A 70,845-nucleotide genomic window follows, 5' to 3' on the forward strand; every position below is an offset into this window, starting at 1 on the left:
GCTCAGCTTCCTAAGTGGCTCCACACTGGATGTGACCATCAAGGCTCCCTTAGCACTGTCCCAGACCACATCCGGCCAAGTCTCACTCGCTCTACAGAACTGCCAGCCCGTCTTCACCGGGATCCACACGCGAACACGGTAGGTGCCGGGAGAGCTGAGTGCTGTGCGGGAGTAGTGGGGGGCGATGCTGTGCATAGTGGCAACTACCAGGCTCCCTGGGGACCACAGACAGGGTGCAGCAAGCCACACCACCAGAGCATCTCTCCTCTCATGTCACCCACCAGGGAATCTAGATTTCTAAACAAGAGAGGTTAGCCTCTCACTGGAAGCATATGTCTTCCCTGAAAGTGGCCATGAGTGTTGCATGGTCCCTTGTCTGCGCAGGATCCTGGACAGAGGGATCCTGGGCAGGATCTCTGTCATATCACTTCTCACATTATGTTGTAACTGAGTGCATATCCCTACAGGAGCTCTGTGAGAGCAGAAGCTGCCTTATATTTATTATTCATTTGTTCATTTATTTACTCAACAAATATTCAGCCAGTCACTACAGTGTTGTTCCTGGAGATACACTGGAGCAAAAGACAGAGAATAATGAGTAGATGGTTGGCTGGGCAGACAAACGGATGAGTGAGAGGATGGGTGGCTGGAAGGATGGATGGATGGATGGATGGACGGACGGACGGACGGATGGATGAGGTATATGGATACAGGATGGAGGGGTATATGGATGGAGGGATGGACTGAAGGGTAAAAAATAAACTGATGACTCAAAAACACTTTTGTGGTCTTCTCCTAAAAACCTAAGCTAGGTTCACTAGATGAGGTCTAAAAATGCATGCTCACTTAGTTTAAGAGCAATGGGCTAAGAGTTAATAAGATTCTGTACCACTATATTTCAGACAGACCAGTCCCTAAAAAGGTGTCTGTCCAGAGGCTGGGCTGGGAACTCAATCACCCCCAATGGATGATCTCTAGGGTCATTACTTCATGGTTGAGAAAGACACTGTAAATCACAGATGGGCACTATAACTCAGGGTTTAAAAAGACAGTCAGCCTATCCTGAGAACCCAACCACCTGCTGTCTGTGATCCTTTCTAGCTCCCGGACTCTGAATTCAATGCCTTAGAATAAAGATCATAAACTTATATGCCCATTAGGGGTAGGAAATTAGCAGAAATGAGTAAGTGGGCTCCAGTTAACAGAAATACAACACGCAAGTTCAATTTCAATTTTATGGCCGCTATAGAGAATAGTGGGCTGTGCAAACTAAACATTATATGGCTCATCTGAAGAGGGCAGTCCCTCTTTGGCTCTAGCTCACTGGCCATCTGGGAAGATGGACCCAGTTGGGTGTGATTTCTGTATCTTAAGTAGAAACTGGACACATGGATTTTTATGTAAAGTTACTTAATTTTTAAATTCTGAAAACTCACTCTAAAATTTTAAAAAAGACTGTCCTTGCCAAAGGAAACACACCCATGGGCTTCTTTTGGCCTGCGACCTACCACTTAGCAACCATTATTTTAGAAGCTTGTTTCTAAGAAGAAATGCCTTCTATGCACCTTTAATCAAGTCACAAAGAGGGTCAAAGCTATCACCTGTTTAAGAGGCACTAGAGGCCCTATTGATGACAGGTTGTCCTCCAGCCCATCTGTTTCTTTCACTTATCGACTCTTTACCACAACTCTATTTTATATATTACACATGAGAGGCACAGAGATGTTATGTAAATTGAACAAGGTCACACAGCCAGGAAGTAGTGCCCTGGGAGGCAAAGAATCTGTGTTTTTAACTATTATGGTCATTTGAGTTAGCAGATGCCAAAGGGCTTAGACTCACCTCTGGAGGGGAAAAAACATTTTGTTAACTATTAGCTGTAATTGCTGTTCTTTTCAATGTCCCTGTTCCCCTTCCCAGCCTGCTCTCATCAGTGACGAAAGTCATGCTGAAGCGGACCCTGCGGAACTCCTTACCCAACATGGTGAGTTTGACAGGGTGGACCCGGCAGACCCTGGAGATCAGCTGAGGGTACAGAGGAACAGCCAAGGTAGGGAGAGGTGGCCCATGCAGGAAGTTTGATCCCTGGACCCTCCCGCCCTGCAGAACTTTGCTGCCCTGTCCTTTGTCTAGGTCCCCAATGCTGGGGGAAGGGGAGAGAAAGGGACACTTATGGAAGAACTATGTGTGCCAAGTGGGTTTCACCTGTGGAAGAGGGAGATCTGTGTTGTGTTTACAAAAGACTGATAAAATCACTCCACTCTCTATGTGGCCAGTCAGAGGCTGGGCTGGGCCAGGCTGGGAGGGTGGCCCAAGTCCCCTGTCACAGAGGCCTCTGCTCATCTGCATTTCAGCTGTGCCCAGTGGTCCGATTTTGGTTCTACGTCATCAACCAACAGTTGAACGTCCTGAAAAGTAAGTGTTACTGGCCTGAGCATCACTCTCTTGCTGAGACATTGCAGGAGCGGCCCCGCCCACTCCTGTCTTCTCCCCTTCAGGGCTTCCAGAGAGACTTTTCTGCATTGCACTTCTGATCAGAATCTTCGGTAGCTTCCCATTACCAGGATAATCAAATGCAAAGCCCCTAAAGCTGGCAGTCAAGGTCTTTCCTGCAACTGCTCTAGCCTCATTCTCCTCTGTCCCCCTCCTGCTACTCCAGCCAGCTGATGTCCAGACAGCCCAGATACTCCAGGCCCTGTTGACACATCCCAAGCTTTGCTCTGAATGACTTCTGACGCCCTCCTTCTGCCTGGAAAAAATCCCACACTCTTTTAAGGTGTGACTCCAATGGTTTGTCCTCCCCAAAGCCTTTCCAGATGTCTCCAGGTAGAATGACTCTGGCTCAGGACTGCCATGATATTTGCACACCTACCCATCAGGCTTATCATACGGTGTAGAAATTGTTGGGTTTCCTGCACTAGAATGGAAGCTCCTTGAGGGGGAGGAGCTCTCTTGTAGTCTTTCTTGTATTTGTCTCATAGCTGGGCAGAGTAGGCTCTCCACATATACTCTGTCGGAAAATGAACTAGAGACGAAAGGGAGGGAGAATGGATGAATGGAACGAAGGATGGAAGTATGAATGAATGGTAAAATAGAAAAGTGAAAATATGTATGGAGGAATGGGTGGAGAGAAGAATGAATGAGTGGATAATTACCAGGAGGTACGGACAGAATAGGATGAAAAAAGAATGCAAGGAAGAGGGAGAATGGAGGAAAGGGAATTTAGGTGGAGGAAGGAATAGAGGGAAGACAGAAAAATGAGACGGATCTAGGAGAAGCAGGAAAGAAATGAAGGAGAATGGATGGATGAAAAGGAAAGGGCAGAAGAATGGATAAAATAATGAAAGTAGAGAAGGAAGTAATAGATGGTTGAATAAAAGGATGAGCGCATGAAAGGGAACGTGTATGGATGGATGAGTGACAGGATGGATGGAAAGAAAGGAGGGTCTGTTACTAGGTGTGTGGAAGACGGATGATGGATGGGTGTGTGGAGAGATAGGTGGATTCATTGAGAGAGTGATGGAAGAAAAAAGGAAACAACAGAGATGGATGAAAGGAAGGGAAGGGGAGAAAGGGAGGGAACACCAGGTGGTCGGATGGGTGGATAGATGGGAAGACAGTAGAAAGATGATGGTGAGGCAGGCAAGAAGGAGATGGGTCCATGGATGGATGGACAGACGGAGGGATGGATGGGTAGATGGATGGACGGACAGATGGATGGATGGACGGACAGAGGGATGGATGGACGGACAGAGGGATGGACAGATTACTACCTTCCAAGCTGAGAATGTTCTCTTATGCCAGAAGACTGTAGGGCCCTGGGGCTACAATGTATTTTCCAGAAGTTTGGGAATTATCCCCCCCTTGTGGGTAAGTCTGTGTATGGCAGGGACAAAGGAAGGAGTTTTATGAGTCTGTATTTCAGTCAACTTGACTCTCGGATCTCCTCTTGTCCTCCCTGCCACTGTCACCTCTGTCCCTCTCTCTCCTTCAGATGTCCACTCCCTCGGGTTATTTAGGAGCCTTTACTCTGCTTTCACCCAAGTACCCACATCGTCGGAGCCTCATTACCGCCTGGACTTTCAGGTACAAGCAGCAGGTTCTCTCCTCAGGAGTCTTCTGAGATTAGCCATACCTTCGCAACTGAGACTAGCTCGGTTAGTGGCCTCCTCACTCACGGGGTCCCTTTGGCCAGGCAAATGTGCTACAGCTGCCCTGTTAAGAGAAGTGTACGTGTCATGGTTTTGGAGGCAGGCAGGCTTGGCTGCTGCTTGACTGTGTGACCTTGGACAGGTCCCCTTGCCTCCCCATGCCTCAACTTTCTCATCTCCCAGACCCCTATGAAGTGATTATTGATCATCAATCAGTTCCAAGACACACATTTCCCCCACACTGTAACACTGTAACATCTGAAACTGGTATGTGTCTTATATTCAATGCTATGTCAGAGTGTAGTTGGCAATTAAAAAAAAATTCTCAGTGGCACATTAAATAATGTGTATCTTAGTCAATGGTATTTTCACATGAGTGAAATACAGTAAAATGATTAGATAAGAAGATGTCTGGTTACTTGTCCAGCAAAGAGTAGGGACTCAAAACTTAGTGGTTTATTCCCCTTTTCCCTTGACTTAAATAATATTAAAAAAAAGTCAAGTTGGTTATTTGACATCACAATATGTGGGGTTCCATGCTGGAGGAGAGGTCCATATTAGACTACGTTGGAGGAGAGGTCCATGCTGGAGGAGTGGTCCATGGTGGCCTCTCTTGCATGAACATCATCCTACCAGCGCCTCAATACATGGGAAGTTCTGATTATGAAAAGGGTGTTTTGTTCCACAAAGTAGGACCTTCAGGGATTTTGGAACCAACAGCCCGTATGCCTTCTGGCACTCAGCCGTCCAGAGTCAGAGATGGGGTTCCAGATTTTAGGAACAGCTCTGCCACCAGCTCACTGTAAGACCTGGTCAAAGCTGTTCACATCTCCGAGTCTCCTCTTCCCCGTCTATAACCCCCATGTTTGCAAGTTTGCTGTGAAGATCAAATGAGAGGCTCGGGCCCTGGCACGCAGATGATGCTCAATTAATGGAGGCTTTCTGATTTTCCCCAGGACAAACACTTCCCAGCCTCTTTCATTAACTGGCTGATTGAAAGTAAGTTTTTCTTCTTATATCCATCCCCGTTGTCCCCCAACCTCAATGCCGTCTTCAATGTTGAGCAATCCTTTCTCAAGGTTCTGAAAACCAGTGTAAAGTCCTGCGGCCGTGGACAGCCCACCTGACACACAATCTATATTTTGGTCCATAGTGAGCACTGAAGCTGGGTTTTGGGGTAGCAACGTCACAGTGACCAGTGTTATGACGGGGCTCCTGAGCTAGCCCTCCCCATAGTGATTAGTGTGACACTGGAATTCTAGAGTCTCCTATTCCATTGTGATTCTTTTTTTTTTTTTCCAAAGATTTTATTTATTTATTTGTCAGAGAAAGAGAGAGAGAGAGCGAGCACAGGCAGACAGAATGGCAGGCAGAGGCAGAGGAAGAAGCAGGCTCCCCACCAAGCAAGGAGCCCGAAGTGGGACTCGATCCCAGGATGCTGGGATCATGACCTGAGCCAAAGGCAGCCACTTAACCAACTGAGCCACCCAGGCGTCCCACCATTGTGATTCTTGTTGTAGATTTTTCTGAAGTAGCCCATTCCATAGTGATCAGTGTCAGACCCGAGTTCTAGGCATAGCCCACTCCATCGTCACCAGCATTAAGGTGGAACTCCTGAACTAACCTAGTCCACAGTGAAGAGTTTGGACAAGAGATCCACTCACTCTAGAATAATTAACCATTCAATAAAATTGCTGAAATTTTCTACTCTTGACGATCAGTTTTGTAAGATTCTTGGGATATCCTACCCAAAAGCGAAGACTATTGTAATGGTGTCCCTAAAATACTTCACTGTTGTGGTCCGTTACTGGGATATCTCATTCCATAGTGAAGGTATTACCATTGGGTTTCTGGGCTAGCTCCTTCTCTTGGTGCTGAAGTGAAGCTGTTCTTAGTATTACGGTTAAGCTTCCAGGCCATCCCATGTTATGGTGAAGAGAATTGTAGTGAGATTCCTGGGACATTCCACAACTCTAGTGTGAGAAGCTTCCCAATAAAGCCAATTGATGACTGAGTCTTGGTAGAATTCTTCTTCCTTTCTTTATTTTTTAAAAAAGATTTTATTTATTTATTTGACAGACAGAGACCACAAGTAGGCAGAGAGGCAGGCAGAGAGAGAGGAGGAAGCAGACTCCCCGCTGAGCAGAGAGCCCGATTCAGAACTCAATCCCAGGACCCTGAGATCATGACCTGAGCTGAAGGCAGAGGCTTAATCCTCTGAGCCACCCAGGCACCCCCATTCTTCTTCTTTTTTTAAAATCATGTCACTATGTTCCCAGTCTATTCCCAAATCCCTTAAGCTCTATGTGTGTGGGGGAGGGGGCTCTGGACAAAGGAGAACTGTCCTGGCCAGACTTCAGAACTATCATCACAGCTTGCCTCAGGCCACCTCTGCCCCCTCTAGGTCTCTCAGGGGAGGAGAAGAGACATCCCTCCCTCAAGCAGGAGGAATGACCTAGAGTCTTCCCAGGGGAGCCAGGGATGGCCTGACTCACCGGAGAGCCCTCTAGCTGCTTCCCTGGCAGTTCTCCATGAATGTGGTAAAAGCCAGGGAAGATGGCCAGAAAAAGCTGTGGCCCGGGCACTCTGACCCCAGAGTCTGAGGCACAATGCCACTCCCAGCTTTCCAGTAGGCCTCTACCAGTTGCATCCTCTCTCTGGGCCTCTCCTGTCCCACCTGTAAAATATGCACCATCTCTAAAGGTCTTTCCGTCAACGATGAGTGTTGGGGACACGGGAGAGGACAAGACCAGAGGCCAGAAGGGTCTCTGGAAAATCCGTAGCCACTATCGGCCTGTCTCACGGTGGTCTTTCTTTGTTGCCAGTTGCAGAGACCCAGTGGTCACCCTATCTGTAGGATCAGCGTGGCACCCCTGCCGGGAGTATGGTAAGGAGGTTTAAACCCTGGAGGGTCCCTGTGGAACTCTCTGACCTCCATCTTGAGGGACTGTCATTTTCATTCACTGCAGATAGTCCCTTTGTTAGAGCTTGGCTTCGGATATGCTCAGGGCTGGTAAGATGTCATACCTCTCCAGAAAGGTGTTTCAGCCTGGGGCCGCTTAAGGCAGAAGAGCCTCTAAGACCTGAACCAAAGGAATGGGGCGGTAATGGGGGAAGGCCAGGCAGTGAGCATCATGCCCCCATCTGGGGGTACGTGTGCTGCATGGCGGAGGGTTTGAGCATTCCCGCGGGCCACAGGAGCTGAGGCCATGTTCTGCATTCCAGTAAGATGTGAAAAAGTCAGCCTGTTGACTAGCTGTGAGCCGCTCAGGGCTCAGAGGCAATGGCGCTACCCCAGTGAGGCTGCCTGGGACCCTCTGACCTGCACCCTCAGCTGCTGCTTGTCTGTCCTCTGCCTTCCCGTCCCATAGAAGAAATCTGCTCCAAAGCTGCTTTTTCAGTGTTTAAGATACACCTCAGGATCTGCCTGGGAAAAAAAATACAACTGAGGAATAAGATATACATTTAAAATCCCAGAAGGACAGAATCCAGTTGGCAGAGGCCCTGGAAATCCCAGGATCTTCCCGATGGGTGGGTGGCAATGAGCTGGGAACCCTTTGCGTGCAGGAGCCTCTCTCGGGACATGGTTGCATATTTCAGGGAGGGGGTGGTCCCTGTCGCAGGTCTTTGGTGCAACAGTGAAGAGCACAGGCTTTGGAGTCAGGTAGATTCGAGTTCAAATCCTGACCTCCCACTAACTCTCTGAATCTCTGCTTCCTCTTCTGCAAAATGGGAGTGAGAATAGCCCCTAGCTTAGAGAGTAATCCTGAGAAATGCATGAAGAAAGCTTACGTGCAGAGCCTGCACTGCGAACTGCCTCCTCCAGGGAACAGTGTACAAATGAGGAGGCAGAGGGAGCAACTGGGCAAAGATCTGGATAGAAACTTCAAGGATGTGAGAACCCATAGTCAGACCCTCCGCATCATCCCTGCTCCCTACGGACGAGTCCCTACAATGACAGGGGTGGAAAATGCGCGAATTTCAGCCGCCCCCTCTGCTCATCCCTCCCGGCATTCTTCTGCGCCCTGCAGAAAGAGTGACCAGAGCAGACGGGCTGGACCTCTGCGCGAAGGGGTGCAGTTCTGAGACTATACCACGAGGTGGAGCTATGCCCCTGCTAATCCGTGTTTCCTATACCCAGACTGAAGCCACTTGGGTAAAGCCGCCTTTTTAATGTCAGGCACTGTGCTGGGCACTTGGCTTTCATGATCTTGCTTGATTTTCTTTCCTTTTTTTAAGATTTTATTTACTTGTTTGTCAGAAACAGAGAGAAAGAGAGCACAAGCAGGGGGATCTGCTGGCAGAGGGAGAGGGAGAAGCAGGTTTCCCACAAAGTAGTGAGCTGGATACAGGACTCAGTCCCTGGACCCTGGGATCATGACCTGAGCTGAAGGCATCCAGAAGCCCCATTCTTGCTTCATTTTCAAAGCCATCTCTTAAGGTCAATATTATCAGCTTCATTTCAGAGAAGTGATATGACTAAATATGGAGGCTAGGAGTCAGAATTCATGGGCTCAAATCCCAGTTCTTCAGCCTACTAGGATAGTTAACCTGCCTGTGCTTCGGTCTCCCCATTTGAGAAATGGGGCTAATATTAGCAGTAACATTATGGTAGTTAATAGACTTTAACTATTTGTTTGGTTTTTTGGTAGGCTCCACACCCAGCGTGGAGCCCAGTGCAGGGCTTGAACTCATGACCCTGAGATCAAAACCTGAGCTGAGATCAAGAGTCAGATGCTTAACCCACTGAGCCACCAAGGTGCCCCTTGAGCTGCTTGTTTTTGTTCTGTGTCTGGCCCTGTGCTGGGCACCTCACGTGAACCATTCATGTGGTCCTCACAGCCACCTTAGGAGGTGGCTGTTAATATCTCTGGTTTGCAGATAAGGGAACTGAGGCTTAGAGAGGCTAGCTGCCTGTCCCATTTTCACATAGACGGAGTGAAATTCCAACTCAGGTCTCCGGGCAGAGAGCAGTAGGAGGTGCCGGTGACTAAAGGCTCAGGGAAGAGACACCCCAGGTTCTTGTCCTGGCCCACAACTGTCCATTATGTCCCCCACGCTGCTCTGGCCTGTTTTCCCACTGGTACTACAAGAAACAGGAGGATGTAGGAAGCCAAGCCCTTTTGCAGTGCCCTGGCTCTGTGACTCACAGTATGGCAGCCAAGAGACCCCATCCTGGAGGTGCCAGAGCTGGGGCCGAGGGAACGCACAGTGAGGGAAGGAGCCCAAGTCCACCCTGCACAAAGCCACCCCTGAGCTCCAGCCTCTCTAGGCTTCCTCATGTCCCATGAACCCATGGCCTGAGGACACCCAGCGGTGGCTCACAAGGCCATTCTGGCCCAGTGACACACATAACAGCCTCCATTCCCCCAACCTCCTTTTCCAGCACCACCTTTGTGAACAACACGAGAGGTCCTGTGGGCCTGGAGCAGAACTGCGTGGAACCAGATGGGGAGACTTCTCCCCAAAGTCTCTGCGGTGCCCCCCACACCTGGTGTCCTTGTCCGGCGATGAACAGCCCTGGGAGGTGGCCCGTTGCCAAAGAATCTGGAGTGGGAGGGCTGTTGGTTCTTTCAGACAACAAACAGTCAGGTCACGTTTGATGTGAATCTGATTTATGCAAATATGGAACAATGTCCTGAGAAACATGAATGAAGTTTCACTTTGTGACCAGAAAGTTAATTTTTTTTCATTGTTAAGAGCGTACAACTAAACACACTTCAGTCTCTCCCTCCTTAGGAAGAGTCAAGGTCCTTTCCTTTGGCACCACATTCCCTCCAGTTCCCTACCTCCGTCTCTCTTCCCCTTCTCAGCCAAGGTCCCCGGAGCTGAGCTTCTCAGCCTTGAACTCGCACAAGAACCACCTGGGGCTCTGTTGGAATGCAGGTCCTGGTGTGGTTAGAGTGGGCAGAGACATGAGGTTCTGCCTTCCCAACACGCTCCCTGCAGAGACCGCTGCTATGGGTCCCTGGGCCACCCTTTGGGCTGCAGGCTTGTCTTGGGCACATCCAACGCTCTGCCCACCTACTTTCCATCAGTCACCCCACAACCCAGCCCCCACACCAGGTCCTCAACAATTTCCATGTGGAGCAAACCTTGGGACCCTTGTTGGCCTCATCTTACTTGGCCCTAGTACAGACACTTATTTCCTCCTCCTCGAAACCAGCTCTTCCTCTGGCTCTGCTCCCCTGACTGTCCTGTCCCTCTGCCCATGGCACCTCGCCTTCTCTTGTGGGTACGTATATCCATGCTGGCCTGTCTATTCCTTCACCCCAGGCACTGTGATCTCTTCAGAGCTCAGCGTGCAGCCCCAGCCGGGCCATTGGGGGTCAACCTAGTCTTTTGAAGAAATATTAGGGAAGAAATACCCTCTTTCTGCTAGGGTTGTTAAGACAGGGTATGGCCCCAGAGCTGCCAGGGGCTGTTTCTGCCACCTCTTGGGTATAGTCAGTCCGAGAAGGAAGCCAATGAAAAAGAAAGCAGAGCCACAACATGAAGAGAAGCACAGTCCTGAAGATTTCCTTTGAGCACTGGGATTCAGCCGTGCCTGAAACCCACGGACCTTCAGGTTATGGGAACAAAACCTCCCTGTCGCACTTAAGTCAGTTTCGGTTGTGTTTCCCATTACAAGCAACCCAAAGAACTCTGATGGAAGCAATTAACAAACACACGGCAGTTCCCTCTGTGTCAGCCACAGTGGGCAGTGAAGCACATGCCAGACAGACTTTGGCCTTCCCAAGTTGACCATCGTGTGTGTGTGTGTGTGTGTGTGTGTGTGCACGCGTGCGCGCGCGCGCACCCAAGGAAGACCCCTATTCAAAACCTAAGGGCAGAGAGTGAGCAGGGCCAGTGGAGTGAGCCAGTGAGGGCTTCATGGAAGAGGCCCCTTCAAGGATGGGGAGACCTGTAGGGGTGTGACATCCTCAGGCCTGGCTCAGGGCCCTGGGAGGAGGTGAGGCAAATAGGTCCAGGAGGCCAGAGAGGAGGCCCTAGGGGTGCTCCAGAACAGACAGAGAGCCTGAGAATGGGAGGACGTGGAGATCCCAAGAGACCACAGTCCCAGGAGGAAAGATAGGCAGCTCGTCTGGTTTCTCCAGACTTCATCCTCCCCGTTTACCGGACCAGCCACCGCCGACTGCTCCTGAACTCTGCCTCCTTCTTTCACTTAATGTCCCCCCAGGCCCTCCTCCCTGGGATCAGCACCTGATTTTAGAGAGGGGCTTCAGAGAACTGAATTGCCCTGTAAAATCACACAGCTGGTAAGAAGCAGGGTCGGAATAGAGACCTTGCCCCTTGCCCACCCTCTGACCTCCCCTGCGGGGGGGTGGGCACTGTGGAGCTACCTTTGCTGAGCACTTACTATGTGCCAGGTCTGGGAGCTTAAACCTCACCTAATTCTCACACCACTCTCAGCAAATTGGCCTTCCCGATCTCTATATTGCAAAGGAGGATTGGAGACTCAGAGAGGCCATGTAACTTGCTTAAGGTCGCACAGTAGAAAGTAGGAGGGTTAGGACTTGAACTGAGTTCTGGCTAATTACTAAAAGTCCCAGCAAGACAAACATACTCAAAGCGACCCCAGATTTGGAAACAATGCCAACATCTAATCTTCCGTCTTATCCATCGCCACCTATATAATAATGTCTTATTATTTCCTCTTTCAAGTCCCAAAGTGCTCAGTTCAATCCAATTCAGTGTTTATGAAGCCCCTTCATCAGGACGGGGCTGTGTGTCCAAGACAGAGTGAGGCCTCTAGAGGAAAATTCTGACCATTTGTAGGGCTTTCAAAGGGCAGAACATTTTCAAGCGTATTACCCCCACAGTGCGTACCTGTGCCTCAGGTGTACTGAGGCTAGATGCCCATATGAGTGCTCTCTGGGGCCCAGAGCACGGCACGGGGCAGGGTCAGAATGGAAGCTCCATAAATACATGATCAATGAATGGATGGTGGGTAGGTGGATGGCCGAAGGGATGGGAGGGTGGATGGGAAAAGGCAGGAAGGGAGGGACAGGATTCTAGAATCTTCTCGCTGGACGCTAGGATCTCATCCCCTACATTTATCTATTCAGCCAGTTGGCCAGCCTGTCAATTAACTTGTCTTTTGCACTTTAACTCAATATAGTGCTTAGAGGGACCCCCCACGAGCCAGGACCTAGACACAAGGATGTCAGACACAAAGATGGCAGAGCGGTGAGACCTGACACAAAGGAATTCCAATCCAACAGAGGAGAAAGAGGGAGCACACATTCCTTCCACTAATGCACTTTTATGGAGAGCTTCCTCTGACACTGACCTTGGGTCAGTGTCACCCCAAAGGGGTGCCGGTTATCAGGATATAAATGAATGTGTAGTGCGAGAAACTCTGAGCACAGACTCTGGGACCAGGAGACCTGGGCTCAGATCCCCAGCACTCGCTACATCTGTGACCCTGAGCAATTCACTTTGCCTCCCTGTGCCTCGGTTTCCTTGTCTATGAAATGGGAACGAAGTAGCACCGGCCTCTGGTGGTTTGGAAGAGTGAGCAAGCCTGAGTCCATGCTCTCCGACACTCCTAAGCTGAGGGCTGTGGCTTAGCCACCACCCTGGGGGGCGGCCATCATTGGGACAAGTTCGCCTCGGGATCTAACAGAGGGCGTGGCACTCGGCAGGTGCCCCATAAAGGGTGATCAGATGGAATAATAGTCCCAGCTCACAACAATTTATATTTGTTAAATGATTGAACAAATGGGTAAAGAAGAGGAATGAGGAAAATGAGAGGTGAAAAAGCAAAACACATTGTATCTAAAATAAGAAAAACAGCAATGTCAAAACTGCGGCATGTACAACTAAAGGTCTTCAGACAGCATTGTGACTTGATTCACTGTTATGTGTAGCAGTCATGAAAATGACAGCGTGCCGGAAAACATTTGTTACTCGGATCTTTCTTCTTTGCCAAGAGTTCCTGGGCGGGCAGTTCAAGTGTGGGAAACTGGGGCCTCTTATAAATTGGATGAATTATCTGTACCTGACTGATTTCAGAGGAAAAAGGGACAATCCTTTTAGCCTTTTTATAGTAAAATAAAGGAATATCACTCAGTGGGTGAGAGTGATCCCTCGTCACCTCGGGAAAGGGGGGCGGGGCGGGGGGTGGGGGGACAGAGCCTCAGCCCAGCCACACCGCCCCCAACTCTTGGTCTCCGTGGGCTGGATGACCTTCTAGGACCTTTCTTGCCAGGAAATTGAGCCATGTTTGGAAAAAGATACCAGCTCAGAGGTTAAGAGCTGGGTCAGTGGGACCAGGAAGCTGCCACAGTGGGGATTAGTAGTCACACTGAGCTAGCTTGTCCCACTGCGACAGCTAATCCGTAATGCCTCGCTGGAGATTCTCAATGAGAAATTCATCCCACGACCCTCAAGGCTGGGGCCCTTGTCCCCAGGAGGCAAATACCTGCTATGCAAGGAGAACCCGTACCCTGGAGAGGGGAGAGAGAGGGGCCGGACGGCACCTCTTCTCTTTCCGGGACGACTCGGACGCCTGGGCCTGGACCTCAGATGACCTCTGAGAGGAGTGATCTCCCCAACCACCACCAAAGACCCTTCCCGTGTCCCCTCGCACTCACGGCCTGGGGGGCTTAGAAGGTGTCTGCGGTGACACAGTGCCCCAGCATCGTGCCAGCCCCGCACTGACGTCCTGTCATGGTGTGTCGTAGCAGATGGGAGCAGCACTGAGCCCCGCACCTGTGCCCAGAGCAGAGAAATGGGCTCAGAGAGGCCAGGCATGCCCGAGGCCACAGCTGAGGGGAGAAGTCGGCCTGGCCAGCCAAGCCCACACTCCAGGCAACCTCCCAGACCCAGGGTCATGAGGAGCAAGCGGGGGCCAGAGAAGAGAAAGGAGAGGTGGGTTGTACCATAACATCTAGGGATAGGTGGATACGTGTGGAAAGTATTGGAAACAGAGCACCATGGTTTTTCTCCTTGGGGAGCCACCTGGGGACAAAGTCCCTGACCTGTGTGTAGAAATCCTAAAAGCAACTCAACGAGCATTTCTTCAACAAGGGGTCGTTATGGCACTGAGGACGTGGCAGGGAGCAAACCAGAATCCCCACCCCCTAGAGCTTCCTTGGAAGATTCTCCCATTAGAAAGCACCCACAGGATGTACACATGATAACTGTCTGCTCGTTAGACGGGGCTGACACTCATGGTGTCCACTTTACAGATGAGTAAGCTGAGTCTCTGAGAGGGGAAGGCCACAGGACCAGAGAACGGCAGAGCGAGGATTTGAACCCAGGCCTGTTGTGTCTCAATGTCCCTGTTTATTGCAGTAAAGATGATGACAACAGTGACAGGGATCCTTGGGGCACCTTCTCCAGCAGGAGCCCAGCTGGGCTCTCCACCCCCATCTCCGCATTTAGTCCCCACCAGTGGCTCTTCTGAGGTAGAGACCATTCTAATTCTCATTCTGTGCTAAAAATAAATAAATAAATAATAATAATAATAAATAAAAATAAACAACAACAACAACAACAACAAACAGAGGCTCAGGGGCACATGGGTGGCTCAGTCGTTAAGTGTCTGCCTTTGGCTCAGGTCATGATCCCAAGGTCCCAAGATCTAGCCCTGCAATGGGCTCCCTGCTCGGCCGGAAGCCTGTTTCTCCCTCTCCCACTCCTGCTTGTGTTCCCTTTCTCTCTGTCAAGTAAGTAAATAAAATCTTAAAAAAAAAAAAAAAAAAAAAAAAACCCAGAGGCTCAGAAAGGTGAAGGCACCTGTCTGCTGTCACACAGTCATCCAGGGGCTCATCAGGACTTCCCTGTGCATGAGGGTCAGAAGCACATTCAGTGAGCAGTGAGCATCCTGGGTGCGCCGTCTCAGTTCATCTTCTCCGTGATGCCAGGGTGGTACGGCTCTGTGCAGGTGGGGAAACTGAGGTTGGGAGCAGCAGAGTGACCAGAAACCAGCAGTACCTATAATCGTCATGTGTCAAGGGCCTGCGGCATGCTAACTCTTTCATGCGGGTTGTCCTCAGAAACCTGAGGCTCAGGGAAATGACGCCCTTCATCCAGGCTGTTCAGCCGGCAACAGGTGAGGGAGAGGATTGGAACCCAGGCCTACCCAAGCCCGGAGCCAGGTTCTGAGCATCACCCTCAGGTCCCCTCAGTACCCTTTTGATTTCCATGGGCCAATGCTAGGCCTGAGGACTGAGCCATGTTCCCCCAGGGCGGGAAAAACTCTCCCCAGAGATTTTGGCACTGCCCTCAGCTCCATGCCCCATGGCTGGAGGAAGAGAAGATAGAATTTTGCAGAACTCGGTGCCGGACAGCAGGGCCGGGAGGAGGTGAGGGGCAATGACTGGTCCAAGGCCTCCCAGCAAGTGCCTACTGGAGGGTTCTGCCGGACCCGGACTCTCCCTGCTCTGTGCTCTCATGGTGGAGCCTGGGTCCGTGTGAACAGAGCTAGCTCCCCAGCCACCAGTCCTCTCCCACCCTTATCCAAGCCAAGTTCGTGTGAAGGACAGGCCCGCCGGGAACAGAGGAGCCCTCTGCCAGGGCCCCCCAGCCTCACGCCAAGTGGCACACTGGGGTTGCCTGTGGTCTGTTCCGGGTTGACACAGGCCCAATGCAGCAGGTGTTACAACCAACTCAAACAGCAGAGGCCAAGGGATAAACAGGATATTCGAGCTCAAACAGCTGGCCTCAGTGAAAGGACCGTCCCCGGGGACCCAAACACCCAGTTCCTGTTTGCGAAAGGCCTGGCCGAGCCATCCCCTTTCCCTGGACCTCGGTCTCCTCCATGAGTAAAGGGGCTCTCGGGGCCTCCTTGGGGCTTGGGGTTACTGTCTCCTAGCCCTGCCCGGTCCTGTCCGCCGCATAGTCCTTCCTTTCCAAGCTCCACGTTCCTCACCTGAAAAACAGGGCAGTAACATGCCCCACGGGGTTGCCGAGGGGTTGAACCCAGATGAAGCAGAAGCGCCCGGGACAGAGCAGGAGCCGAGTAAATGGCAGTTGTTCTTCTCAAAGGTCCGCTCTTAGGGTCTCGGCTTCAGCAGGATGGTCAGGCCACACTGTAGAGTGCTATGCACTTGAGCTGTAGCATTGCAAGGGTCATGTCTAGGCTGAGCTGGGGCTCCGGAGGTTGGGCTGGGGTCACTGCTCATAGAACTCAAGGCACAGTGCACCTCTGGGCCATCCAGTGCGATGGCTTCCATTTCTAATCAACCGCGCCCCACCCAGGGTAGCTGGGACACAGACTGCCCCTGGGGCTCCCAGAGCCCCTTGTCCAAACTAGCTGGGGAGGGACGGGAACTCCAGTGCCTCTATGGTACATATGCTTCCTAAGTCATTTTGTTCAATATTTTTTGTACAGCTATTGCCCAAAGTAAAATATTCCAACAAAACTAAAAGAGATACAATAAAAGAGGAAGAGAAGCAGGGTCCAAGGTGACTGTGTGGCCTTGGACGTGTACTTCTTTTCTGGGCCACAGGCTCTCCAGACTTCCCGGCAAGGAGGTTAAACTGATGTGCTCTAATCTTGCTCTGGCATTGCCCTGCAATGCTTCCAGTGTAGTGTGTGACCCTCGAGCAGCCATCAGAAGGGAGGAGGCCAATGTGCCACTATGAATGCCTGAGTCGGAACTGCTGTGGGACCGAGTGGCAGGAGACCCATTCACATGGGCCTAAGAAAGAAAGAGGGAAGAAGAATTTTATTCGAACTGAAAAGTCCTGGGATATAAATGACTTCAGGCACAGTTGGATCTAGGTGCTCAAATGACATTTTCTCATTTCCTTAGTATTGGCTTCACTCTCCAGTGGGCTTTGCCAGATCATTGTATCTAAAATCGTTAAAGAGCAAAACAGACCCAAGTGATCTATGGAGACCCAAATCCCCCTATGTAGGATGTGAGCTCTTGCATCTGAAGCAGCGGTAACATGATCTCTGGGCTTCTGTAAGAAGTTCTCTTTGCAGGCAGGGAAACATATCCCTGTTCTTCATAGAAGTCTAGCTTGTGCCGTCTTGTTCTTGCACGGGCACATACATACACGTGTATATGTGTGAACACGTATGTATATGTGCTTGTTCAGGAATCCCACACCACTGTCGGGAGTAGCATCTGGAGAGCCAGCCTAGGAAGAAGGAGGCCTGGTTTCTCCCCACTTTGGTAGAGTTACACCAGACTTGGGGGTCCCCTAGATGCTTCAGCAGAAGGGGGCCCTGGAGGGGCAAGGTCCTGTCGTCATGTGAAGCGGACCAAGGAAGCAGCAAAGGAGTTAATGACCGGGAGAATATGGCTCCTTAGGCAGCAGAACTCTTGAGCTGCTCAGGCAAGGACAGGGTCCACTACTCACTGACCTGCCTCTGTGCCACCCCAGGCCCACCCCAGGGGACAGAAGCTTCTCATCAACATCACCTTAGAGCTCAGCTGTGAGTGCCAGTGGGAGGGGCAGTAGCCATGGTGGCTTCCGGAGGCTACAGTGGGGCAAGGCTGGGGGTGGGGGTGGGGGGGGAGTTGGGGAGAGGAAAGGAAAGAGGCGAGAAGCCTGAGCCCTGAGCGAACCACATCCCTGCAAGGTGGTTGGGCGCAGGCAGAAAGGAAACCTGAGGGGAGGAATCATAAACATGTAGATCACCGTTTAAGCACTAGGCCAAGGAGATCTAGACTCATGGCTCCAGCCATGTGAACCCACACAGGAGCCCAGCAGTCACCTAGTCCAATTTCTGAGCATCTCTGGTGATGGGGACCTCACCACCTACCCAGGTGGTAGCTGCTCTACAGGGTCCTCCAGGGAGAGGCTTGGAGCTTTCCAAGGACCGGTCAGGGTCCCAGGGACCCATGCGACAGGAAGGGCCCAGAGCACAGGGCGGTTAGCTACTTGCTGGGGACAGGGAACCAGTTCAAACAAAAAATCCAATTGTGGTGATTTGTTGTGAAAAGAGTAGCAAGTTGCTGAGGGGAGGGAGTATCCGGCTATCTCAGCTAGACCCTCGGGGAGGTTCTGAGGAGGCAGAGTCTAGGGCTGGGGATAGCTGGGGAGGAGAGCTCTGGGCCGAGAGCACAGCCTATGCAAGGGTCCAAGGCAGGAAAGAGGGGGGCATCTTTCTGGAACAGAAGGAAGGCCAGTAGGGGCTGGGAGAGGCAGAAGGTGAGTTTTGAAAGGCAGACAGCAGACGACACACGCTCTGTGGGCCACGGTGGGGACCCTGGGGGTGGGCTGAGCGACGCCTCTCTGGCTGCTGTGTTGACAGAGGAGCAAATGGGAGCAAGTGGGCAGAGGGAGACCGGAGATAAGGCTGTTGGGACGTGTCTTCTGACACTGGCTGTGCAGCCTCAGGCAAGGCTCTTAACTTTTCTGGGCCTCACTCTTGCTCACATATGGGGCGGTAATGGGGGAGGGGGCAAATTTTGTTTACTCTCAGGAGGAACTCTCTGCCAACTAGATGGAACCACAGGCAGGCTTCCCTGAAGCCCTCCGCCATCAAAAACATTCACACCGAGGCTGGCTCCATTGAGCCTGGTGCTGAGGGCACTCGGATACCGCAGGAGCGTTAGGCAGAATGACCTCCCTGGTCCCTGACCCTGACTCTCCGTGGGCCACAGTTACAGCCCCCCCCCTCTGAACCTGTCCTACTGGGTGACCTCAGACTGGTTGCTTCCCCTCTCTATACCTCAGCTCCCAAGTGAGGACAGAATTAGCCGCATGATCGCTATGGGGCCTCTCACCAGAATGTTCTCCTGTTCATCCACTCTCAGTCTTTACCTCAGCCCCCATTCACGATGGCCGCTGTCTTGGCTGGCCGCTGGAGGCTCCGTGAATTTTGTCTTAGCCTTGGCGAAAAGGTCTCTACATGTCCATCCACTTCCGTTCAAGCATCCCGGGTGACCTTTTGGTTGGAAATCTCTCTGCTCATCCTGGACTGGGTTTATTTACTTTGGAATCTCTCTGGATGGCCCTGGAACCGGTGCTAGCTTCTGTGGGCAGCCTCCCATCCTGTCACCATCCTATAAAGGCCACCAACACTCAGCAGAATTCCAGCGGGACCATACAGAGGAGCAAGGATTTACGACCATCCTCCTCCAAACCTGTGAGTGGTGGGCTTTCCCCCGATGGCACCCCACATGGTGATCTTCAGAATGTTTTGGGGGAAAGAGGCAGAAGTATGGGGCCACTTAGATTAGCTAATATTCTGAATATAGCATATTTAGAGATAAATTTTATTAGAAGCATCAAACCAATGAGCAATGCAGGGTCATGACACTGTGTCCCTTTATTTGTTCATACTTTTATTCAGCAAATACATATTTCTCATTCCAAACTAAGTCCAGGTTTTTTACTGGGGGCTGGAGAGTGAATAGTAAAGTGGGTTGTGATCTCTCCCCTCAGGAGGTCACAGCCTTGTGGGAAAGGCAAACAAGTCATCACTAAATGGCACCAGAACTCTGATCAGAGAACAAAAATGGCAGGATGATGTGGTGGGACCCCCTAATCTCGACTCTAGGAAGGGAAGGGGCCTAGAGTGGGCTTCGCAGAGGGCGTGGTGTCTTACTAAAGCTGGAGAGTCAGTAGGAAATGACTTAGGTAAAATTGCAAAGATGAGAAAAGATGTTCCAGGCAGAGGAGCCAGCATGTACAAAGGACTTTTTTTAAAAAATTTAATTTAATTTATTTATTTGACAGAGAGAGATCACAAGTAGGCAGAGAGGCAGGCAGAGAGAGAGGGAAGCAGGCTCCCTGCTGAGCAGAGAGCCTGATGTGGGGCTCCATCCCAGGACCCTGGGATCATGACCTGAGCTGAAGGTGATTAACCCACTGAGCCACCCAGGTGCCCTATGTACAAAGGACTTTTGTGTAAAGAGCACAGACTTAGGGCTAAGTGTGACTTTTCAAATTTCAGCTCCTCCACTCACTGGCTGTGTACCTCTGGACAAGTTGCTCTAGGTTTCTGAACTGACTGCCCATCTATAAAACAGAAGCGAACCACATCTATCTTACAGGAATGTGAAGTTAAAAATAATAGGTGCTTTTCAAGTGTGCTTATCTGGGTAATTCTCACTCCTGTCCCTCCTATGACTGTTCAGGTGTCAAGTCAAGATGCTTCAGCTTTGGAAACTTGTTCTCGTATGTGGCCTGATCGCTGGGACCTCAGCATCCCTTCTTGAAAATCTTGGTGATAATCTGAGTAATACCGTGAACAAGCTGAAACCTGCTGTTGAGAAAGGACTCCAGACCGTTGACAATACACTTGATTGTGAGTCAGGACACAAGTGATGGTCAGAGGCACTTAGGAGCGTGCCTCCTAAATGCTATCCCTGCATTACCAGAGGCTACCACCAAGGAATGCTATTTACGGGTGGTTTCCCAAGAAAGCGGGCTGTTCAGTTCTTGGTTCATTCCCTTATTTTTCTGAGAACAGGGAATCTCAAATGAATATCCTCTTATATATTATATCATGGCAAGTTTTTCCTAATATATCCATAGGATAAGTTCCTAAAGTGGAGTTTCAAAAGTTCGGAAGGTATGCACAGTTTAAATTGTAGGAGGTGTTGACAAATAATCCTCTACATTAATATTCTCTCCAAAAGTCTTGGAAAAGTGCCTTTTTCTCTACTCCCTTGACAGCATTGGTATGGACAACTTAACAGTTTTGCTAATATCATAGATAAAAGATTATAGCTCATTTCACTTTGCATTTCTCCAATTATGAAAGAATTCACTCATTTTTAATATTTTATTCACTATTTACATATTTTGGCACAAATATTTTGTTCATATTCATAGCATATTCTTCTGCTAGGCTGTTAAGTTTTCTTACTGACATGTATTAATTCATTGAAAATTAAGGAAATTAGCCATAACTCAGCCTAGGTAGCTTTAAAGCCACCTAGCTTTACATTTAATCATGTCTCTTTTTAATTCTTATTTCTTAAAAGAATTTGGCTTTCTTTTCATTTTCAACATTAGCACACTGATAAACATTATAGGAGGAAGTAAATGCTATGTCTACCTTTCAAACGCTGTCAGGGCTTAGGTCTTGTTAGGGCTTAGAGCTTCAAAGATACAGAAGGGACCACTCTCCAATTTCACTGTTGGGAAAACTGAGTTCAGAAACAGAAGTGTCTGGATCAAGGTCATCTAATGAGTTACATGACCAAAAAGAGTTTTATTGAAATGAACTCCATTCGTTATACCATTATAACTAGGTAGATACCATCCACTGCACAGCCAAGTTGGAAAACCATAGTTAACATTTCTTCTCTTGTACAGCCTTTGTTTTTCCTTGAGTTAATAATTGCCTTGTTTTTCACTTGAATTATTTGCTACACATAATTCTTAATTCTTTGCATATGCACTATTCTACATCTGCCATGTCTATCTAATCCCTCTTTTCTCTGGAGCCCTTCCATTAAGACACTTTGTTTTCGTACTCCTGTATGAATTGTTGCTCTCTGGGCTTGCTGCAAAGCTGTCATTCTGGGACTCCCATTTGCCACTTTTATGAGGTGGGCCATACTTTTTCCTGGATTCTAGATTCTCTATTTCTTATTCTCTCATTTAGTTTGACCTAGATTTTCAAACTTGCATGAACATCTCAGAGCAATAGACATTCTCCCTGTCTCGAGTCACAAATAGAAGCTGGTGTACAAGCAATTTGAATTGCCTGGTTAATTGATCACTTTGTTTATTAATGATGAATTTATATTAGGAGGAAGGCAGCATGGAAGGAACAAAGGCTCCCCAGCCGCATGAATTTAGGCACATTTCTTAACCTTTTGATCCTTTATTTTCTCATCTGAAAATGCAGATAAAACCATATCTGGCTCATCTGTGTTATTATGAAGAGTAAATGAAATAACATAGGCAATAGTCTTACTTGGTGTCTGGTACATAGTCACTGCTTCATAAGTGATGCATGACACTAATGGCAATTGTGTTTTTTAGCTGTCGTTCAGAAACTGACCTCTGACTTCAAGAAGCTTCAGGAATCCAAGGCTTGGCACCTGGCCCAGGAGAAGGTGCAGGAAGTGAAGAACTTGGTGAACGATGCTCTTGCTAAGATCACACCAGCTAAGGATGAGACTATGGGGTGAGTTTGTGCTTCAAGGTGGAGATCTTTGCTCTAAGAAAAAGGAACACGCATCTTTGGGGAGGTGAGTTTAAGGTTTAAGGTTGATAAACCTTGTTGTCCTTGAGTCAAGGTGGTCTGAGGCCAGGTTCATCAGCGCTTGAGCAAATTAGAGGCAGGGCTGCAGGGCCAGTCTGGGCATCTCATGGGTTCGGACTTCCGTGTTATGTAATTTCAGGATCAGGGTGAAGATCCTCTCAATCCTTACCTCCACCTCTTTGGTGGTGCCTGAGGTCCCCTTTCCAAGGAGTAAGATGTTCTTCAAATATAGCTGAGGATGAAAGTATCAATCCCCTTCAGGAGAGAGAAGACAAGTTCATACCACATTGCTGGCTTCATGCGTGCAGTTTGGGAGTCAAGCAGTTCTGGGTTTGAATTCTGATTCTGGCACTTATTCCTCCCTGAATCTCTGTGGGCAATTACATCTGTCTGAGCATCCGTATGCCATGCCATAACATGGAGAGGGTCAAACCTCTGAATAGGGCGATTGCGAAGGCCAAAGTGGTGAGGCCCAAATGCTCAGCCTGATGCTGGCATAGAGAAGCATTCGGACCATGGCTGGCCCGAGGAATGCCAAAGAGAAATTGTGGCTTTCACACAGGTTGAACATCATTAACTCCCGCATCCTGAAAATCAAAGCGGAACTGACTCCTGATGGCGAAGGCATTAACATAAGGGTCCCCATCGTCGCTAATGTCACCCTGGCCCTGTGAGTATGCATTAGAATCTGGGATTTGGGAGAGGCTGTGCAGCATGGCCAATGATCTCCACACTGCAATCGGGCTCTTTCCCATGTTACCGTGTGACCTTGGGTCTCAGTCTCCTGATCTGTACATGAAGGGGCCTTTCCCTGCTCTAAAATCTGAAGCTTTGAAATGTTCTAATGAACTCTGGCCGTAACCAAGCCTCTTTGAAAAGAATCCTCCATTAAATATTTCTGAAATCATCACATTTCTCTAATTGTAAAATCTGAAAAACTGAGAAGACATGAGCACTCATAACTCTTTTTTTTTTTTGAAGATTTTATTTATTTATCAGAGAGAGTGGGGGGGAGAGGGCGAGCACAGGCAGACAGACTGGCAGGCAGAGGCAGAGGGAGAAGCAGGCTCCCTGCTGAGCAAGGAGCCCGATGTGGGACTCAATCCCAGGACACTGGGATCATGACCTGAGCCGAAGGCAGCTGCTTAACCAACTGAGCCACCCAGGCGTCCCGAGCACTCATAACTCTTTGGCAAAATTTCCGCCAGCATTATTTCGTCTTGTGAGATTCTCTTTAAGTAATAGTGACCATTACGCTCAACATCTATAGTAGTGTACAGTATATAATGAAGGGCATGGGTGAAGAAGATGATCTTAAAGCATTTTGATTACTTTAAAAGAGAGAGATAGGAAAATGAGTGGAAGGAGAGAAATTGAGGACCCAGGGATTCCATCCTTCATTAGCTATGAAATCTCGAGATGGTTACTTAACCTCTCTATACCAATGTTTCCCCATTTTGAAAATAAAGATAATAATAGTACTTATACCTCATGGTATTGCTGTAATGATGACATGGATTAATCCAGGAAAAAAAATTTTTTTCTTTCACAGATTTATTTATTTTAGAGAGACAGAAAGAGGGGACGGGGAGGATCAGAAGGAGAGGGAGAGAGAATCTCAAGCAGACTCCCCGCTGAGTGGGGAGCCCCACATGGGGCTCGATCTCATGTCCCTGAGATCATGACCTGAGCCAAAATTGAGAGTCAGATGCTTAGCCCACTGAGCCACCCAGGTGTCCTAGAAAAATGCTTTTTAGAAATGCCTACCATATCATTTGCCCTCCGTAAATGTTAACTGTTATTATTATTTTCATTATTAGGGTGGTGTTAAATAAAACTGTTATACGGACCAAATGGCAAGAAGCCCTTAATGTCGATGTCCAGTAAGAATCCAGACGATGCTGACATTACCCACAGACAAGCTGGAGGGTTAAATATCCACACAGGTGGAGGAACCCTAGGGCACCTTGGAGACCTCTGTTCACTGGGAATCTTATCTCCTGCAGGCCTGTCATTGGCAAGGTCAACCTGAAGGCCTCGCTGGACCTCCTGACTGCTGTCAAAGTTGCAATTGATCCCCAGACCGGCACCCCCCGACTGATCATAGGGGAATGCAGCAGTGACCCTGACAGCATCTCGCTCACCGTGCTGGACAGGTGAGGCCCGTCCATCTCAGAGGAGTGGGGCACTCGGAGGAGTGGAGGACCCCTAGCTTCCGCCCTATCCCCGTACCCCATAAGGTGGCACAACGTGGCAAAGGAACACAGGCTCTGGAGTCAGACCTTGGTTCAGGTATCAGCTATAGACTTACAACCTTGTGAACAGCTTAGCTCCTCCGGGCCTCAGTTTTTCCATCTGTAACCCGAAGGTGATAATAACATCTCCTCCCTGGCTGCTGACCGGACCATCTGGGAAACTAAAGTGTTGAGCCCAGAGCCTGGGTGCACGCTCGGCCCTCAGGGATAGTGCCATCCATGCTGACCGTGTCTTCTTGTTTTCCCCATTCCCAAGACAGGAGTGTTGGCCCCCGATCCCTTGGCAGCTCTGTCAAACCCACTTCCTGCTTTTGGAGTCTCTGTTGTTCCCCGCAGCACATTGCGGGTTATTACTGCTTCTTGAAAACTTGACCCCTTTATCATTATGTTATATCCCTCAACAACCATAACAGTAATAGTAAATGGTATTTTCCTTCCTGCCTCTGTGTGGGAGAGGGAGGAGAAGTAAATCCTTACCAGGGGCTCTAATTTCAGATTGTTCCCAGAGTCCTCCATTCATTTGGAAAATTCCCGAAATCAGAGATCTTAACAAACCGAATCCTCTCCATTGAAATCTGTGATTTCCCTGCTAATCCATTATCTACTTCTTTTTAAGATTTTATTTATTTATTTGACAGATAGAGAGATCACAAGTAGGCAGAGCAGCAGGCAGAGAGTGGGGTGGGGGTGGGGAGGAGGCTCCCTGCTGAGCAGAAAGCCAGATGCGGGGCTTGATCCCAGAACCCTGAGATCATGACCTGAGCCGAAGGCAGAGGCTTAACTGACTGAGCCACCCAGGCGCCCCTCCATATCTACTTATTAAACTGTGTGCATGCAAGGGCAGGTTTGGTGGAGGAAGAGGGTGGTGGGGAGGCAGGGTGACCCTGGTGCCAGCTGTTTGGAGAATGGTCTAGAAGTCAAAACCAGGGGCAGGTTGGCTTTGGCAGAAACAAGGCTGGGTTCTCAGCTCTCAGACTGGAGGGCCATGAGCAGAGGTCACTCCACCGTACCCCCTCAAGGGATCTGATCAAGGCATCTCAACCCCATGTACCAAAGAAAGGCTCTCCTGTCTGATGTTACTGGGGAAGGCTGGGATGTCAATGGAAACCCTGAGCCCTGCTGGATACTGCCTTGTCTGCAGCCCCGGGGACTTCATCCTACCGCTCTGGCTCTCAGTGTCCGCATCTGTGAAATGGTCTTCCACTCTGTGGCCCAAGACGGCTCAGCCCAAGCACTCCCACGGCCAACCAGGCTCAACCCTCCTACCACTGCCCTCTCGTCCTCGCTCACTCCACTGCAGACACACTGGCCTTTGCTAGCCTCAGACAGGTTCCTGCCCACCTCCAGACCTGTGCACATGCTCTTCTGGCCTCCTAGAACACCTTTCCCCTCACTTCCACGTACTTCTCAAACTTCAGGTTCTAAAAAGGGTTCTTCCTCTTCTCCCTCAAACTCATCTACTCTTGGCCTCCATAGTAATTGTCACAAGCTGTCATTCTACGTTTTTCCAAAGATTTTATTTATTTATTTATTTGAGAGAGAGAGAGAGAGAGAGAGAGAATGAGTGGGGGTGGGAGGAGCAGAGGGAGAGGGAGAAGCAGACTCCCTGCTGAGCCGGCAGCCCAGTGCGAGACTCCATCCCAGGACCCCAGGATCATGACCCGAGGCAAAGGCAGACACTTACCCCACTGAGCCACCCAGACCTCCAATCATTCTATATTTACTTCTATGTTTACTTCAGTCCTTCTTTCAGCCAAAAATGTTTGAGCATCTACTCTGTTCCAGATAGGCTCTGAGCTCTAGAGAATTTATTGGTGACAACAGACAAGGACCCAGCTTTCCCGGAGTTTATTGTCCTGAGGGAAAAGCAGACAGACGAGTGTCCAGTCCATCAGTAAAGAGCCCTCAAGGAAAATGTCAGATCACAATGAGCTCTAAGCAGAGCAGTCAGTACATGTAACAGGACTGTCTGACCCAAAGGCCTCCCTTAGGCAAGCAGTCAGGGAGGGCTTCCCTAAGGAGGTGTCGGTCAAGCTGAATGCTGAAGGTGGGCAGTAACCAGCCTTAGCAAGACCTGTTTGGTGTCTAGGTACCAGCTGAGGAGCTATTTGTGCTTTGCTCATCCCCACGTCCTCAGTGTAGTCAACGTCTGGCATGCAGGTGGTGATCAGAGTGGGATCTTAAGCCTGTGATGAGACTCTCACAGGTTGAGGTGAGCCTCTGGTCAGAGGTGGGGAACCCCTGAATAGAGGCTCAGGCTGTGGTTAGAAAGGCATTGCAGCACTCCTAGGTTTACCTGATTTCCAGGTGCTCAGCCATCTCCCCCTCCCCCACGCCCACCCCCACTGTGTGGCCACTCTGCCCACGGTTTTATCAGTTGCTACTCTTTTCCAGCCAAAATGCTATGATTGAGAAGGCCGTGAACACCCTGAGCAGCTTCCTGACAAAGACCGTGTCCCACCTGGTAGAGAAGAATGTGAGTCCTCCACACCCTGGGGCCCAGAGCCATGCGTGGGGGGCGGGGGTGGGGGCGGTCAGGTGTGCCATGCACAGGAGCTACTGTACTCTCTGAGTGCCTTTTCTTCTTGGGGGCAAACTCCTCATTGGGCTGTCAGCTGGAACCTGTGCCCCTCTGCTCAGCCTGGGGAGAGGGAGAAATGACAAGCGGAGGCCCCACATTAGCTGAAATCACTGGATCCCAAGTTTGGGTCATTTGCCATACCTACCTACTCCCAATATGCCTTTTTAGCTAGTGTGGTCCTCCTTTAGACAACGCAATTTTACTCAAGCTTATTTAAATATGTATTTTAAAAAGAAAACTATCTACCATAATTAGAAATGCATATCATTCAGATAATTAATTTAAAATATAACAGACCTATAAAATTGGTATTTTCATCTATGCATCACACAAAACCATTTTTACTGCATGCCCAAAGTTCCAGAGAGTCTGAATCAGTCCTTCTGGAAGGCAGCTGGGAATCTGGGTTTAGGAAAGAAAAACCCTCCAGGTGGCTCCATCACTCATTGGACTGGAGCCTCAGGACTCAAAATACGGTCCTCTGCCCAGCAGCCCGGGGGCCCTCATGTAGGAGCTGTTTAGAAACGCAGGCTCTCAGCCCCCCAGCCCTGCTGAATCAGAATGTGCACTTTAATGAAACCTTCAGGGAACTGTACAGAGTGAGAAACTCTCTGCTCTATGGTGCCCAGGACCCAATCTGATTTCTTAAAATTCCAGGGTTCCTAAGTTCAAGGTTTCTAAGAGTGTAGGGTACTGGGATGTTTAACACTCTAGATTCTCAGGGTTCTAGGATTCCAACGTTCTAAGGATTTAGAATTCTAGCATCCTATGGTTCTCCCGTTTGGGACTTTTAGGTTTCTATTGTTCTAGAATCCTAAGGGTCAAAGGTTCTGAGATCTTGGTGGGTGGGGGGCAGTGTGGCCCCAGCTGATAATGATCTGTTCTCCTCCCTCTCTCTCTCTCCCTCCCTCCCCCTCAGGTGTGCCCACTGATCCATGCCTTACTTTCCACCGTGGATGCGTCTCTTGTTCAGGACGTCATTGGTAAGTTACAGCCTGGGGACCGGGGGTGCTTTCTCTCTGCAGCCTTCCAAGGGCAGGTGTGCACCCTGTGCCCACCCCAGAGCAGGTGTGGTCAGGGACCCCTGGAGAAGCATGAGGACCCAGCGTCTGAGAGAGCTGGGAAAGTGTGGCAGGACCGAGGGGGTTCTGTAGGCCTCTGTGAGCCTCTGTGAGCTCTCTACCATCATCCCTCTTTAAATCTGCGGAACCTTCCTGGCAGAACGATGTGAGAAAGAAGGATGGGCCAGATCTGGGTTCAAATCCCGACTCTGCTATTTAGCAACCGTGGGGCCTTATTCAAGTGGCTCTGCCTCTCTGAGCCTTGGTTTCCTGCTGGGTGAACCCAAGATTAGAAACACTGGAGGGTGATGAGTGGATGAAAAGAAAAAACATAGAGTCTAATATCCAGTAAGCAATACTAGTAAACACCTGCCCTTCCCTTTCGCTCTTTATGAAAAGCTGTGGGTTCGCCTCCAGCCATGCAGGAGCTGTCTTTGGCCTTTGAGTTTCTAGGCAAGGCTGGGGTTGCTCGGAACACTAGAGCAACAGAAATGGGGTAAGTGAAGGTGTCAGGGTCCCGGAGACGGCCCTTCTATGGAAACAGCCTCAAACCAGTTTCTTGAACAATCGCTCTGTGCTTTGCATACCCCATTCCACTGGATCCAACAAACCTGTGGGGTGGTTACTGTCATTATACCCATTTTACAGGTGAACAAACTGAGGGTCAGAGTGGTGGACTGACGTGCCTGAGGTCCCATGGCTGTCAGACTGACCCCCTGGAGAGTGGCAGCCTTTGGGGTCTGGTTTCTATTGGAGACTGAGGCCTGCTATTTATTTTATTCCTTCAGATAAATTACAAAAGGAAAACCACCCACAAAACGATGTCTGAAGAGGGAGATGGGGAGGACTGCTGGTGATGCCCACCTGAAGGTAAGGGGTGGCTCTGTGCCTCATATAGAGGATGAGGCTCCTCTTCTTTTTTTAACAGTAGGCTGAACCCTAATCTTAGTCATAGACTGAGCTGTGACCCTGGCCCCAGCCTGAGACCTGATCCTGGTCATACCCTGCATCCTGAGCCTTATTCACATATCCAGACTGAGCCCAGATCCTGCTCACAGACTGAGATTTGACCTCAGTGATTTACTGAGCAATGACCTCAAGTCATAGACTGAGCCCTGACCTTGATCTCAGACTGATCCATGATCCTAATCCTACACTAAGCCTTGAACCCTAGCTCCAGTCTTGGCCTATGATCAGTCTTTTCACATCTGCATCATTCCTAAGGTGAAAGGAGAGGACAATAAGGGGAGGAGCGGTTAGGGCTACGTGCCAGAGACAAACCCCAACCACAGATGCCAGCCCCCTCTTCAAGGCCTTCGACTCTGCAGGGGATTGTAGGAAGGAGTTTGTCTGGCAGTGTCTGATCGCTGTGGTCTCGTTCCAGATCGGTGCCCCGTGGCTTGATGGTGTCCCTGGTAGCATCTCCATCTGGGAAGGTGCTGCCACCCCTAGCCTGAGCACAGCCAGAAGGGACCCTCCCAGAGATGATTCCTTGCAGTCAGGACAGCAGCCTCTGTGCTCACCACCCTCCACCCCCTGCAATAAAAGACCATTTCTGCACCCTCCTGTGTGGCCCATTTTATCCCTCCTTTGGGATTAAGGGGGAGAGGGCAACTAGAGTGGTAGAGACCTGGGTGGGAGCTGGAAAGGACCTCTGGGACTATTCAGCTTGTTTTATAAATGGGGACATTGATGCACAGAGAGGGGAGGGCAAGAGATTGACCCAGGGTCACATAGCCAGTTGGTGGCAGTGGCAGACTTGTTTCATCCATTCACAAGCTCAGCCAGGCATTTAGTGAGGGCCTACCCTGGGCCAGGCAGGCAGTGAGAATGGGACAGTCTTATTTGGGGTAAGCCCACCCAGGGCCTTTCTCCCTTCCCCTCCAGAGACTTCTAAGAGACCTTATGCAGGATGGGGCACACTGGGTCTGTGGACTCAGGAGTGCAGGGACGAGTGACACAGGATCAGAGGCCTGAGCCAGATCTCAGCCTGCCCCTCCATGCTAGGATTTCCCCTGCAACCGGAGATCAATTCAAGCAGCACCTGAGAACACCCATGGTCTCTCAACACCATGGCTCACCTGCCTCCTACCTCCAGCCCTGAGAGCCTGTGCACCTACCAGCCAGACTGCACAGGTCCCTGCTTGCTTGGCAAAGCCAACCACCTAGAGGGTGCTCAGCCATCCCATGGAGACCAGCTCCTCTCTCTGGCAAGACCCCTCCACCCATACCCTAGAACTCAGCTCACCCCAGGCTGTGCCTGGCCTTGATCATCACTCTGGGATGCTAATACCACCACCATCATGGACAGCTGACTTTGCTGGCACATGCGACCTCACCAATTCCTAAGAATGCCAGGAGACACTATTCTTGTCCCCATTTAACAGATGAGGAAACTCAGGCTCCAGAGTCAAATGACTCATCAAGGTCACACAGTGAGCAAGTAGCAGAGTCAGGATTTGAACACATGACTATGAGAACCGTTGCTCAGAGAGCTTACATGCCTGCGCCCAGGCACTCGGCTGCCTCCCCAGTCCCCAATAGGTGCTGCTTTCTTCTGCCCAGGACGGATGAGAACCTCCTGAGGCTATTCCGCCTACACGCAGGCCCCAGTCTCCCTTTGCCCTGCAGGGAGGAGCCCGCCACCCCTTCCACAAGGGCCTTCCCTCTGAAGAAGGCTGCCTCACAGGGTCAAGTCACCTCAGAGGACCCTTGAACCCTTGGGGTGACCTAAAGGGGCCGCAGACCAGTTCTCCTGAGCAATCCTGTGAAGACCTCAGTTCAGGTTGTGCTGAGGGGCTGCTGGGCACAGGGCAAGGGCCGGAGTTTCAGACCCATCTGAGTTCCACAGGGCCCCTGCCACTTTCTAGCCCTGAAATCTTGGGCAAGTTACTTAGCCTCTGGGAATCTCGGTTTTCTTACCTGTCAAATGGAATTAGCAGAAAAAAACCTCCCTTGCCGAGCTGTTGTGAGGGTGGGAAGTGTGTAACTGGGGCCTGACAGCTAGCGAGTGCAAGATGAGTGTCCCCTCTACATGCTGGAATTGCCGTTGTAACTGCCCTGTGTTTGTTGATTGACTGATGAAAGCCCTGATGTGGTTGAAAGAACCATGGTCCTGGGAGATCTTGGGTTTTCACCCATCTTTATGGCCAGACTACCAGCATCCCCAACAGTGACCAATTTTCTCTCCCTCCCCAGGTTTTAGCTGGGCATATAACCCCCAGACAGGGACTACATGTCCCAGCTTCCCTTGCAGTAGCCATGTGACTAAGATCCGGCCAATGGCATATCAGCAGAAGTGATGCAACAAATTCCACTTTGTGCTCTAAAAGAAAGGGGCACCTCACTGGCTCAGTCCATAGAGCCTGTGACTCAGAAAGCCTGTGACTCATGATCTCAGGATTGTGAGTTCAAGCCCGACCCTGGGCACTGTGCTTCCTTAAAAACAGACAGGGAGCATTCCCTCCTGTCCCCTCCTGACCTTCTCTTAGAAATTAGAAAAACTGGAAAAACTGCCTGAGATCTGAGATCTAGAGGTGGAAGCCCCGCTTTGAAGACAGCAGAGCTGCTCCAAGAGCCCCTGACCACCCATCTCGGCCCCTGTGGCAGTAAAGCAATGAGCTAGCTTATTTAAACCATTGTGTTTTGGGGTCTCTTTGTCAAGGCTACTTTATTTCTACCCTACCTCATTCTGCTAGTAACATGCTATGTGACATTAGGCTGCTAACTTCTCTTCTCTGAGCCTATTTCCCTATTTGCACAGTGGCCCTTTCTGCTCCAACAGGACAAGAGTTAATGCTCCCTCCAGACTGGAAGGGGAAAGAAAATAAACATTTATGGAGCCCCTACTCCATAGCAGGCCCTGTGTTAGACGCCTGCTTCTTAACCTAAGGTGACTTTGCCCCCACAGGACACTGGCAATGTCTGGAGGTATTCTAATTATCACAGACTAGGCGAGAGATGTTACTGGCATCTCATGGGTAGAGGCCAGGGATGTGGGTAGAAGCCAGGGATGTCACTAGTCGATACACAGGACAGCCTCTCACAATAAAGAAGCATCCAGGCCAAAATGTCAATAGTGTTGAGAAACCTTGCATTAAAACTTTATGTACATTGTCTCGTTGAATTCTGTTCTTTTCTGGGTGATGCAGTGTATGGGGGAAGATATAGCAACTGAGGCTCAGAAGTGTGAAGTGACTTGCCCAGGGCCACACAGCTGGTCCGAGGCAAAGCTAGATTTAATCCAAAGTCATCCTCCTCTGGGACTGGGGCTTCCCTTCCAGCCAGGGAAGAACGGTGAGTTTTCCCTTCTCACTATTTTGTGACAAACCCACCTCTCACAAAAAAATACACAAAGGAGGTCTCAAAATTCAGGGCTTCTTTGGGCCGTAGCCAGCTTGAGCCTGTGCTAAGCCTTTGCCCATGCTGTTAAGCCTACTGAGGACACAGTGCCTTCTTCTCTAGCTCAGCCTTAAAATTTTGCTCAGCAGTCAACACCCAGCTAAGTGAGGGCTGCTCCTCCTTGTTTCCCAAAAAAGACCCTGTGCTTCCCAACATGTAGGCCGACCCAAGCGACCTTGCCATTACTGTCCAACACGGAGAAAGCATTTAGAAATTGTCAACTCTGGCTAGTCTGGTTTTCACCTTTCTTACTCATCAGTCTGCCCCTTGAGCCTGCAAGCTCCTTGAGAGCAAGTACCTCCCTCTCCTTAGCAGCTCCAGGGCCCAGAGAAGGACCAGATACAGATACAGTACAAGCACTAACAAATGTTGAATGAATGAATGAGTGAATGAATGAATGAACCCCTTCTTTCTCTATACAATAACCAGACACCATCTCTGGGACACCTGAGTGGGTAGGTGTACGGGAAAATTCTAGCAAGCCAGGATTGGGGGTATGGGAGACTTGTCATTGTTTTCTGTTGACCAAGGCCAGATCCCTGGGCCTTGAGGACATAAATGCTATGGACCAAATGTGGGGCTCCCAAGTGAGTGAAGCCAGAACATGGTGGGGGGCGGGGGCCGAGGCCACACAGCCCCACTGGTGACTAACGTGGCTGATGGAGGGGAAAGGTGGCAGGGTGGAGAAGTGAGGCAGCATTCTCCTACTGGCAGCCCGGCACCCTGGAACCAACTCTGGCTCCTGGCCTACTCAGCCCAGACCTCAAAGAGGGATGAGAGCTTCCTGGAGATGGTGACCCACATGAAGGAGGCTTCAGGAAAGAGAATAACATTTGGAGGAGGTGAGGGAACAACTATGATCAGGGAATATGTGGGTAGAAAAAGGCAAAACCTAACTGGATCCTGAATAATCCAGAAACTAGAGTGCAGGGGCACCTGGGTGGCTCAGCTGGTTAAATGGCTGACTCTTGATTTTGACCCAGATCATGAACTCACGGGCGTGAGATTGAGTCCCATCATGATCTCGGGGTGATGAGATCAAGTCCCACATGGGGCTCCACGCTGGGCATGGAGCCTACTTGAGATTCTCCCTCTTCCTCTCCCTTTGCCCCTCCCCCACTCTCTCCCTCTCTCTTTCTCTCTCTTAAAAAAAAGAAAGAAAGAGACTAGAGTGCAAAACTGTGGTGCAGGCTACAATTTTGAAGGCTTAATCCAGTTAAATAAATGCTGGATCTTTCCAATGTTTGCACGATTTCTTGAGGATAACATCTCAGGATCAGAATTATTTACTTTATGCGTTGGAATATCTTATGACCCCAGGAACACATCACAGAATTTACTAAACCGGATCTTTCTATTTATACTATGATGAAAGAGTATATACATTTCACCATATATTTGCCAGCAGATGGACACTTTTATTTTAAATATCTGCTCTTTGAATGGGAGTAGAATAAACATCACACTGGAAAAGCCAAAGGTCCCAAATTAGGATAATCAGTTGATGAATCATTTCAATAGATTATTTTCTGAACTTTTTTTAAAGTTGGGGAAATACTGTGTTTCACAGCTGAGTGAAAATACAGATCTTAGGAGTTGCTTAGCTGGTATGACAATGATGCAAAAAACTGAAACTGGTTAGGGGAACTGACCAGGATGCGACAATTTGACAAATGTCATTTGTTGGGGTGACTCATTTCTGTGTTAATGTTAGTACAATAAGTAAAATGGATTTTCAGAAAGCAGGAGGGTTGTTGAGCACCTAGCTAAGCCAGGCCCTGCACTAGGCTGTTCAGGGGTGACCAAAGAGGGTCCCCCTTCCCAGCCCCTAACCACTACACCACCACCACCCTGCCCTCAGCTTAGCAGCATGGAGGGGGCTCTCGTGCAAAATTCCTTGCCCGGAGCGGAGCAGGGGCACGGGGAGGGAAGAGGACAGGACTCAGGCACACAGCCTTCCCGGGGGGAAGCCGGGTGCTGTGAGGGGCCCTCAGAGAAGGCCTCCCACACCAGGTGCTGATTGAGCTGAAATTAGAGAAGGGAGGCAAAGGCATTGCCAGCAGGCAGAAGCGACCACATGAGCAAAGGCCGGGAGGCGAGAGTTAACCTGGCATCCCCTGGGAACCCACAGGACCTGGATGCTGCTGGAGCATAAACGTGTGAAGGTCAAATGGAGGGCAGTGTCTGGAATGCTAAGCTGGAGGCAGTTTAGAGGTGATCCTCTCAGCCAAGAGTTACATTTCTTTGTCTTTAACACGCCTTCAAAACCCAAAGACCTCAAAGACCTTTTGTCTACATGGATTCTACCCATAGATATTTGCCACAAAAGGAACTAATATATATATTTTTAAATACAGATTCATTGGGATGCCTGGGTGGCTCAGTTAGTTGGACAACTGCCTTCAGCTCAGGTCATGATCCCGGAGTCCCGGGATCGAGTCCCACATCAGGCTCCCAGCTCCATGGGGAGTCTGCTTCGCTCTCTGACCTTCTCCTCGCTCATGCTCTCTCTCACTGTCTCTCTCTCAAATAAATAAATAAAATCTTTAAAAACAAAACAAAAACAAAAAAAAACAAAAAAAATACAGATTCATTGAATTCTTTTAAAATAATAAATGGATTGCATTTTAACAAAATGACATATTTTTATGAAAAAAGACTGTATGTTCCAAAAACATCATAACTGGGAAGAATGGCTCTTTTTACATTTTTTTAAATTCTCCATAATGACTGGCTTAATAGAAGACAGCTGGATCATCACATCTGCTCTGCCTTCAGTTGGTTGTAATATCACATGTCATGGAGTGTCTAGAAAATTCTCTACACTTGTGACATAAATGAGAGCAAAGAGGCAAATAACATCTTCATATTAATTTAGAATTTTGGGGGACCTTGCAGAACCCCTGAAAGTTTCTTTGGGGCCCCCAGACCACACTTCAAGAACTGCTGGGCTAGGTACGAGGAAGCCATGGAAGGTTTCTGGACAAGGGAGACAGCCTCGGTAATCAGTTTCCAGAAGCTTCCTCTGGCCAGTGATATGTCAGGTGAATTGAAAGGAAGCAAAGGCCATGGCTGGCCCAGGTCCCACCCAGGACAAGAGCTGTTAGGTGGAGAGCTGGGCTGAGGCCAGGGAGAAAGTGTGGCTCCCAGGGAAGGGGTGCCCACGAGAGAAGGTCAGCTAGAGCAGTCCCTCCTGCAGCTTACTCATGCTGAGCCTTTGCTATCCTGGGTCCCCAGACTAGGCTCCGGGGCCAGCGCTGATGGCTCAGGAGCCTGTATTCCACCCTCCTCCACTTGAGAGTGTTGTTGGAAGAGGGAAGACCTCACCTTTGGTTCCAGAAGAAGGAACAAAGTGATTCACCTTAGCTCATATCCAAGATCAGCTGGCAAAGTCATATTTGTCCCTATTGTTCTGCAAATGCTTGCCCATTCAACTGACCAAGGGGAGCACGTGTGCTGACAATGGCACCTATGGACCTGCATTTCACAACCCTGATCAAAGCTTCCAGAATGTCTCACTGCACCATCCAGTGATCACACTCCTTGGTATCTACCCAAAGGAATTGAAAATGTATGTCCACACAAAGACCTGCACATGGAGGTTTGAGCAGCTTTACTCGTAACTGCCAAAACTTGGAAGAACCAAGATGTCTTTCAGTAGGATAAATAAGCTGTGGCCCAACCAGACAGTGGAATGTGATGCAACATTAAAAAGATGAGCTAGCGTGTGTAAACCTGGCGATTCACAGACCTGTACCCCTGGGGATAAAAAAATATATGTTTATTTTTTTTAAATTATATATTAAAAAAAAGATGAGCTAGCAACTCATGAAAAGACATGGAGGAACCTTAAATCCGTATTACTAAGTTAAAGCAGCCTCATCTATGAGAAGGCTACACACTGGGTGAGTTCAACTATGTGACATTCTGGAAAAGGCAAAACTATAGAGACAGTTTTTAAAAAATCAGTATTGTCAGGGTTCAGAAGGAGGGAGGGATGAATTGTCAGAGCACAGAGTATTTTGAGGGCAATGAAACTGCTCTGTATACTGTAATAGTAGATGCATGTATGGCACTTTGGTCCAGATCCATAGGATACACACCACCAGGCGCAAACCCTGATATAAACTGTGGACGGTGGGTGATAATGATGTGTCAGTGTGGGCTCATCATTATAACAAAGGCCCACTTCCGGGGGCAGGGGGACTGCTGGCAATGCAGGAAGCTGGGTGTGCGGAAGGGGCAGGAAGTATATGAGAACTCTGCACTTTCTGCTCAAATTTGCTGTGAACCTAAAATTACTCAGAAAAATAGTCTATTAAAAAGCAAACAAGAGGCACCTGGGTGGCTCAGTGGGTTAAAGCCTCTGCCTTCAGCTTGGGTCATGATCCCAGGGTCCTAGGATTGAGCCCCACATCGGGCTCTCTGCTCATTGAGGAGCCTGCTTCTTCCTCTCTCTCTGCCTGCTTCTCTGCCTACTTGTCATCTCTGCCTGCCAAATAAATAAATAAATAAAATCTTTTTTTAAAAAAGCAAACAAGGGCACCTGAGTGGCACAGTCAGTTAGGCGACCGACTCTTGGTTTTGGCTCAGGTCGTGATTTCAGGGTGATAAGACAGAGCCCCATATTGGGCTCCACACTCAACGGGGAGTCTGCTTGAGATCCTCTCTCCCTCTCCCTCTGCCCCTCCCCCCTCTTTAAAATAAATAAAATCTTTTTTTAAAAAATCGAAAAACCAAATAAACCTTCAGGGTAGAGGCTCCAAGCCTGGCATTATGTTTCCCCTAGAATCTGACTTCTGCCTGCCCTTTCTTCCTCCTCTCCTGGGCTTCCTTGCCCACATTCTACAAAAAGGAGGCAGGAAGTGATATTTCGGCAGGTAGTCATGCTAAAATATCTGCTGGGACCCCCTGCTCTCTAATGACCCGCATGAGAATGGCCTTCAGGCTCTAACACGTGTCCATGGCTAGAAAACATACTAGATGAAACTGAACTGTGATTAAGACCTTGGCTCTGGGGTCTACCTCCTTGGCTCTTCTAGGGGCTGGAAGCACAGTCTCTTTTCCTGTAATGTGAGTGTTAGAGCATCAACCCCTCCTAGGGTTTGGGGAGGATGAAATAAGATGAAGTATGCAGAGTGTGTAGTATGAGGCCTAGGGAGACAGACAAACTTAGATACAGCCCCTAAATCTGACATATTAGATGCAGAAGCTGATATCCTCAGACCTGGGGTTGAATAGGGGGACAAATGTCCAGCTTTGGAGTCAGACTAATTGCTACCAGGGAAATCTGTAACACCTTCTTGGTAAGGGTGAGATTAGAACAAGGCCTCAAAAATGGGTCCTTCCTTCCTTCATTCTTTTAGCACAGATTTAGGCAGTGTTTGCTGCTTTCCAGGCAGGCCATAGGAACAACCTGAACAAAGGTCCTGTGGTAGGAGGGGCAGAGCATACCAGGGAGAAAACAAGTAGGTGGGATTTAGGGATGTTTGGTGGGAGATCAGCATGACAAGGTCCCCATGGCTTGGACACTGTGGAACTGTCTGATCTTTGCCAGAATGATTAGGTGACTTGGTATGGCAGACAGGAAAGTATCCTGTTCAGCTGTTCCTTCAGGAAGGCCTGCTGTGACGAGGTTAGCTGGTTGACTATTCTCCACCTCTGTATGAATATCCAGACACACAGAATGAAGACTAGAGACCAATGAACCAAAGTGCTAGCGGAGGTTATCTCTAAATAGATACTGTTTTCTTTATGCCTTTCTGTATTTTAAAATGCTCCCTTGTAAACACAGATCATGCAAATAATCTGAAATACATGTTTAAATACATTTTTAATTAAAGCTTGAGTGGGGTCTCACTTTCGGGAGCAAATGATGGAGCCTATCTGTCCTTCGGGCCTTGAGGAACAAGCTTTCCCATTGCAACAGAGATCTGTGACTCCCACCTTACAAGGAGGCCTCAGCTCTGCTCTAAAAGGAGGAATTTGGCGTGTGTATCAAGGTTACAAGCTTGGGCTCAAATCCTGACTCTACTATAGACTGGCTCTATGACCTTGGGCAACTTTTTCTTCTCTTGATGCTTGGTTTCCTCACCTATTAAATGGGATAAAAAGACTAAAGGGATATAAAGACTAATAATAGTCTTTATATCATAAGACTGCTATGAGGATTCCACAAGCATCTGTTAAAATTGTCTGTCAATGCCAGCTACTGTTATGATAGATGGAAAAACTGAGGCCCAGAAAGGACATGGGAGCTGTCCAGTGTCAAACAGCAAGGAAAGGTGGAGCCAGGCTAAAACCCAAGGCTCTCTCAACTGAGGCCAGTGTGCATTCCCCCCTGTCTCCACTCAGAGCAGACTGGTGGCTTCATCCCTCACAGTCCCTGGGTCTACCTCACTCATGGCATAGGTGAGGAAACCTACAGGACAGGGCCATGGATGAGAGTCATGAACAGTCTCCAGACTCTCTCAATGCTCCCTACCTTTTCTGCACCTCCACATTTGGTGAGTTTCATGACGTACAGTTTGAAATACGCTATTGACACATCGATTGACACAAATGAGTCCCTACCCCATTAATCCCCAGGCCTTCTATGCAGGAATGTTTGCTTTGGAGGTTTTGGATGGACGTGGTAAGATTGAGGGCTTCTCATCAGCTTCCCAGCTGTCCATCACCCAGTGCCATGTCTCCCCAGCAAGGGGGCCACTCATCATTTATAAAGTCTGCCTCACTCCAGAGCCCATCCAGAATCAACTAACAGAGACCCAGGGTGTCAGAGTGGTCCTGAAACTGACTCTTGTTACCTGGGATCCCCACAGGTACTGCCCCAAGATGCTGAAAGTATCGGGTCTCCTTCTTATCCTCTCTGGGCTTCTTGCCCTACTGTCTGCTCAGTATTTGAATAATTGAATCACCTGTGGGTCTGTTATATTGTATATTTTAATTTCTTGGATTTCAGTCCATTTGTCGTGCATGTGTGTGTGTGTATGTATGTGTGTGTGTGCCTTGTAATTTTTCATTGGATGCTAGACATGTTAAAAATCACAGAGGCTCTGAATGGCCCCATCTTTTTCCAAAAAGCAAAGAAGACAGCCAAAAGTTAGAATATAAGTGGATTGCTTTGATTCTTCTGAGGCTTAGATTTATGTTTTATGAGGGTAAAACTATTTTGATTTTGCTCTTACTCTTCAGGAGAAGCCTTTATTTCTAGAACGTGCCATTTCTCCTACAGCGTCTCCTACATCTTTTGGATCTTAACTAAAAGTCCAAGATGTTTATCAAGGCCCCTCCATCTTAATATAGTTGATCTTAATGGGAAGGTTGGTCTGGTAAATCTGTCATGACCAAAACCAGAACTCTGCAGCTAGAATTTGAACTTAGGGGTGCTGCAATGGTTCAGTTGGTTAAGCATTAGACTTTTGGTTTTCAGTTAAGTCATGATCTCAGGGTGGTGAGATAGAGCCCCAGGACAGGCTCTGCAGGGAGTCTGCTTGAGAATCTTTCCTCCTTCCTCTCCCTTACCTCTGCCCCTCTCCCTACTCTCTCTCTCTCTCTCTCTCTCAAATGAATAAATGAATGAATGAATTTGAACTTAGATCTTGCTTGAAATTTGTAACCACGCATTTAGGGCTCATGTTGAGAAGTTGCAACACAAGAAATGCTGCAACCTTAAAAAAATAACTTCAAGATTGGTTATTTCCAGAAAATGTTTTATGGGGAATAATATGACAAGTGAGCCAAGAAAAACACCCAAGTATGTACATCCCAGGGCTGTTTGGGATGTTAATACAAAAATGACCAAAAGGAAGAGACTGATTAAATAAAATTGGTCAATCCATACATTAGAACATTCTGCAGATAAGGAAGTAGAAAGACTATCATGATGTGTTGTCATTTGATAAAGTGATTCTATAGAAGCATGACAGGGCAATCTTGTTTTTTCCATAATGTTACATGAATGCATACGTGTATGTGTGTGTGTGTGTGTGTGTGTGTGTGTGTGTGTACACACGTGTGAAAGGACTTAAAACAGAATTTAATCTCTGAGAATTGATTTTTATTTTTTTCTTTGTATATTTCTTTTCTAATTTTTCTACTTGTCTGAAAACAGATCATCAAAATTAAAATATTAAACCAAATGGGTCAATTTACATGGGATTGGTGACTGGGACCGGGCTCAGAGTCTTCCCTCAATTTGCCATGTGTCTAAAGAGAAGATTGGGCCCTACCAGAATTTACATGTTAGTCTCAGGTCCCAAAAGGGGACATTTGTACTGTCTTTTGGCTAAAGCCTCTGAAAATCCCACCACCATGTGCATAAATGTCTTTAACTCATGATGGGGTATGAGGTAAGTGTCAAGGTCCTGAGGACCTATCCCAGCCCAGAGAGCATGCCGTATAAGCAGAGGGTTCCAACCCAGAAGCACTGCAAACTGGAGCATGGTCTCCACGTACTTCAGACCAACCCTAGTTCCCTGGCCTGAGGTACAGGTCCATGCCGCTGAGCCTATGTTTCCCACCAACTCAGGAAGGTAAGTTTTTTGAATCACCGGATGAGGATCATCATAATCACAAAGCTCACCAGCCTAATGGCAACCATTTGCGGAGCACTTCCAATGGGTAGAGTGCTGCACTCGGTATTCATAAGAAGGCTGAGGGAGAAGTATGTGTATGTATCATCCACATTTTCCAGTTGAGGAAACTGAACCTCCAAGACCCTACATTGCCCAGGTTTCCCGGCAAGTAGGTGGCAGAGCTGGAATTCCATCCCAGACCTGTTCTGGCTCTGAAGCCAGGGCACATCACCACCAAATTCTTCTGTAAAAGGAGGATAATATGTCCTCCACCCAATGTCATGTGGTGAAGCAACTTGCCCTAAATCCCACAATCCTACACCTGGTAAGAGGTGGAGGGCTTCAGACACTATTCTTGTAACTGTAACACGTGCAGCCTCTCACAGGGGGCAGTGAGCACCTCTACTGGGAAGACTATATCCAGGCAGGAAAAACTGTACATCCAGCATCCTTGGGCATATATACAGGTTGTGTATGGCCACTTCACTTCTTGGACTCTTCATTTCTTGCTCTATACTATGAGGAGAAGCATGTCTCCTCTCTGAAACTTACTGGCCCCATCTATAGAATAGACTACATGAGTTCTGTAGCCACCATAGACCCAAGCTCTGGGGAGACCCTCTCAGAGAATGATCCCACAGGTGACCCTCTCTGCCTGCTCCCCCACAGGTACCTGACCCAAGATGCTAAAGGTCTCTGGCTTTTTCATTTTCCTCTGTGGGTTGCTCGCCTCATCCTCTGCTCAAGAGGCCCTATCCAGAGCTTCTTTCCAGATCACCAATGGTGAGACTGCCCTGCCTTCGGTCACACCTGGCCTTGTCAGAACCATAGGCCTCTCCTAAAAGTCTAGACCGTGAGCCATTGTAGGTTAAGTTCTAATTAGCATCATGCCTGGGACAGAGTTAACATGATGAATCATTAGCTGCTCTGATCATCCCAACATCACTATATTTAATACTGTTCTCCCAAGATTCCCCTCTTTCCTATCTCCTTGCCCTGATCTATTTATTAAAAACCACCATCAAAAGGCCCAGCCCCAGCTGGACTGGCCCCTGCTCCTCTCTCCTACCACTCCCCATTCACTGGCTCCCCTCCTGCCACAGTAGCCTCCTCAACACATTGAGCACACCCCAGGACCTTAACACTTGCTGTTCCCTCTGCCTGCAACACTCTTCCTCTAACTATCAACATGGCTCCCTCCCTTCCTTCAAGTCTCTGCTTGAATGTTGCCTTTGCAGAAAACATTCCTTGACATCCTTGCATGAATTATTGCCCTCACCCAATACTATCAATTCCTCAGTCTGTCTTTTATTTTCCCTCATGACAGAAAGAGCTTCACAGGATACATGTATGGCTGTGGTGGTTAAAATAATGAAATGGGTTAAAGCCTCTGCCTTCAGCTCAGGTCATGATCTCAGGGTCCTGGGATCGAGCCCCACATCGGGCTCTCTGCTCCCCGCCCCACCCCACCCCCCGGCTCTTTCTGCCTGCCTCTCTGCCTACTTGTGATCTCTGTCTGCCAAATTAAATAATGAAACGTTTTTCTAAATTCCCTGGGAAGTATCCCCTGCTCAGAGACTCCCCAAGTGATGCCCCTCATCACTCCAACCATCTCACCTTCTGCCCCAGGACTCCAGCCTCCTCATCAAGAAAAATCTAATGAGAATGAGCGGCGGGCTGCGGGGGCGTCACGGACAGCAGCAGCGGACTTGGGCTGAGGTTCCCGGGCGGGCGGGCGCGGAGAGACGCGGGAAGCAGGGGCTGGGCGGGGGTCGCGGCGCCGCAGCCAGCGCAGCCAACCCGAGGGGCCGCCGCCGCCGCCCAGCGCGCTCCTGGGCCGCCGGCCGCCGCCAGCACCCGCCGCGCCGCAGCTCCGGGACCGGCCCCGGCCGCCGTCGCCGCGATGGGCAACGCCGCAGCCGCCAAGAAGGGCAGCGAGCAGGAGAGCGTGAAAGAGTTCTTAGCCAAAGCCAAAGAAGATTTTCTTAAAAAATGGGAAAATCCTGCTCAGAATACAGCCCATTTGGATCAGTTTGAACGAATCAAGACCCTCGGCACAGGCTCCTTTGGGCGGGTGATGCTGGTGAAGCACAAGGAGACCGGGAACCACTTTGCCATGAAGATCCTCGACAAACAGAAGGTAGTGAAGCTGAAACAGATCGAGCACACCCTGAATGAGAAGCGTATCCTGCAGGCGGTCAACTTTCCGTTCCTCGTCAAACTCGAGTTCTCCTTCAAGGACAACTCGAATTTATACATGGTCATGGAGTATGTGCCTGGCGGGGAGATGTTCTCGCACCTGCGGCGGATCGGAAGGTTCAGTGAACCGCATGCCCGCTTCTACGCGGCCCAGATCGTCCTGACCTTCGAGTACCTGCACTCACTTGACCTCATCTACCGGGACCTGAAGCCGGAGAACCTCCTCATTGACCAGCAGGGCTACATCCAGGTGACAGACTTCGGTTTCGCCAAGCGTGTAAAAGGCCGCACCTGGACCTTATGCGGGACCCCTGAGTACCTGGCCCCAGAGATCATCTTGAGCAAAGGCTACAACAAGGCTGTGGACTGGTGGGCCCTAGGGGTTCTCATCTACGAGATGGCCGCTGGCTACCCGCCCTTCTTCGCTGACCAGCCCATCCAGATCTATGAGAAGATTGTCTCTGGGAAGGTGCGGTTCCCATCCCACTTCAGCTCTGACCTGAAGGATCTGCTGCGGAACCTGCTGCAGGTGGACCTCACCAAACGCTTTGGGAACCTCAAGAATGGGGTTAATGATATCAAGAACCACAAGTGGTTTGCCACAACTGACTGGATCGCCATCTACCAGAGTAAGGTGGAAGCTCCCTTCATACCAAAGTTTAAAGGCCCTGGGGACACGAGTAATTTTGACGACTATGAGGAGGAAGAGATCCGAGTCTCCATCAATGAGAAGTGTGGCAAGGAGTTTACTGAGTTTTAGGGGTGTGCCTGTGCCCCCATGGGTTTTCTTTCTTTCTCTCTCTCTTTTTTTTTTTTTTTTTTTTTGGTGGGGGGGTGGGAGGGTTGGATTGAACAGCCAGAAGGCCCCAGAGTTCCTTGCATCTAATTTCACCCCCACCCCACCCTCCAGGGTAGGGGGAGCAAGAAGCCAGATATTCAGAGGAATGGAAACACCAGCTGCTCTCCCTCAATCCCTCACCCTCCTGCCCCTCCCCACCGCTTTTGCCTTCCCCCTCCCCAGAAGCCCCTGACCCAGCCCACTTCTGCCTGTTTTAAATGAGTATCTATGTTCCAGTCAGACCAAGTCTTGCTGGTGTATTCAGGGACAGGGTGTGAAAAGAGGGGCCCAAACTTAACTCCATCCCCACCTCCCCAAACCACAGGCATCACCCACTAAGGGCAAATGAAGGAAAGGCCAGCCTTCTCTTCAGAGCAGTCATGCCTGGAAAGGAGAGATTTTAGTAACCTGTTGGGTGGGCTGCTTGCTAGAATTTAAAAAAAAAAAAAAAAAAAAAAGTATAATCTTATTTTAAGTTCCACCAGTGCCTCCCCACTTTCTTCCCCTACCCTTCCCATACTTCCCCCTTCCCAAATCCATTTTAACAAGGCTGGGAAGCAGACTGAATTTGTAAAGGAAGGAGCTGGGGTCCAGACCTCCGCCCCAAGCTGCTAATCTCCTCTGCTCCTCTGTCCACCTCCCCCCTACCCTGGGGGTTCCCTTGGCAAGCCTGGAAGTAAGCCCCTGTCCCCTTCTGTCCCAACAGACCTTTCTTCACCTTGGGCTTCGGCCAAGACCTAGAAAGCAGCTGCCCCCTCCCTGCCAAAAAGGAGTTGTCCCCCAAAAAGATAGAAGGGGAGCCCCAAGCCCAGATCTTTCCTCCCACCAACAGTACCCCCAAACTCTGATTTTACTCTCAGCTAGATTTTAATGCCCAGCCTCCTCTCTGCTCAGTTGGGAAGGCAACCCCCGCAAAAGAAGGCAAAGCCCTCCTCCCGCTCTTGGCCCCGGGTTCAAGGCCAGGGTTTCTGGGGAGGGGCTGCCTGTTTTATTCACCCAGCAGCCTCCGCCCCCCTCCTCCCATCCTGGGCGCTCCTCCTCTGCTTAGCTGTCAGCTGTCCATCACCCTTTCTCCCCCACCAATTTGTGCTTTTTTCTCTCTTAAAAGTGGGGAACCACCCATTCATCCCCATATTTGTCCCTCTCATAACTTCTCCCCATCCAGGAGGAGCTCTCAGGCCTGGGGTGGGGCCCCGGGTGGGCACGGGGCAATTCAACCTGTGTGCTGTGAAGGACGCGACTTCCTCTTGAACAGTGTGCTGTTGTAAACATATTTGAAAACTATTACCAATAAAGTTTTGTTTAAAAAAAAAAAAATCTAATGAGTCAATACTTGGCAGAGCCCAGGAACCACAGGACCTGGCTACAGAGCTATGGTTGATGTCCTTTCTGATTGGTTGGTGCCTGTGCCCAGCGGGTTCTTGAATATTTTGAAACCAGCCCCTTCATAGCACTTATCTGCACTTGACTCACGCACGTCCCTTTATTCGCTACTTTATCATCTCTCTTCTCTCATCCCCACCAGAATGCCAGCTCCACGAAGGCAAAGAGTGCTGCCTGTTCTCACAGGTGCAGCCTGGCATGGCCCTAGCTCACAGCAGGCCTCTACAAATATTTGCTGAATGATTGTGCCTGGAACTTGGCCCAACACCAAGCAGGCCAGGAAAACTAGGTGAATGAGGAGTAAGATCCACACATGGGACATGCTCAGAGGTCAAGGCTACATCTGAGAATCTTTGGCATCTAAATGTCTAATGTTGGGGTTTGGGGGCGGATATGTTTTTCAGCTTTGACACAAGGACTCCCTGGTACGAACATTCTCTCTGCCCTGCAGACAACTGACTTCCAGGGGTCACTGAAGAATGTCTTCAGCCTTGCAAGAGGAAACCACATCCTGGGTGGCCTGCTCACCAACGGAGATGCTAATTTTATGTGAGTGGTCTCAGATCAGAACCCCCCATGTCCAGACTGTCCTGGTTTGTTGGTTTATGAGCACCCTCCTGGCATTTTCTTGACTCTACAGAAGGCTTTTCCTCAATTAACAGCCCTTCCCACTCCAATGGGCTAAGACCCACTGGTGGAGAGAAATTCCTACTGGGGGTAGAGACAGAAGCTAGGGAGATGCTGAAGACAGTTTCAGTCATTTTTTCTGGGAAGAGAATGGCTGCTCACTTCCAGTCTCTTCCCCTCTCCGAGACTCAACTCCTGCCCCGTTACATGGGGAACTATAGCATCTGACCCCATTGGACTGTCATAAATATTAAGTGAAATAAAACGTGCTTACACAGCTCCCTGCCCTCACTAAGTCCCCAGTCAACAGTACCAGTTTGGACAACCTCTGTTGTAACAATGTGGCAATCACAAAAATTGATGCCACCTGACCACCAGAGCTTAGAAGACCCAGGTCCCTCTTCTTAGTATGTTCAAAACTGCTGCTGATTCCCACCCCCTACTCGCCCACCAGCCTGCTGCTCCCCAGCCCAGCCAATCTTAGATAATGAAACTCCACCCGTCCAGTCCCTCTGACCTAAAATCCTGACACCATCCAATGCCCCTCTCTTCACTCACTCCCCCAGGCAGCCTCTCCACACACCCTGTCAGCCAGGCTTCTGACTATTTTCTCCACCTCCTCTGGTCTGAACCACCATCAACTCCCTATGAGTAATGGTCCCAGGTCCCCTTGCTTCCACTGCAAGCCTCCTCCTACTCCATTCTGTTCCATCCATATTCAGAAGCCTCGTTCTAAGAAGTCAGCCAGACACTGGAACTCTCTTGCTCAAACCCCCCAATGTCTTCAAGTTGCTCAGAACCAAACCCAAAGGTCTTACCATGGGCCCACAGGCCCCCTGCGACCCAGCCCGGACGGCCCTCTCCCCTCCCCCCTACCCACCTGTCACACCGAGCCCATTGCTGTTCCAGCTTCAGGGCCTATGCACTTACTCTGTCTTCTGCCTGGCCCTTTCTTCTTCCCCTAGCTGTCCTCATGACCCTAACTTCATTCATGACCCTGCCCCAGTGTTACCTGCTGTGAGAAGCCTTCCCTGACGCTCTAAAATATCACTCCTCCCAGTGTCATCCTCTTCACCTGAACCCGCTAGGCTTTTTCTTCACTGCACCCATCACCTGACACATTTTGTATGCATTCACTTACTGCATTTATTGTTTTACACATATATGCTCTGCCCAAGCTGTCTATAGCTTTGTCTTCTACTCATTATTTATTCACTCATTTATTCCAGCCTGCTAGACATGACCACTCTGTGATGCATTAAGGCAACAAGTTCTTTTTGCTCAGGACCAGATTCCCTGAGCGTAACAGTTATGCGATAAATTACATAATGAGTCAGTAACCATTTTTGCATATGTCCAGCTTCTGCTCTGCAGGGGACCTGCCTTTGCACAGTGTGGGGTCCACCTCCCGCTAGAGTCATAACCTTCCCTGTTGTGCTGTTTTTTCACCCAGGGTACAGATCACAGACTTTTTGACTCCTCCAGATCTACCTTGAGAACCCCCCTAACTTCAAAGGGGTCAAGTTATGGATACCATTGGCATTTTCCATACAAATAAAGTAAGGAACACTTTGTACAGTTCCATCCACATTCGCACTGATGTGTGGGTGTGAGAAGCAGCCATAACTAAAGGGTGTCCAGTGGAAGTCTCGTTGTGTGGTTGGGGCAAACACACCCTCCATCTCTGGGCTTGGGCCACTCTCTATGGTCGGTTTAGAGCATGGGAACACTTGAATGCCTCCAAGCTGGGGCCTCCCTAGGAAAAACAGAGCAGGCTGAGCCAGTTTCCTCTCTTTGCTTTATACAGAGAGCCCCACCCTCATTTATTTGGATTTCCTGAACCCACTCCCCTGACTGAATACAACTTAAGACAATGACACAGAATCTGCTCTAGACCCCAATGCCCCTTGGCACCATTGCCTAGAGATTGTGCACGGATGTGTTTTCTTTGGTCTGTACAGTGTATCTTCAGAGAGAACAGGCCTTCTTCGTTCATCCCAGCTGTCACCCCCTTTCTGTAAAACCAGTCCCTTATCCATTTCTCCCTTATCCATTTCTCAATGGTCTCCCTTATCCATTTCAAATGGTCTCCCTTACCCATTTCCAGCTCAAGCCTGGCCCTGGAGGCAACGGCATTTGTGAACTCAAGAAGAGTACTTTCCAACAAAGTCACAGTTTTTCAAATTTGATAGGATTCTATACTTAGAATCCACCATTTCCTTTCTAACTGTCCCCGGAGCCAGACATAGCTCCTGAACACGACCTGCCTGGCTTCCAACTGGCTGGATGCACGACTTGGAGAAAGCCATCCTCATTCACCTGAATCATCTCTTTTGAGAAATGGGGAAATGATCTTTACAGGGTAATTTCGAGGGCCTGTGCAAACATGTGAGAACACTCATTCTGGAAACAAATGGCAGGAAAGTAAGCTCTGTTGCTCTCTTCCACCAGCCTTCGTTCTTCCCTCCCACAGGTTTCTGGCTCTTAATCCCTACATATTCCACGTACGGATAGATATGAGAGTCCAGCTTTATTTGGAGAAGGGTGTAGACAGCAAAGACAGACTTGTCTTTGGACACTGCAGGATTACACCTGACACTGTATGGATCTAGTCCAAAAATCTGTAAGTTCTCCTTGTTTCTCTCTCTCTGCATCCCACTGGTTGGGACATAGCCCCAATGAGACTTCACCGGAAAGACCTCATCAGCAAAACAATCCCTTCTCCAATGAGCCTTTTGTGCATCTGGGGATGCGTGTCTTACAAAAAGAACTTCATGTCATTTTAAATTTCTGTTTAATATGAAAATTGTATTTCCACGGACATGAAAAGAGATTCACTGAATAGTATCGAGGACAAACAAAGTAGACTTACTCCATTATTGGCTGACATTTAGGTTATTTCTTAATTTTTTGCTACTGTAAGTAATCCTGAACGTTTTGGTGCAGGAATTTATAGATTCTTAAGATTACTGAAAGAGTATAAACAGTTTTATGACTTTTAAACTTGAAGGTATGTCATAGTTGTAAGACATTCCAAATCCCTTATCAAATACCATAGAACTGACATAGAACTCTCACTGGCATTGGTCAAATTTTACCCCATAGTCAATCTGGACGAATTATTCTCATTTTTACAACTTCTCTCCTTAGTAAGGATTTTCAGCAGAAAATCCCATAGATGTCATTCTCTTGACTACCAGTAGAACAAGGATTTCACCATCTGTTTATTGGTCTGTGACACCTTCTCTTCAGAGTAACTGTTTTCAGGGGTTTGCCCTTTTACTAAGTGTTATCTTCTAAATTTATAATCTCTTTTTTACTATCTTCTTTTATAAGACTTTTTAAAAATTTAGGCTCATGTCCATGATTAACTGAACCCAACAGTCATCACCAACCTATTATACACTGGGTCTTTTTCATTTGTTAATTCTTTCTGATTCATCTCCCAGTTGCTCACTCAAGAAAGATCTGAGTGTGAAATCCTTTCTGAGATCTTAGACCTCTGGGGACGTCCTGTCCTGTTCCAGATAACTTAACCCTTGATTCACAACCATTTCCCCCAGGGGAAATTCTGTCAATGTGGCTCCGTGCCCTTTGAGATGTTGAAGAAAACTAGTCTTTCCTTTGAAGGACATCTGAATCCTCAGGCCAAAAGTGGTAGATTAGCCGATTTATATATAAAGCAACACTTTGCCCGAGAATGAGATTTACCCTTACCTATAAGGATCATGGACTGAGTCAAAAATCTGAAGACATACTATATTGCTATTTCCCTACTTCCTTCTCCTCTCCCCCAACAGAAGAATGACATTACAATACTCCTGCCATGAAGGCATGACCATAGGGCTAAGGAAGAAAGTTTTGTTGTCGTATTAGATAATGACAGTGATGTGGTTTTGGAATATAGATGAGGTTCAGTGGGGTGGAATCCGGAGCCCACAACCAAGAAAGAATTCTTGAGATGTCTTTGGTGCAAAATGGTAGTTTATTAAAGCATGGGGACAGGACCCGTGGGCAGAAAGAGCTGCTGCACCGGGGTTGTTTGGTGTGGCTGATTATATACTGTGGGATTAGGGGAGGTAAGGAAAAAGGGAGGTACTTTCATATGTTAAAGACTCACAGGATACTGGAACACTTGCCCTTGTCAAGTGAAGGTTGTTTTTCCTTCTAATAAGGCAGTAACAGTAAGATAGTTGGGATCTTCCTGGACAAACAGTACACTCTGCCTGCTTCAAGTACCTAGCTATGGGCTGCAGATGATAAGTACATTTAATTGTATCTACATTTCCTTCTGGAAGCTAGGTTATTGACAGAAATGGTTTGTTCCTGTAAATTGCTAAGACATTTGTAAACTAATGGAGACTCATGTCCTGCAGGATTGTGATCTCTATAAATCAACTATTTGTTTTTCCTTTCCTTAGCTTTAAGGCAGCCAGGAGTGCATGAGGAATGTCACATATATCCCATGTGTGTGTGTGTGGGGGGGTGCGTTGTGGGGTGTCAGCTCTGCTTTGTCCTAACCATGCCTTCTGTTCCCTCATCAAGGGGAACAGGAAAGTGCCAGAAAGAGAGTGATCAGGACCTAAAAGGGTGATAGAAGCTGAAGAAGGGATTCCAGACGAGAGAATAAAATAGGCAAGGAGAAGGGGGGTCATGGGGAACAATGATGAGGCAGGGTGATTTCAATTGGAAGATTAATTTTAAGGAGCCCTAAGAGGTAGTTTGCAGTGGAAGGGCAAGGTTGGGTCATGGAATGCCCTGGAAACAGGAGGCTTAAATAACGTGGGGTCAGCTAAGCACATAAGTGACGTAAATACAGGAGAGTTTGGGAGAATTTAATCTGTTCTGCTTTCATTCTTCATTTAGCGTCACCCCAATGAAAAAAATTATTGTGGAAAACGTAGAGAGAGTCCTGGGAGACCTGATAATCCATCATTTGGAAGCAAAAGTAAGTATACAAACCCAGACTACTTCAGTTTTTTAGTCTGAGACCTAGAGTTTGGTGGACCACATCTTCTTAATCAACTGGAAGGAAATCGGGATGCCCGGGTGGCTCAGTCAGTTAAGCGTCTATCTTTGGCTCAGGTCATGATCTCATGGGTCCTGGGATCCAGCTCCACATTGGGTTCCCTGCTCAGTGGGGAGTCTGCCTCTCCTTCGCCCTCTGCCCCTTCCCAAATTTAAAGATTTTAAATAAAATCTTTAAAAAGGAAATCTTCCAGGAAGGAGAGCTGGGGAGAGCGGAAGTGGCATTTATCAAGCTCTCACTGCGCAACCAGCACTGGTAAAGTGCTTTACAGATATTATTTAATATTTAAAGTCAAAATCGGAGTCTGGGTGATGAGATAAGCTGATAAGACTCTCCAAGACTCCATTTCTTATCTCTAAAATAAGTATAAGTAATCATAAAATGAACAGCTAATATTCATTAAGCACAAAGGCACTGTGCTAAAGATCTTTCATGAATTTTCTTATCCTCCAAACAATCTCTTATTCTAAATAACAGTATGATGTCCATTGTTCACATTTAAGAAAAAGTTCCAGAGATGGCCAATGACTTACCTAAGTCACAGAGCTGCCACATAGCTCAACTGACATGTGACCCCAGGCAGTCTGTTCCCCCAACCCCCTGCTTGGTTGTTCTCTAGGATAGATTGTCTTAGAAAGAGAACTTGCCTTGACTGCCCCCTGAATATTCACACTCCATTGGTGGAACCCTCGTCCTGACTCTTGCATACTTTCTTGTCTTTCAGATGTGTCCCTTCATTAATTCATGTCTTTATAACTTGAATCCGTAAGTGACTAACTAACTGATTAGTAAGTGCTGGTAGTGAGAAGACCAAGGAAGACCCCAGGAGAAAGCTTAGACTTCTCCCTCACTTTTATCTCCTCTCCCCTAACACTTCTCCCATCCTCAACAAGGCAGAATGGTTCCTGCTAACTCGCTCCTCATAAACTCAGCTGCTGCTTACTGAGGGAGTCCTGGGTCCCATGTCCAGGGTCAAGCACTCCACCTGTACTGACCATTGAAATCCTCCATCATGGGGTGCCTGGGTGCCTCAGTGGGTTAAAGCCTCTGCCTTCAGCTCAGGTCATGATCCCAGGGTCCTGGGATCGAGCCCCACATTAGGCTCTCTGCCCGGCAGGGAGTCTGCTTCCTCCTCTCTCTCTGCCTGCCTCTCTGCCTACTTATGATCTCTGTCTGTCAAATAAATAAATAAAATCTTTAAAAACAACAACAACAACAACAAAAAGAAATCCTCCATCACTAGCCAAATACATGCTGGTTTCAATTCCATTCTGGCCCCAAAAGCCTAGAGAAGCTGAGCTATAAATGGGAGCTTCTCTGGGGGAAAAAAGCTGCCTGATTTCTACTTATCCTTCTAGAATGGATGTTACATAATGAGCAGAAAATTGGCCTGGTTTTAGCCCAAAGACTGCTTCCTTCCAGTAGACTCTATCTCCAGCACCCAAAGTTTCCAGGTCTGCCAGAAGCCAAGCAGGCAGCTGAGGCCCCCAATGGGAATCTGAAAACCAGCAGAATTTCTGGACTGAAAGGACTATTCCTCTGTTCACTGAAGACTCATTCATCCTACCAAGTGTTAACTGCTGGAGTTTCTAAAGTTCCTTTAAATTATCTCTCCCAGCAAGCAGTTTTCTGGCCTCTGTTCACATACCTCCACTGACACAGAGCTCACTACTGATGAAGTAGGAAGCTTGAGGCAATTAATCTGAATGAATCCTAAAGCTCTCAAAATGCGGCTCCCAGATTCACCCAAAGTAAATGTCAGTGGGGCAGCCTGACCAATACCCTCACTCCGCTGATACTAGGCCACCATTCTGGAGACATGGCTAGGCAAATGGGGATCAGCTGATGTAATGCCCACTTCCTCCACAGTCTCGTTTCAGTGTATAGTTCTTAAGTTACTAGCTTGGGAGGGAGCAGTTGTTCCCCCATTTATAGCTGAGGAAACCAAGGCCCAGAACTGTCAGTGAAGTGATCAAAGATGCCGGGGACTAAGTAGAGCCTCCAGCCCCACCCACATGTCCCCAGGGGTTTGTTCATTCCCTGACCCTGCTCTGCCCCTGTCTGGAACAGGAGAAAACTCCTTTGACCTCTTGGATCCTCCTTCACTTCCACTGTCTCATAGTATCTGTTTTGCCTTTTAGGTCTGCTGATGCAGCAGGGCAGGTTCCAAGCCACCATCCAAATGCCCTCGAAGTAAAGGAGCCACTGTTGCACCAGTCCGGTGAGAGATCAGAGCATATTTCCATTCCTTAGTGACGGCACTTGGCCTTTAGGGTCATTATAGATGGGCCATTCACTCATTCGTAAAATTTCAGTTAAGCTTCTACTATGTGCTAACTGCTAGGGATACAGCCATGAACAACACAAGACTGTTCTCTTGGCATTTCTATCTTAGTTGAATGTACTAATAATGAACTAGGAAACAAGTGCAGAGTCATTTAAATTCCAGAGGGTCGTGGGTACTATAAAGGATACCAAGTAGAGTCTGAGAGAGTGACAGGGGCAGGGAGGGGCAGAGAGTAGAGGCAGTCAGAAGGCTCTGTGAGATCTTTCAGCTGAGCCATGAATGATAAGGCAGGAGTTGTGCCAAGACTGAGGGGAAGAACATGACAGACAGGAGGAGGAGCATGTGCAAAAGCCTCGAAGCAGGAATGAGTTTTCCTTTCGGGAGCAAGAAAGGAAGAGCAGTGTGACTGGGATGTGGAAGGGGCTCAGTCAGAGGAGGCATCTTTCTGTAAAAAGAGTTTTATTCATGCATCGTGTATTTATTTGCAACTCTTCTATGTTGAACACACACTTGCTCGGGTCTCTCAAAAAAAGCCAGGGCACCTGGGTGGCTCAGTGGGTTAAGCCTCTGCCTTTGGCTCAGGTCATGATCTCAGGGTCCTGGGATTGAGCCCTGCATCAGGCTCTCTGCTCAACAGGGAGCCTGCTTCCCCCTCTCTCTCTGCCTGCCTCTCTGCCTACTTGTGATCTCTCTCTCTCTCTAAGAAATAAATAAAATATTTTTTAAAAAAAAGCATAACTGCCACTCTCTTCCCTCCTTATTTTTCTTCGCAAAATTCATTATTATCTGACTTTTTACAACACTGTTTCTTTTCTGTCTCCTGTATTAGAATATTTATTTCATGCAAGCAAGGACTTTTTCTTATTCCCTGTTGTATCCCAGGTGCCAGCATTACAAAAATGAATTAGACATAGCCCTAAGAGCCCCCAGCCTAGTAAAGGATAAGACAAATAAATGGGCAATTTCAGATGTAGTAAAGTATTCTGGCTGGGAGTTTGTGGAGGTAGAGAGGCAAGATCCAGCAATACTGCCTGGGGTCTTCCACAAGGACTTCAAGAGGATGCAGGATTTAAACTGGATGTTGAAGAATGGTTAAGAGTTTCTTTATAGGAAAAAAAATTAAAAGCAGAGGATACAGTGCACCTGGGTGGTTCAGAGGGTTAAGCCTCTGCCTTCAGCTAAGGTCATGGTCTCAGGGTCCTGGAATGGAGCCCTGCATCAGGCTCTCTGCTCAGCAGGGAGCCTGCTTCCTCCTCTCCCTCTGCCTGCCTCTCTGCCTGCTTGTGATCTCTCTCTCTCTCTCTCTCTCTGTCAAATAAATAAATAAAATCTTAAAAAAAAAAAAAAAGCTGAGGATACATGATGTGCAAATATACAGGAGCAGGAAAGGACCTGATGCTCTGAACAATGGGGCAGAAGCTCTAAGTGACTGGTCATAGGAGTCATGGAAGATGGAGGCATGAGTGGTAAGGATAAGTTTGTAGTGAACTATACACATGCTTTCTGAGAACAAGGGTTCATGTGATGGGTCGAGTCACCAAAAAAAAGGTGCAGTCCATAAAGGGAAGTTAAGAAATTGAATGGCCAATACTATAATTGAATCTATATCTTTGGGTTGATAGCTTAGTTACATAAGATTCTAAACTAATGTTGTCCAATAGAAATATAACACAAAATACACACGTAACTTAGAATCTTCTAGTGATGAAATTTTTAAAAGGAAAAGGAAACAGATTGTATTTAGCAATTTATTTCATTTGTCAAGTATATTCAAAATATTATCATGTCAGCATTTAATCAATATAAAATTATTAATGAAATATCTTCTTCTTTATCTTCTTTTTTTTGTGCTAAGTCTCAATATCTAATGTGTATTTCATACTAACAGAACATTTCAATTTGGACCAGCTGCAATTTAAGTGCTCAACATCCACATATGGCTAGTGGCTGCCATACTGGACAATGCAGTTCTAACTAGCTGCAGCACTCTGAAAACCCTAGAGCATCTCATTTTATACCCACCAATACATCTAGGCTGCCACCTGTCACAGCAGCTCCAAACCATGTCATATTCAGTCTACAAGTATAACTGGTTCAACCTAGAAAGTATTGGGTTTTTTTTTAAGATTTTATTATTTAAAAAAAATTTTATTTATTTGACAGAGAGAGAGCACAAGCAGGCAGGGTGGCAGGCAGAGGGAGAGAGAGAAGCAGGCTCCCAACCGAGGAAGGAGCCTGATGTGGGACTCAATCCCAGGACCCTGGGATCATGAACTGAGCCAAAGGTAGCCACTTAACTGACTGAGCCACCCAAGCGTCCCTAGAAAGTATTTTGTAAATGTGACTCTGTTGCCAATATTAAAAATAAGAAATATGTCTTTTGATCAAGCAGGACAACTGGCAGTATTTTAAATCCTTGTGTCATAAACTAAGTCAAGGTGAGAAGGAAGATCTATCTCAGTTGATGAGAGACAGTACAGGGAACAGAATTTTTTATCCAGGGATAGGCAATCATGGATGTCCAGACTGGAATATGGTTCAGCACCATGGATAGTGGACAGCAGTCCAAGGAAATGAGCTAGAGAGAGGAAGAGGCTTTCAGCTCTGGTTGACACCTCCTTAAACGGGGTACGAGGTTGACTAATACCTTTATTATATCACACAGAATCAAGTCCCGCTTGCTGATCTCTCCTCCTTGGAATGTCCTCCACACTTCAGATCATCACCTATATAGATGCTCATGTTGATTATTCAGCTGCTGCCTGGAATTTCTTTACCCACCATGGACTCCAAGGATCCCCTGTTTCTTTGGTGAGGCTACTCCTTACCAGAATCCATGTGCTGATTCTCTGTAATCTCTTCATAATAAACTTATTTTTTTGCAGCTCTGAACTGTGGGCTGTCCTGCCTCCATAGTGCCATGTGGGGCAGGGGCAAAGATAGTCAGAGATGGCAGTGAGGCTGATCAGGATGACAAAAATTTGCAGAGTGGGGGAGGATTCCTAGGTTAATTTAGCCTTTATCTCAGAAATACCTCAACACTATGGCCTGGAGAATCCCAAAAACTATACAACAAGTCTTTCTGTCTTGTGTGAGATGGCTTCTAGATGATTCTGCTTGGGCCACAATCTCCTACTGTGAAGTTAGAATTTTGGTCTCATCGATAGGTCCCTCAGGCAACTACAGAGTTGTGATTTATGGAAGAAAACTTATCTCGGCCCTGGTAATCCCATTTTTCTTCCCTCTATCACCAAACTTCTCAAGAGAGATATTGCTATCCATTGTTTCTACCTCCTCGCCTTTACTTTACCCAGTACTCAATTTTGGATGGTCTGGCTTATATCCCCAACTCAAAATAACTCACTTTAGGTCATCAGTGACTTCCTTCATGGCCAATACCAGTGAGCCCTATTCAGTGTTCATGTTGCTCAAGTCATTAGCAATCAACTTTGCATGACAACTCCAACCTACTCCCCACCTGCTTCTCGCCCTCTTTTTCTTCCTTATCACTACCTCGATTCATGCCTGGCACTGCTCTTTGCATACATACAGTAGTACATCACTTACTCTTTTTAAATAAATTGTGTTGGTTATTAAGCTTTAATCTCTCAGTTACAAATTCCGCTTCCAGTCGGCAACGGGAGAATGAGGCACACATAAGTCAGCTGCAAGAGACTGGGAGCAGGGAACAACAGTCGAAAAGGACTGCTGCCACGAGCAACTCCACAGTCTCACTTTTATTAGATAGAAACAATAGCCAACAGAAGGACCCGATGAAGGTCAAACATTGGTCCCGTCTTGCAGGCAAGCAAGGAGGAGGATAAAGTTTATAGTTAGCCAAGCACATTCAAAGGACTCCTCTAACTAACAACGGGCACTTCTGGGAAGAGAAAGGAGCGATAACGGAAAAGGGAAGCAGGCGGTTTTCGTTGCACCCTGAGCTGACCGGGCGTTCCCAGGTGCTCGGCTTCCCTGAAGCAGGCTCCCTTCTGCCCTGAGGGAGCCAGGTATCCCCAGCTTCCCAGCTTCTGTGAAGGGGCGGCGTTCTGCCCTGAGCAAGCCGGGCATTCCCAGCTGCCCAACTTCACCGTCGTACATCGTCCTTCTCCCCAAAGACCTGTTGCCAGTATATGTATTTCTTTTTTTTTTTTTAAAGATTTTTTATTTATTTATTTGACAGAGAGAGAGCGCCCCAGTATATGTATTTCTTAAGGCCATATCTAAATGTGCTTGGCAACTAGTAAAATCCTCCAGGGGTTACAGTTTAAGTAACAAATTGTTCCGAAGGGCAGCAGCATACAAATCTCTATTTCTGTACTCTCTTTTGCAATACTGGGTCTGGGACTCTAAAAACCACCCACCTTCTTTACTGGCTTGCTCCTTTTTAGGATCCTTTACTAGAGGGAGATTGCAAGGCTGAAGGAGGAGAAAACAAAACTCTTCTCTCTCATTTGCTTCCTCTTCTTTAAGCATCACCCAGCAATGGTTTTTTCACTCAAACAGGGAAAGTTGGTTTCAGTTTACAAGTTGCTGGTTTTTGGTTTTGGTTTTGTTTTTTTAATGCTCCAAAATCAATTTATTATGTTCTTCAGAATACTGCACCAGCCAGCAGGAGCCCCTTTCTCAGAAGCCTACTTCCCAGTTCCTGGCATTTCTCCTCCAAGACCCTTAAAACTTATCCCAACCACCCTTCGTTGCCACTAGACCCATAACTTGGCTCATATCTCCGCATGCTCCAAGGGGACATGAATAAAGATAAAATAATTTACATACTCAATTACTTTTTATTTGGGGGGGGGGGCTAATTTATAACAGCAGACATGGGGAATATGTGTAGCAATTATATGAAAAGGTTGGGGTCCAGGAACAGTCAAGAAAGAATTCTTGAGATGTCTTCAGTGCAAAGAGGTGGTTTTATTAAAACGTGGGGACAGGACCCACAAGCAGTAAAAGCTACACTGGGGTTGTGAGGAGTGACTGATTATATACTTTCAAGTTGAGAGGGGTTAGGGATAGTGTTAAGTCTCCAGGGAATTTGAAAGCGAAGTTTCCAGGACATTGAAGGACTAGCTGTTTTTAGGAAGAGGTCATTTACTACTGTCTAGTAAAACCCTAGTCACAAGACCCTTCAGATGTATATCAATGGGTCATAGGCTTCGATGTGGGAAGCAAAGGCAGAAGAAAAATTAATAATTTCCTTACTACCTATAGCCCATTGACAAGTCCTTGAAACAGAGAGTGAAACTCCTCTAGGGACTCAAACACCTCAATGTTAATACTTTGCTAAGGGCAAAAGGCAATCCTAGCCTGACCCCCTCCCCCCCCACACACACCCTCCACCAAGATCCTGTAAGTCTGCTTAAACATAAAAATTCCTTTCGAAACTTCCTTTACCTCTAAACTCTCCAAGATATGTTTTAGCAATTATCCCCCAAGCATACGGCCCATCCACATACATCTGAAGGGTCTCATGACTAAGGTTTTATTAGATGGTAATAAATGACCTTTTCCCAACAACAGCTATTCCCCCCCCACCCCGCCCCAGGTCCTGGAAACCTTGCTTACAAAATTCCTTAGAGACTTAGGCTATCCCTAACCCACTCCCAACTTGAAAGTATATAATGTGCCACTCCTCATGGGCCCATTGCAGCTCTTTCTACCCATGGGTGCTGTCCCTGTGCTTTAATAAAATCATGTTTTTGCACCAAAGGTGTCTCAAGAATTCTTTCTTGGCCGTGGGCTTAGAACCTTAACACCCTCTTTCCTACATCACTTGGAGGATGATGGCTAACATATATCTGTGGGCGGTAGAGATAAAGGAAGTCTCCAAAGGGATTTTTATATGTTAAAGAAGATTTATTAGATCCTGGGGGTTAGGCTAATGTTAAGGTTGCCTTTGGCCTCTAGCAAAGTACGAACATCAAGGCAGCTAAACTCCTTGAGGAAGGTCACTCTGCCTGTCCCAAGTACTTGTCAAATGGGCTGTAAGTTATAAGGAAGTTTAATTCTTTTTCTTTGCCTTTGTTCTCTGATGAGGAAGCAGAGGGCTAGCTGAAGACAAAGCACAAGCTTTGTCCCCTGCAACCTCCCCTCCCCCACTCCTGGGTGGGACAAGTGTGACTTTCTTCCAGGAAGCTCCCAACTATCTTAATGTTAATACCTTGCTAGAGGGGAAAACAACCTTAACTTGACAACGGCAAGGCCTCTAGTATCTTGTAGGTCCTCTCTAGCATTTGAAAGTCCTTTTGAAACATCCCTTTCCCTTAACTTCCCCAACTCTGGAGTCTGTAATCACCACTCCACATAACCCCGCGCTGCAGCTCTTTCTGCCCACCGGTCCTGCCCCCATGCTTGAATAAAACCACCATTTTGCACCAAAGATGTCTCAAGAATTCTTTCTCAGCCCTAAGCAACACACCTCACCCCAACAAACCTCACTTATATTCCAAAACCACATCATTCTCCACATCAGCAACTGATTCTAAATATGTTAGACCAAAGATGATAGACTATAAACTGGGTTGGTTTTTAATTGATGGGTACCATCTGTTAGGTCCCCCAATTATGGGTCCGTGATTAAAGGAGTGAGACTGATACAAAGCGAAGGTCAAGCAAAGCTTTATTTTGTGCCAAGCATGAAAAATCAAACCGAGGGTGCCTGGGTGGCTCAGTGGGTTAAAGCCTCTGCCTTCCGCTCAGGTCATGATCCCAGAGTCCTGGGATCGAGCCCCACATCGGGCTCCCTGCTCAGCTGGGAGCCTGCTTCCCTTCCTCTTTCTCTGCCTGCCTCTCGGCCTAATTGTGATCTCTGTCAAATAAATAAATAAATAAATAAATAATCTTAAAAAAAAAAAAGAATCAAACCGAACGTTCGGGGCCACGCCTCTTACAGAGAGGGCGACCTCTCTGCTTCACAGACTATCTTTTAAGGGCAAAGGCCATGTGGTTGGGCCTGGCCACACACAGGTGGCCAATAAAATTGTAACACACGGAGAAAGCTGCACAGTCATGTTAGGTTACACATAAGTGACCAATTGAATTACAATTTACCCTAGTAGATATTTGAGTTAGCCTATCACCTTGGTCAGAATTGGCGCCCAAAAGGTGCCCCCCAAGGGGCGGGGCCCACACTCCTTGGTAACTAGGGAGACAGTATACGCCCCCCTACCGATCGGAGAGATATCTCCACCTGGCCTGACCCACCCTTGTATTTGGGCTTTGTTACCTGGGACTGGTTTCTGGGACTTATTTTTAAGTAAGCCCCTTGGGGAAAGGGGAAAGGGACAGTTTAAGGGTTAAACAACAAGGTTATTGTTTAACGGATGGAAGTGCTCTGTCTAAATATGTCCTTAAACCTTCGTCAAAGATTCTGGACTTAATATTAGATCACACAGCTGAAAATGACTTTGATAGCTTATTGTGTTGGTTACTAGAAAATAAACTCAAAATGGCCTTCATTCAATGAGATTGAGAACTTTCCAAGTTCAATACAAGTAAGGAATCCAAAGGCTTGGGGAGATTGGACTGTTGGTGAGGATTTATCGTTTGTAAACACATGTGCCCCAACCATTACATTTCCTGAGGGGGTCCAAACAACAATTTCTTCAACTAAATCAACTAAAAAGCTGAAAAATACAGTAGGAGAGTATCCACATCCTTGAAACACTGTTTTTTATTACCTGGGAAATGATGCCATTGAGAAGGTCTCTGTGATTTTAACAGGGGAGGATGAGATATCCCAGTAACAGAGCAAGTGGTGGAGCAAAACTGGCAGAAATGAGAGGGCATGCTTATTGTAATGGAAGGCAAGGATAAATGGTAATCAGAATATTTGGCAACTGCTAACTGATCACAGTTTCCCTAGGAAGGAAATAGATGGTCCTCCCACTAAATGTTAATTGATCATGAGAATCTCCAGATTTGGAATCCAAAAACTTGACTTGGGTTGCCAAATGGAAAATCAGAGCTTTTCATCCAATTTCCAGTTAAAAGCCAGTTCAGGATCAGGAACCCCTTGATTGAAGGGGAGCCAAGGGATCCTGCAACACTGCCACAGCCTAGATGCCAAGTCTTCCTTCAAGTCTTTCCCAAACTGGCCTGTTGACATTTATTAGAATCATGGTGCACTGTAGAAAAATACCCAGAACTTTTGGGACTATGAGATACTGGCTCTGAATTTATGCTGTTTTCCAGGAACCCAAAATAGTTTTATGGTCCACCAAACTGGGCTTATTGTTGTCAAATGATAAATGGAGTTTTGGCAAGAGTTTGATTTAGAATGGACCTGATAATTACATGGACCCGTTCTATGATTATTTTTCCAATTCTTTAATGTATAATTGGATGGGACATAATTAGCAACTGGCAGGATCCCCATTTGGCTCTCCAATCCATGGAGGGAGAGCTTTCGGGAGAGAAAGAGCCAAGTGGAAACTCCCAGAGCTTTCTCTTACAACATAATAATAAACCAAAGCAATCCTACATCACTGGGGGAAACTGGAGAGACAAAGGCCATCATCCCCCCCACCCCAAAGGCCATCATTTTAAATTTGAGAGACAAAAGGATGCTGATACTTGTATCAGTCAGGATTAATGCAGACAAGAGAAAGACAAAGCGAGGGATTACAAGAAATTGATTTACAGGATTATGGGGGTTAAGCAAAATCAAAACTCATAGCTCAAGCCATGAGGAAGGGAGAATTAAGCACCAAAGCTGTCCACAGGAAATTTCTTTTTTTCCTGCTCTTTCTTTTTCTTCCTCCCCTGTCCTCTTCCTTCCTCTTCTCTGTGTTTCTCTGTCTCTCTCTACCGCCTTTTCCCTCTCTCCCCTCAGCCTTGCTTTTAAGTCCTCCCAAGTAATTACATTAGTCCTACCTGAGTTATCCAGGATAATCTCCCTTACATTAAGTCATTTCATTATGGACTTTAATTATATCTGAAAACTCCCTTCAGATCAACACCTAGGTTAGCATCTGATGAAATAACAGGATTGTAGCCTACCTAAGCTGACACACTAGGGGGAAAAAAACCCCACAATACTTATCCCATCCCCATGTAACAAGACTGTTCACTGGCCTTAAAGTCAACCCAACCCCTGACACCAGGAATTCACTATTACCCCTGAAAATGATTTCCCCCCTATTTCAAAATTTAGGGATCATCAGAATCAGCTTGCTTTTACTTGGCAATGCTATCAGGACACAGTAGTATTTCCCAGCACTACTGGTGCTTTCTACCATAACATAATCTATAAAAATCTTGATCATACTGACATCACAGAACATCACATATGCCCAATACATTGTTGACATTATGCTGATTAAACTCAATGAGCAGGAATTAACAAGCATTTAAAGGCATTTGTAAAATACATATGAGGAAGAAGGTGAGATACAATCTCATAAAAGCTCAGGTCCCCAGCACTTTGAGGAAGTCTCTGCAAGTACAAAAAGGCACAAAGCTTCATGGTCCATTTTAATTTTTAAGGTAATATGTGTTGGGCTGGCAGGAAGGGCTACTAAAGATGGCGAAAGTTCCCGCCACAAGACCTGAGCTCGGACAGGAGAACAAAGGACCAAGCAGGAATCTGAGACCCCCTCCCCGGGCTCCTGTGGACCAATGGGATCCCAATGAGCGGCGGGATATCCAAATAAGGGAAACTTGCCAAAAGACCCCTGAGCTTTCCCCAAGACCCCTTAAAAGCCCCCTCCTCCCTGCCTTGGGCGCGACTTCCGCCACTCTGCTTTCCGGAGTCGCAGAACCTCGCCCGAGGGTGCCCACCTCCTCCCAGCGCAACTTTCCTGGCTCCCCTTCTCCTGAGCCCTGAAACTTCGCCAGAGAACGTTTTTAATAAATCTTACCTTGCACCCACTTTGCCTGGTGTTGTGTTTATCTCGCCAGAAAAAAACTTGACAATATGTACCACAATTAAAAGTGTTATTCTGATGCACTTACTGAACAACTCTTAAGGAATCAATTTGAGTAGGAATCAGAATGTGGACAGGCTCTCCAGGAAGCAGTGCAAGTTTCTCTACCACTATGTCCTTCTATGACCTAGGTAGAACCCATTATACTTTCAGAGTACCTGTGGCAAATGAGGATGTTTATGGATGCTCTGGCAAGCTCTAATAAGAGAAACAAAGCACAGATCTCTAGGGCACTGGAGAAAAGCCCTATCCTGGTCTGCAGATAACCGTTTTAATTTTGAGAAACAGCTCCTGTCTTGCTACTGAGTCCTAGTAAAGATGAATATCCAGGTATGGGGCATCAAAAAACCATGCAATCTGAGATGTCCTTCATGGCCCACATATCAAGTTTCTTGATAGGCTGTCTTACACTGATTTTCAAATGCAAACTAAACTTGGTTTCTTGAGATAAACCCCCCACTTAATCAAGATGTATTATCCTTTGTATACATTTAAATCTGTACTGAAGTCACTTAGATGCTGTTGAGGACTTTGGTCTCTAGGTTCACGATACATTGCTCTGTAGTATTGATCCTAATCTGGGTTTTGTATTAGGGTAAGGCTGGCTTCATTGAAGGACTTGGTAAGTATTCTCTCCCCTTCAATTTTCTGGAATAGCATGAGTATAATATGGTGTTTGGTGATGAAGCAATCTAAGTCTAAAGTTTTCTGTGCACTGAGGTTTTTATCTACAAATTCAGTATCTTTAATAGTTACAGGGCTTTTCAGGTTATCTATTTCTTCTGGAGAAGCTTTGGTAGTTTGTGTCTTTTAAGGAATTTGTTCCTTTTATCTAAGTTGTAGAAATTAATTGGCATAAAGTCATTCATAATATTTCCTTATTATTATAATACCTGTAAAGTCTGTAATGCTATCACCCCTCATTCCTGATACTGGTCATTTGTGTCTTCTCCCTCTTTTTCTGAATCTACCTGACTAGAGTTTTATCAACTGTATTAATCTTCTAAAAGAACTGGCTTCTGACTTCATTGGGTTTTTTTAATGTTTTTCAGTTTTTATCTTATTAATTTTTATCCTAATCTTAATTACTTCCTTGTTTTGTTTTTATTTATTTTTTAAAAGATTTATGAGAGAGAGACCACACACACGAGCAGGGTGAGGGACAGAGGAAGAGGGAGAGAGACCCTCAAGAAGGCTCCGTGCTGTGCACAAAGCCCAACAAGGCACTCGATTCCAGGACCCTTACATCAAGACCCGATCTGAAACCAAGAGTCAGACGCCCAAAGGACTGAGCCACCCAGGTGCCCCGCTTGCTTTGTTTTCAGTTGACATCTCCTATTCAAGCTTCTTATGATGGATGCTGAGGTCTGATGTGCACTTTAAGGAGAAGGACTCAAGCACATTTCCTCTTCCCCACTGGCTGACATTCAAGGCAAGTGTGGCTCTGAATAGGTGGTTATTGTGAATGGCCTGCCTCCCTCATTTTCTCCTGAGAACATCTCCGCTTGGAGGGACCCTGGGCTTGTCAGGGGCCAGTTCCCGCCCCCTCGTGGTTCAGAGAGTTCACGGTTATGGTGAGACCTGCAGTCTTCACTCCCCCTGGTGGAGCAACGCCAGCTCATTGAAAATCTATGTTAATTGCCATACATGCCCATGAGTCTTTTGTGGCCTCTCTGAAATATGAGAGGAAATGGCCACTGAACAAGACAGGCTCACAGAGCTCAGGGTGAAGGGTAAGGGCTGTGGGTAAATTTATCTAGATGATACACAGGCCACAGAGCCAGATAGCCTGAGTTTGAATCCTGGATCCACGCTTACCAGCTGTGCATCCTTGGGCAAGTGACTCCATCTTTCTGTCTCAGGATTTGCATCTGTGAAGTTCAGCAATAACAACGCAGCCCTCCAGGGCTATTGGATTAATGAAATTAATCTACAACAAATGCTTAGAGCAGAGCCTGGCACAGAGTTGGGGCTCAACACAAGTCCACTGTTGCTCTTCCTGCCTCTCCTTTCAATGCCAGTGGGGGCCGTGGGATCGTGCTGGGGAGCAGAGTGCGGTGTGGGAGGAGGAGGTAGATGGGGACCGAGTGATGGCTCCTCTGATCTCCCTTCTGTGAGTCTGGCTGCCTTGTTCCTGCCCCAGCCTCAGCTGTCCTGCTGGTGACTTCAGGGATTTTATTCAACTTCTCTGTGCCTCTGCAAAGGGAGGCCAATTATAACAGGATCTCCCTCAAAGGGCTGTGTGGAGGATTAAAGAATCCATTACACATAAAGCACTGAGACTGCCCTCTGAGCACAGTCAGCTCTCAACAAATGTGGTCTGGCATCATCTTCCTAATTCAGCTACATGGCTCTCAGGCACCCCGTGCAGCAGACTCACCCAGAAGCTCAGTTCCAGCTCCCACCTCCAGAGACAGACTTAAGTCCTCAGGGGTGGCCCAGGAATCTGCATTTCTACAAGCCCCACTTGTCCTCCTGAAAGCACTGCAGGGTACCCAGAAACTCCAACTTTTCCATGTTCCCTTCCCTGCTTCAGGCCACACCAGAGCTAGAACCTCCTCATCCTTTGTCCAACCCGATGGTTCATTCAGAAGGCACCCCACTCCCCTCACCCCCTTTTCCAGGAAGTTTGCCTTTGGGTTAAAGTTCCATTAGACGTCTATGATTATTAAAATATACATTTCTACCAAAAAATGGACTAAATGAATGCCTGTGTGAATAAAGAATTCCATTCCAGGGGCGCCTGGGTGGCTCAGTGGGTTAAGCCGCTGCCTTCGGCTCAGGTCATGATCTCAGGGTCCTGGGATCGAGTCCCGCATTGGGCTCTCTGCTCAGCAGGGAGCCTGCTTCCTTCTCTCTCTCTCTGCCTGTCTCTCAGTGTACTTGTAATTTCTCTCTGTCAAATAAATAAATAAAATCTTTAAAAAAAAAAATTCCATTCCATAGGAGCGTGATTCTCAGTGAACAAAACCAGCCCACCCCACTGAATCAGGTGCGGGAATCTTGTGCCATTCTGCTTTCATCCATTCTGCTTCCCCCTGGAGTTTCAGGACCTCTCCCTTTGGCTGAGGACATGGAGCTGCCTTAGCACCCAGGGAGTTGCAGTGGGGTAGGGGTGCGGTTGCAGGGTTGGTGGAGGTGGGCACCTCTGCCCAACTATATAGGAGGGTGCTCATGTACAAAAGCCTGCCTGACCTTTGGTTTGGCCAGGGGAAACTCCTGCCTCCTGGACAGGACACCCCCTGTCTGGACACCCCCGCCCCAGAGCTATGACCAGGAGCCTGGGCATGTGGGCTCCAAGATCTGACCCCACAGGTGCAACCCAGCCACACCCATCTTCCCTTGTTCCTCCTATCTGCTGAGCCTTTTCCCACCTCAGGGTCTTTGCCCCTGCCATCCTGTCTACCAGACACACCCTCCGCCATCTATACTCAGTGCAGATTCCATCTCCTCCTGGACTCAGCTCAAAGGTCCCCTTCTTGAGAGACCTTCCCTCCCCATTGCCCAAAGTGGCCTCCCTCCTATTCTCAGTCTTACCCAACTTTTTCCCTTTGATATGATCTGTACTTGTTTCATGTACTGCTTCTGCCGTGTAATGCTTCTGATTCTCTCACCAGACCAGAAGTTGCTGGAGGAGCAGGGTGTCTGTTACTGCCTAGAGCCAAGCACAATGCCTGGCCCATCACAGGCCCACAGGGAGTAATGGTTGACAGATAAATACATTTTTATCCAAGTCAAACTCCTTGAAAGTCAGCTACCCAGGAGAGCCAGGGCTTTAACTGGCGTCGATGGGTACATCTTAGGAGGAGGATGGAAATCCTACTACTGCGAGCAACATTTTTTAACGAGGTGCATTTTGTTTTTCTGAACAGACAAACCAAAGTTTTTGTCACATTTTCAGAACGCTCCCCACCCCCCAAAAAGGTGAAGTTTGTTTGAAAGGAAGTTCTTTGAAACAGTAAAGGTGATGGTAACAGATGAGGTTTGGGGGCCCCAGCAGCTCCACCTTCCAAAGGAAGCAACATCTCACTACTGTGGGAAGGGCCCGAGAGCCTGCTGGAGGGGCAGCTCCCCTCCAGGCTGGGAGCTCCGCAGGCTGCTGCTTTCCTCTCGGTCCCTGTCCCCTCACATGCGTTAGGAAGGTGCAGTGAGATCACCTGCAGAGCCGGCTTCACACAGTGAACGAGGTCCACCAAATAAATGTCAGCCCACTGCCTTAGAGGTAGCTGCCAGGGATGGAGGATGGGGGTGGGCGACAGGCTCGGGGGAGACGCCACACCAGCTAACCTTTCCTTTCAATGTCCTCCTCAGGGAGGTTGTTTCTCTGACAGCCCCCTCCCCACTGCTCAGGTTTTCCCTCGCTGGGCCCTCGCAGAGCACCTCTACCTCCCCTTCACAGCCACACGTCATCACCACGTGCTCCCAGCTGGGATGGCTGGAGACTGTCAGCCTCCCCAGAGGAACAGGGGCACCACCAGGACAAGCAACTGCAGGGCTCACCACTGAGCAGTGGCCTCCCACTCCCCTGTCCTGCACTGGGCTTGGAAAGTCCACACCCTCCACCCCGTCATCTCTGTAGATTTGGTGGCCCTGAGAGTCACATCCCGTGATGGGGCAGGACTAACAGCCCGCCCTACTCCCAAGGTCAGACCTTCAAAGAGCAAGGACAACAGGTTTGTTCCTCCCAACAGTGCCCACTCTTCTCCAATTTTCTCGACAAAAAATAACAAAATCCCAACTGGTTACACAAGACCAGGAAGACTGGAAAAGTACATTTCGAGGTAACTGATATTCTACAAACATCCCCAAGGGGAGTGTGAACCCTGCGAGGGCGTCAGTTCCGGCAAGCCATCACCCTGAACGAATTGAACCCTGCGAGGGCGTCAGTTCCGGCAAGCCATCACCCTGAACGAATGCTTTCGTTCTGATCTCTTACAAAACTGGATGGGAAGTGCCCAAGCATGGCCCCAGGGCCTTGTGAGCTCTGCAAAGGACCCTGCACATTCCCTACAGCCCCAGGAGGAGAGCACAGGGAGTGAGGAGTGCCTTTGTCTCAGAGCTCCTAGCAGCTGAACTGTGGGGCCCGGACCCCCGAAGCCTGTGTGGCTGCAGTGGGAAACTTGAGAGAATTTTGAGTAGAGGCGGGCCCTGGTCTGATTAACGTCTTAAAATGATCATGCAGGGGACCCTGGGGCAGCTCAGTTGGTTAAGCATCTGATTCTCGGTTTTGGCTCAGGTCACGATCTCAGGGTCGTGAGCTCGAGCCCTGCGTTAGACTCTGTGGAGATTCTACTGGAGATTCTCTTCCTTCCCTCTCCTTCTGCCCCTTTACCCACCTCAAATGAAAATAGATAAATCTTTTTTTAAAATGATTGTACAGGCTGTGGTGTGCAAAACAGATTGTAGGTGGGCAAGGGAGAAAGCCACGAAACCAGGTAGGGGCAGCCCAGTGTAATCCAGGGCGATGTGAGGGGGGCTGAGGAGGGGCTGCTGGATGTGGTCAGGTTCTGGAAGTGCTGACAGGGTGGCCTGACAGATGGGTGGTGGGCAAAGTGGGAAGAAGAGTCGAGAAGGACCCCAAGAGCTGGGGCCAGAGCAACTGGATAGTTTGTGGCACTATTTCCTGAGATGGTGAGGACAGGGGGATTTGAACTGAAGTTTCTCCGACCCCCAACTCCAGGGCAGTGAAGTAAACCTAATGCTTTGGCTTCAAGGCTCTCTGTCCGCCTCCTGTAAACCTTATCCATAAACCATCCATCCAACTGTTCATTCATTCATTTGTATCATTTAACAAACACTTAACTGCTAACTACCGTGCAGTAAACATGGGCAGTACTGGACACGGGAAGATTAATTCGCCTCACACCCTCCCCTACAGAAACTTAAAGTTTGTTAGGTGGTTCAGAGATCAACTGTTCTCACTCATTCATGTGTTCAGTCATTGAGTCACCCAACAAACATTCATTAACACTAATTCCTGGCAAGCAAGCAACATGGTAGGCATTGCGAATGATCTTGACCTTAAGAAAGTCCTAGTCCACCTGGAAAGACTGAAATTAGATATCCTCGTTCATTTACTATAGGATCCCCAATACCCAGCCTGAGCAGGATCTGGGAGGGGACTCTCACTGGATGACCCAACAGTGGGCTCTAGTGGGCGTATCCAAGCAACACAGCCTCCCTCTGAATCCCTGGCCCCCCCCCACAGGGTTCCACCTGCTGCCCTCACCATGTGAGCAAAGCCCAGAGGCAGCTGCCAGTGCCTATCACGACACCTCCCCACAGCATGCTCAGGGCTAACTCTGGTGTCATTCTCCCACAGAAAACCATGAGTCCACTCATTCAGGCAGCCAACCCCGCAACCACCCACCTGGGTACCATATGACTCTTCTTGACAACTGCAGGTCCCAGAACCCAAGATGTGTCCAATCTGGAGGCTCCTGGTCCTCCTCAGCTTGCTTTCGGTGCCCTCAGCACTGCACAAGCAGCCTTGGCATGGTCTGGCCGAGGCCCACATGGACAGACCAGCTCTGGCAAGAAGTAAGCTCACCCCGTGCTCTGCCCACGATCCCAGGGTGGGTGGGGAGGGCATCATCCTGCTGGGTGACCTTGGGTCAGTCACTCCCTCTCTCCCTTTTTCTCTTAGACCTCAAGTGTAGAAAACTGAGGTTGAATTGATCATATGCCAGTTCATGGAATGTCATCATTACTGTGAATCGTGGCAAGGCCCTCTTGGGCTTATTCCCCTTTACTGCTTATTCTCATTCCCACTCCTCTTCCTTGGCTCTGTGGTGTGTTTAACACATGTGTTTATATACAATCACATCCTGATACAACATAACAGTGTTTTGATTTGCATAGATGGCATCACCATATAGATCTTGATTTTTACTGTTTTCATTGGACACTGTGCTGTTGACATCTGTTGCTTCATGCAACAGATAATGAGAAGTCCATGAGACTGGACTCATCACTCCTTGGCCACTTCCCTAGGGATGGACTGCTGAGTCATCTCGTAACTCCCCACTAACATAAGCTACCCTGAGATCAACATCCTTGCATATGTCTCTGTTAGGGGCCGTAAAAGAATGTCTCTGGGAGAGACCCAGAAGTAGAATGCGTGGCTGGGCCCTAGGGTGGATACAAACTCAATTTAACGAATGACTGTCAAATTGCTTTCTAGAAGGGCTGTGCTGCTCTATATGGGCTCCAGTGACTAACAAGCATACCCGTCTCCCCAGCCCTGTTTCCCAGAACTGGAGAGGATTCATCTGCCTCAGTCTACTCCAGTGGCCACAGCAAGACACCACAGGCTGGGGGGCTCAAACAACAGGCATTTCTTTTCTCAAAATTCTGGGGGCTGGCAGTTCAAAATGAAGGCGCCCACAGGGTTGG

The 70,845-nt window shown here is 48.1% G+C and overlaps 3 protein-coding genes and 1 pseudogene across 4 annotated transcripts in view; all 4 read left to right on the top strand.

Moving 5' to 3' along the window:
• Positions 1–9,822, top strand: part of LOC309870656 (BPI fold-containing family B member 4-like) — a gene marked incomplete at its 5' end in the record, with an annotated part of 12,881 nt that extends 3,059 nt beyond the window's left edge. The window contains 7 exons of the mRNA XM_082743020.1: positions 1–138; positions 1,921–1,984; positions 2,355–2,415; positions 3,995–4,086; positions 5,108–5,150; positions 6,977–7,038; positions 9,538–9,822. The exon at positions 1–138 is cut by the window's left edge and continues 3 nt beyond it. Coding sequence (XP_082599146.1) covers positions 1–138; positions 1,921–1,984; positions 2,355–2,415; positions 3,995–4,086; positions 5,108–5,150; positions 6,977–7,008 — 430 coding nt within the window. The 3' untranslated portion in view covers positions 7,009–7,038; positions 9,538–9,822. The remainder of the gene's footprint in view (positions 139–1,920; positions 1,985–2,354; positions 2,416–3,994; positions 4,087–5,107; positions 5,151–6,976; positions 7,039–9,537) is intronic.
• Positions 9,823–19,077: 9,255 nt separating this feature from the next.
• Positions 19,078–29,744, top strand: BPIFA2 (BPI fold containing family A member 2). Its single transcript, XM_082746023.1, has 9 exons — positions 19,078–19,209; positions 20,204–20,373; positions 22,065–22,209; positions 22,850–22,957; positions 24,294–24,443; positions 26,937–27,018; positions 28,043–28,106; positions 28,973–29,054; positions 29,569–29,744. The coding sequence occupies exons 2-8, from the start codon at positions 20,217–20,219 to the stop codon at positions 29,011–29,013; spliced, it is 747 nt and encodes a 248-aa protein (XP_082602149.1). The 5' UTR covers positions 19,078–19,209; positions 20,204–20,216; the 3' UTR covers positions 29,014–29,054; positions 29,569–29,744.
• Positions 29,745–42,836: 13,092 nt separating this feature from the next.
• On the top strand, positions 42,837–45,515 carry LOC309872222 (cAMP-dependent protein kinase catalytic subunit alpha pseudogene; annotated as a pseudogene). The gene has a single exon. The product of its transcript is annotated as a cAMP-dependent protein kinase catalytic subunit alpha pseudogene (transcript).
• A 24,238-nt stretch (positions 45,516–69,753) lies between these two features.
• The window catches only part of BPIFA3 (BPI fold containing family A member 3), a 9,809-nt gene continuing 8,717 nt past the window's right edge, over positions 69,754–70,845 (top strand). Inside the window, exon 1 of the mRNA XM_082746026.1 lies at positions 69,754–69,990. Within this exon, the coding sequence (XP_082602152.1) occupies positions 69,870–69,990 (121 nt within the window). The 5' untranslated portion in view covers positions 69,754–69,869. The remainder of the gene's footprint in view (positions 69,991–70,845) is intronic.

The sequence above is a fragment of the Mustela nivalis genome, assembly GCF_964662115.1.
Source record: "Mustela nivalis genome assembly, chromosome: 8".
Taxonomy (NCBI): Eukaryota; Metazoa; Chordata; class Mammalia; order Carnivora; family Mustelidae; genus Mustela; species Mustela nivalis.

Coding starts and splice junctions, on each gene's coding strand:
- BPIFA2 (XM_082746023.1), top strand. CDS start 20,217: ATGCTTCAGCTTTGGAAACTTGTTCTCGTATGTGGCCTGATCGCTGGG. Junction 22,210..22,849: donor GCTAAGGATGAGACTATGGG/GTGAGTTTGTGC, acceptor GCTTTCACACAG/GTTGAACATCATTAACTCCC. Junction 24,444..26,936: donor TCGCTCACCGTGCTGGACAG/GTGAGGCCCGTC, acceptor ACTCTTTTCCAG/CCAAAATGCTATGATTGAGA.